At 37.6% G+C, this 51,831-nt stretch overlaps 1 protein-coding gene across 1 annotated transcript; it reads left to right on the forward strand.

The window, feature by feature from the left end:
- The first annotated feature begins 555 nt into the window (after positions 1-555).
- On the forward strand, positions 556-51,486 carry tnn (tenascin N). Its single transcript, XM_083890107.1, has 19 exons — positions 556-680; positions 7,607-7,806; positions 7,923-8,123; positions 8,292-8,666; positions 12,290-12,423; positions 12,510-12,639; positions 14,950-15,132; positions 15,634-15,723; positions 40,432-40,695; positions 42,083-42,346; positions 43,247-43,510; positions 44,472-44,735; positions 46,693-46,823; positions 47,408-47,546; positions 47,624-47,775; positions 48,095-48,191; positions 48,309-48,473; positions 48,934-49,097; positions 50,826-51,486. The coding sequence occupies exons 2-19, from the start codon at positions 7,617-7,619 to the stop codon at positions 50,973-50,975; spliced, it is 3,357 nt and encodes a 1,118-aa protein (XP_083746233.1). The 5' UTR covers positions 556-680; positions 7,607-7,616; the 3' UTR covers positions 50,976-51,486.
- The last annotated feature ends 345 nt before the right edge of the window (positions 51,487-51,831 follow it).

Genomic DNA, 51,831 nt, shown 5'->3' on the forward strand with positions numbered 1-51,831 from the left:
TCGTTGCAGTAAATTTACCCACCTCATTTGTCTCCATGTCTAACTTGATATGTGTTCCACTGCTGTTTGTGTTTCATTTTAATTCAAATGTTTTTGTTTTTTTAAGTAGTCTTCTGTGAACAATTTGAATATAACATGTGCTTAGCCAAGGATAACCTGTCCCTGGTGGTTCCCACTGAGCCTCAAGGTTTTTCTTGGCTTTAAACTCTCCCCCTTTATACAGCTACTGTGTTTTTAGACCCTGCTTCTTCTGCTAAAGAGATTAAATCCAACCTTCTCAGCCACCGTAATGAAACGCAAACACAGGCAGGAAACAACCGATTATTTTAAAAGTGAATAATGTTTCGGCCCAAATGAAGGCAATGGTTTAGGTCGAGTGTGACTACACTCATTATCTCCCCCCCCCCCCCCTCTATCTATCATAATTACTTGAGGGGTTGAGAGGATGAGAGGAGAGGAGAAACTCCCAGACTAACTGCCCATTGGCCCATAGGCATTTGGGAGAGATTTTAACAATTGTAGAGGAGGGGGGGTAGAGCAAAAGTCAGTGGCAGTGTGGAGGTCTTTGAGTCACTGGGCCCAGTCTGTCAACAGGTGGCAGAGGGAGAGTGACGCTCACTTCTTCAGCAGAGAGAGAGAAAGAAGGTAGAGGAGGAGAAAGCTTGAGAAAACCCTCAAGGGTAAGGGATCTTATAATGCTACAATTTTTATCAATAAATTTGATTTTATGTATTTATTTTTTCAGTTGAATATTGGAATTTGAAATGCTACTGATCCAATGACCCTGTAATTATTTCTTTTGGAATGTTCTTTGTTAGATTCTTTGTTAGATTGTATTAGTTAATTTGTGCGTTTTTTTAAAAAATATAAATCAATGATTCCGTTTGCTTTGCTCCTTCTATTTGTTAGCTTTTCTCTCTTCTTCTTATCTTGTACTGAGGCTTTCATGAACACTCACCATCTATATGACAAGGGTCCCACAACTGAAATGTTAGTTATGTTACTTTGAAAGGCAGCACTTTGGTTGTGGAAATCTTGGTCAATGACACATATGTGGTTTCGCTGGATAAAATAGTTTTATTCAGTGTTTTATCCACGCACACTGATGTGTACACTGTCATTTACTATACTCTCACTTAGATGGTTGAACATGTTGTGCATTCAGATTCAGATCCACGTGCTCCTCCTCATACCTCCTTTGTTAATCAATATTTATTTGACTATATGTTGTGAGTTACAGTTGCCTTTCTGTAATTCCAAAACCAGTTTGTCCATTCTTCTCTGAACTCTGGCAGCAAGAAGGAATTTTCATCCTGCTGTATATCTTCTAGAGTGGATGGTTGTTCGTCTCTATATGTGGCTCTGTGATGGACTGTGTGTCAGCTGAGATTGGTACAGCACCCCCCGTGACCCTCATGTGGAGGATAAAGCAGTAGAAAATAGATGGATGGATGGATGTATATCTTCTTTTCTGGAGCATTCTCTGTAAAGCCTAGAGAGAAATTTGCTTCCCTTTTTTAAACGCTTGGTTTGAACTTCAGCAGGTCGTCTTTACCCTGTTTACAGCCTCAGTGCCTCTTGCTGTGACAGTATGTAGTTGTTTCAAACTAGTTTGTTCAATTAAGTTTATATAGACATGACTCAGTCCTCAGTTTCCTATCTTTTGTATTGGAAGGGTGCACTTGTATCGTGACTATAGCGAGAGACTAGGTAAAGATTTGTGCGCTTCAAAGGAACAGGAAATACGTCACTTGACCGTTCACTCGCTGTTAACGAGTGAGAGAACGTTTTTAAAGTACATTTGAATGCAGATTACACACGTGTAGTCACGTGTAGCTCGTTTATTAACTAATTGTATATGCTTTCGCCCAAGTTTGTTCGTCTGTCTGTCTGTTAGTGACCAACATAACTCGAAAAAGTCACGGACGGATTTGGATGATATTTTCAGGAAATGTCCGCAATGTGATCAAATTTTGGCCGTGATCCGTAGACACCATCCCTGGTTACAACACTCGCTGTCTGACCCAGGCACGCCACCAGGGTGTTTATTTTGTAGGCACTGAGCTGCCTTGGCGGAGGTCTGCGCTCTCCGAGTGCTTTTCTAGTTCTTCATGTGAGACTAGTGGGGCGGTCTATGGACAGGCCGTCACTGATTGTGTCCTATATTGTCTGCGAAAGTTCTTATTTCACCTACGTCCAGTTACCTACAGCTACTACTGAAGTCGCCGATATTGCTTATTTCTTAGTGTGTAGCTATGAACAGCAGTGAATCTTCACATAAAATAATACAAATATTTTGCACCTGTAACACGTTATAGTGTCTTAAAATATCTATTAGAGCTTCATTCGTTATTTATCTGTATATCCAGTTTACAACCACCCTGTACTGTAGATAATCTCATATACGCTCTGTCAATAAAGGTGCCAGCACCAATTCCCCCTCTGTGATAATGTAACATAAATATTTACAACGACGATGAGCCGGGCTGATAGATATTCTCATGTGGGCTGTCAGTCCACAAGATTTACATCTAATGCTACTGTGCTGGCTGAGGCAATACACAGAGTGCCTCACAAAATGAGCAACAGATGTGGGCCCTCGGCAATGCAAGATGATAGAGGAAGACGCAGAGGGGGGGGGGGGGGTAATAAGTAGGTGGGTTATTAGAAAAAGTATTACGATAGTAAAATATGCCAACTCCACAGCGACTGAAATCATTTGTATTATTTAAAATAATTATCTACGTAGGTGGATTTGTGTATTACTATGCGTTGTACTATTTTTCATTCTTTTTGGTATGGCTCATATTTTTTATCTGATAGCCCCACAGAGGATAAAGGGGCCCTCTACGGTTCTGATGGAGCCAAGTCCTTATCGAGGTTTCCTTGTGGTCTGTGCGGCAGCAGGAGGCAGACAGACTCGTGAAGATATGAGCTCTGCTCTCAGCCCATAATTGCTTTCAGCTTCGCCTTATTCATGGTTTCCCTGTTCTGTCTGCAAGCTGCTGCAAGGGGAAGAAGAGGATGAGAGTAAACGGATGCACATAAACAGTGCACGTTTGCAAGCCCACATAAAGGCATGACCTTCCCATTCCTCTTTCTTAAACTCTTTTTTCCCCTCTCATCCTCAGGCTTGTTTGGTCCTATGGGATTTCAGTCCGGAGTTTAAACCCGGTGAAACAGTCAGTCTTTTGTCTAAGGGTTTAATGGCTCTCTAGAGAGGATGGTGCAAATGTACACTTCTTCCACTGCCTCTCACTGTCTGTCTGTGTATACCCAATATGGGGACCTTTTTAAAGTTGTTTGTCTTGGTTCATGAAGTGTGTCCTCCCCTCCATTGCTTTCTTTCTTTCCTTCCCAGTTTTTGGAGACTTCTACAAACACACAGCCACACACAGCCACACAAGCATACGCCACAACATTTCAAGAGCAGACAGTACTGTATTGTCTCAATGTGATTAAAATGCTATTGTCACCTTTGGATGCAGCCCCTTGTTTGTCTCTGAAAAACTATAAATGACAAGTTTCATGCACATAGTTTACACACATGGGCTCAGGCTCACAGTCTTTTCTTTTAGCTTATAAACGAGTGAACACACATCACAGGTAGTCAACAAATATTTTACAGGCCCGTTGACATAGCACTGCTTTGACATAGAGAAGTTATTGTCAGGGAGGAATTTTTGCTGTGTTTATGGACATGTTGAATTTTACTTTAGCACTGGCTTGAAACCCAGGTTGAAATGCTATCTCAATGATCCACCGGTTGAAAGCCATTATGTTCTTTTTTTTCCTTCTTTTTCTTCTTTCCTTTTCTTGCAGTCTTATGCATGTTGACTTGAATGACTTGCAATAACTACAGCCTATACATTATGAATGTGTCGCACATTGATGCCAAAACAGGGTTTGTAATCTTTGAGTCCCTGGAGAAAATCCAGTAAGCCTTCTTTATTTATTTGTTTCTGTCTGCCTGTAAATCCCACCTTCCTGTCTCTCTGTCATTTACCCTTCCACTGATCTATTATACTGATTCATTCATCCACGAATTCACCCTACATTGATTGGTTTATCGTTCCATCATCCACTCAGCAATCTACTATTGTTGTAATGTAACAAAGTACAAATACTTTGATACTGTTCTTAAGTACAACATTCACACTGTACTTTGTTATTTATAGTTCTAGCAACTTTTACTTTTACTACATTTCCTAAATGAATTGTGTACGTTTACTCCAGGACATATCTTTGTTTCTACCAAATAAAATCAGAAGAACAATAGTCTGCATTTATATAGAGCTTGTCTGGTCTTGATGAACTGCTTTGCACCCACTGCTTTGAACCCACGACCTTCCAGTTGAAAGACAACATGCCTTACCACCTTACTCCTCTCTGTTTTAAATACTTTTACCTTTACTTCGAAAACTTAAGTACATTTTATATCAGGAAATGACTTTTGATACTTAAAGGCGCCATATGTAAGAATGTGGCCCAAAACAGTTACTACACTCAAAGTCAAAATAACCAAGGTATTTTGGGTTTCGTTTTCTCCACCACTGTAGCTCAGACGTAACTGGCAACCCGAGACTCTACTGACTGCAATGATTGGTAGACGGCGGTAGGTGGCGCCACATGCCAAAACATGATTTCAAAACATAAACATGAGTTGTGGTCCGCAAAAGATATTTTTTAATGCAAATATTTTGGCTGTACTGTTGTTGTTGGTGAGTTCAGTTTGTTATATGAACATTATTCCAGAGTCTCTGTGACATATTAGGAGGATTTTATGGCCAGTTGATTTATATTTATTACATAATGCACCTTTAAGTACAGCAAATGTCATATACTTTAAGACTTAAAGGGACACTGTGTAGTATTTATGGGTTTATATAACCCAAAATCCACTTTTGTATACATATTATGTGCTCCTGCATTGTCTAGTCGCTGTATAATATTCTTTGTTTCATTTTCGTAGTGTTTCAAAAAGTCATGTAAAATAACATGGTCGCGGGCCGCTACTGCATTGCCACGACGCCATGTTTCTACTGGAGCCTGTATAGACAAACGCGAGAGTACAAATCAAGCGTCTGTTTACTTGTAGCGGAAGTCCCGCCTCCACTCTCTCCGCTTCGTCTGCTACGGCCGCGGTAGCTCGCCCTCTCCCTCGCCTCACGAACTTCATCTGCTGACACGGAGAATGACGACGAGGACGACATTTGACCGGCTGAGGATACCGTAGCGCTCAGGGAAGGGAGGGGGTGAGCAGAGGAGCAGTTCTTTGTTGTAAATTTCAGCCTCTCCTCTAGATGGCACTATAAACTACTTACTTCACCTTTAAGTAATATTATAAAAGGTGACTTCAACATCTACCAAAAATCATTTCCTGGTAAAATGCTTGTACATTTTACTCCTACTACTTTAAGTATCCCTTTTCGGTACTTTATACAATACTGATATTTTGTATAAATACACACACACTGCATCCATTCATCCAGTCTCTGAAACAATAGTTTCTCGTTTGTGACTGCACCATTTCCCTCTTTAATTCCCAATTTCCTCTCTCTATGAATCTTTCATCCATGTCTTTCACAAACACTGGTGCATTCTCAGCATACAGCTGCAGTCTGTGGCTTGGAAGGTCACACAGTGCTGTCTCCTCCAACAGTAATAAGAAAGGAGGCCAAAAAAGTGTCAAGCATCAAATGAAAATCCTGACAAGGAGCTATACACATTATTACCAAGCATCTCCTCACACAAGTGCAGTCCAGTTCCACATAGATATTCAGCCTGCATCTATAATGTGTCTAAATGCTAGACTGTGACAGATTCACAAACACTCTCTGTCATTTCCTCTCTCAACCATATTATTCACTGTCTATCACTTAATCTATCTCTTCCAGTCTCCTGGTTTCCATCTATATTTTGCCTTATTTCCCACGCATCGCTCTCCATTTTCCTCTGAACAGTCTCTTTCACTTTGCTCTCTCAAATCTTGGCCACTGATAAAACACCCACTGAAGTCAACTTTTGGCCACCACATGGGCTGACAACAGCAATGTCTCAGTGATGTCATAGCCCGTATTTTTTGCACAGGCCTCCGTCTCTCTAACCACAAGCTATTGACCAGTAGCAATAAAAAGACAGATCAAATAACCAACTAAAATCAATCATACTGAGTTTGTACCGGTTAGAGACAGGTCAAGGCAAACACTTGTCTGTTTGTTTTCTTTGAAACAGACTGTTTTTTTTTTTTGAACAGAGCTACTTGAGTTACATCCTGTTTAAATGATCAAGTGTCACCTATAACCCAACGTTCTTTTTAAATAAAAAAATAAATTGTGTCCCGCTGCGAAAGGAGCTTTCCACACAAGTTATTTAAAGTACATATCAAATGGTCTTAGGGATCCCTGCTAAGAATCTGTGTTAATCTAATGATGGTTTCACCACAGTAGCTGGAAAATTGACAGTTTTTGTCTTGTTGACATTTTGATGGTCTGTGTCCAGTCCATTTAGAATCCATTTCTCCCTTTTTTCCAATTCCAGTGATTTTCACTGGGATCACTTACTTTTCTTCAAGGTTGCAACTTGGTAAAAACAATAGAAAATCTAAAAAATATCAGGAGTCTTGTTTACCTGATAAAGAGTGTATCAGAATCTGCTTTTACACCAGAAATTTAAATTCAGACCAAAGTCCATAAAAAGCCGACTGAAGTTCAGGAGTGGCATACTATTTTGAAAGCATATAATTTGATTTTCTTGGAGTTTACATGACATCACTGTCAATTAAACACAATGACATCATCTCCGAGGACAAGTTTATGTGCTGAATCTCTGGAGCAGTTGACTGAGCACAAGTTATGGTTTAGAGCAAAAGGGTCTGGCTGCTCACTCTCTGCTGCCACACAACACACGCTCACACGCACGCACACAACACGAAGGGTGGCACATAAGGGTATCCCATTGAAAGTAATGCCATTCAGACTGTAACTAATCCAGACGGTATTCTTTTTCCTCAGTTCTCTATAAAGGAGGACCAGTGAGCCTTGACGATAAAAATCTACAGTGTCAGTAGTCTGCAAAAGACCCAATGTTTCAATTTTTTAAATATTTTTTTCTCTTGGCTTCTCCCTCTCCAGGGTTCACCACAACGATGATCTGCATATTTAGTTTGGCAGAGATGCCCTTCCTGGTGCAACCCTCCCACTTATTTGGGCTTGTGACTTGCACAAGGAGTTCATTTTATGTGGCTCCTCTGTGGCTGGGGTCAATTTAGACCTCCTAAGTGACAATGAGCCTCGGTGATGGGTGCCTTGCTCCGTGGTATCCCCATGGTTACCCCAGCCCAAGACTTGGTGGGCACTCAAACCAAAAACCCTTCAGTCACAAGCCGAGTTCCCTTTCCACTTGGCTATGGGCTTGTCGTTTCAAAAATGCAAATGCTTGCACTTAATAAACAGATGGAATCTACATTTCAGCTTCATAGTGGTGTCATCTGTGTCAGAATCTTGAAAGTGAATTGGATTTACTAGGTCAAAAAAAGTCAACAGTCCCTGCTTTTTGTGGAAATATACTGAGATGATTGGTTTCACAGACACCTGCTCTTCTCTAGTCCTACAGCCATGACCACTAGACTCCTGTGGAGGCCCCTGTGCCTGTTGGCGCTACACTGCAGCATCTCGCTCTTCAGCTACGCCGACGACCTTCAGGAACCCTCAGAGCAGGGAGTCACCTTCAGCCATGTCTATAAAATTGACATCCCTGGGAGCTCCAGCTGTAAACTGGAACGCCAGTCAACCCAGGCTGAAACAGGTTATTAGAATACTTATAAACTGGACATTCATATTGTACCTAAATCGGTGACTATCGTGAGCCCTTACAGTATATTTAGTAATTACTTTGGCTCTGAACCTTGTCCTATGTTTCAGGCGTACAGACAGATCCCAGCACAAAAGCAGAGAATGATATCGTCTTCAGACACAACATCAGGCTGCAGACGCCGAAGTGTGACTGTGCGGAGTCTGAAAGCTTCCTGTCTTTGTTGTACAGAGTCAATGGGCTGGAGGAAGAAGTTAACTACCTAAAGACTCAGTGTGCTCAGGGCTTGTGTGGAAAAAGTTGTGCTGCAGGTAAGCTGAGCCACAAAGACTGACATGGGAAGTCAGTCAGACTCAAAAGTGATATTTGGTAGCATGATTTACAGAGAAATTTTATCAATACGCTCTACTGCAACAAATACCCCCAGGAACATGTAGTTCTGTTAAGCATACAGTATTCATTTTTCCCCCTTTCCCAAGGTGTGGACACAAGCTGCAGCGGTCATGGCGTCTACCAACACGACACCTGCAGCTGCCTCTGTTATCCAGGATGGGAGGGCCCCGATTGCTCAGTGTCTTCCTGTCCAGACGAGTGTAATGACAACGGCCGATGTGTGGACGGGAAGTGTGTGTGTCACCAAGGCTACACGGGAGACGACTGCAGCCAGATCACGTGTCCAGACAATTGCAATGACAAGGGACACTGTGTGGATGGAAAATGTGTGTGTTTCCCACACTTCACTGGCGAGGACTGCAGCATCCCTAAGTGTCCCAACGACTGCATCGGTAATGGCCAGTGTGTAAATGGCCAGTGCATCTGTGATGAAGGCTTTTATGGAGAGGACTGTTCATTAGGTAAGCTATTTCAATTCTGAATAATTAAAAAAAAGTACTTTTTATTTTTATTTCACACTGTGCATATTATCTGATAAATGCAATAGAATTTAAAAAGAGAGATGCAAAATACATTTTGTTTGTCCATTATGGGCTATTGTAAAAACATGGTTGTACAAAGATGTCATATAATCAGCTGATTGTCCACTTATAAAAAATATAATTGTTAATAAACAGTGATCCACTTAGTTAAAAGGATTAGAGTTTTAAATACTGTGTACAAGTACGAGAAATGTGTGAATTAAAAAAACTTAAACATACTAAATATTGCACAATGGTTAAATTGTGTAAATAAATATTGCAGTATTTGTGTGTATCAGAGACACAGTATTCACACCTCCTGTGGCAGAAGCTTGGTGATATAAAGCATTCCTACATGGCTAGCTGCATATATAATGGTTATAGTTCACAAGTGTATGGAGTATTATTTTTTTACTGTACAGTTTAATTATACTAGGCTTGTATTTTATTGTATTGAATTATGTTCATCATGAAAACTCCAGATTTACATAAAACCTTTTCATACAATCACCTCTATGGCTCTGCTCACTTTGTATCACAGATTCTCGAAGAAGTCCCTGTGCCATTAAGAATATAACACTTACCACTATGACCCCAATTAATTTCTTTCTCACACGTCTCATATAATTTATCATCTCTCATCTGTTTGATTTAGGTTTTAATGTTTCAAACATATTTTGAATGCAAATCTTCTGATGAGTAATATCCAGCCAAATCCACACAGATAAACACGCTTCAAGTTGGAATTTGACTTTAATGTCTCGTGAAAACAACCTGGCAATATTCTTTGTAGCTTTACAAATGAAAAAAATCGAGAAATAAAGGTTTAAATGATTTGGTACCATCTTAGTTCACCAAATATTTTTAGCAAAATAAATCTACCATGCCAACAAAAATGGTTTTCTTCACAACCATAGGCAACTTCATTTGTTATCTGAGTTGTTATCTGTAATCTGTTGATTTTTCTCTTATATAGGAATATAATACTGAGGAGCAGATCTTAGCGACTAAACTACACACTAAGAAATCAAAGTACGAGACCTAAAAAAGTACAAATTCTTTGTCGTTCCAGTTGTACCCTATCAGGGTACAAGCACTGTACCTTTAAAATTTGTACCTGCTTGCTTGTGTTATTTCTGCACCCCTAGTGAGAAAAATGTACCAAAGGTACAGTCTCGTACTTTGATTTCTTAGTGTGTAATTTGTAACTATTTGAAATAAAGCTTTAGTTCAGTTCATCAGTAATGGTTATTATGGTACAGCCGCAGTGACCTACTTCTATGGAATTCAAATAATCTCTCAATAGTTATTTCAGATGCAGCAGGTGATGAGGCCCTGTCAGTTTCCTGACTTTGTGACCTCTGGTAGCTTTAGCCTCTGGACCACTTTTGACTTCAGGCCACGTAATACCACAGAAATAAGAGAACACCCATCAATCATTTGGGGCTCCATCGAGTTTTAACCTCACAGTGGAATCATCACCTTTTTGGCTAAATGCACGACTTGCCAAGCCATTATCATGCCTCGGGGTAGAAAATTGCATTTTATAGAACTTTTAGAGCAGACGAGCTGCACTTTATGACCATGATAGTATTTAAAGTACTCTAGAGGATTTGGTTCAGATGAATGACAGATCATTTTGCCTTGTCAACTCGGGAATTGTACTAGAGAAGATGCCTATAATCTCCTTTAAATTACAATGTTTGTCTGTTCCTGTCAGTGGCATTTATTTTCCTTTTATTTACCTGGAAGGAGACCAACAGCCTTTCAAATGGACATTTTAGAAAGTAGAATAGACCATAGTCTCACAATAGCAGGTCAAACCCTTGAGGGTGTTTTAGTTTCTCCATGCTGGATTTTGCTTTGCACAGCAAATGAGCTTCATGTGTAGGTGATGTTGAATGGAGTCCAACATTAACAGTGGCAGCAGAGGTGAAGTCAGGGAAGTCAAGGAAAGTGGGAGGTAAGGAAAAAAAATCACTATGTTGATTCTAGGTGTTAGTAATAGTGGTAATAAGCAGTGGGCGAAGGCGAGAACTGAAGCAAAACAGTCAAGACCTTCTTTGTTTTATGTGGCTTCTTGCCATTTCAACACCTGGATGATGGATGTCAGTTTGCTCCCTTGGTGATGACAGCAACATGACACTCAAAGCTTTAGATTCCACCGTAGTCCACCGTAGTGCTGTTTCATTCCAATGCAACTGAGGATGACGCTTGAACAGCACTGTCTCATTCCTGAATATCAAAACTTTGATTACCACAAAAAGGTCATGTCACATTGCTATTCCTTTGGTGCACAACAGTGTTTATTATTTAGTCGCTTTATGTCAAAATGTGTTGTTTTAGTCACATTTTTCTTCTTCATAACACATTTCATTCATTTTTCGATCAGACGACTCAAATCCTTTCCCACTTTTTCCAGTCTTTAAACGTTAATTCATTTGTCCCAGCTGTTCTGAAATAAAACTCAAGGGTAAAGAGTGTTGATCTTCGTGCCTCCAGTAGCATTAAAAGAGTGCTAACATTAGGCTTCCTGTCTTAGCTGTGGTGAACAGTGTCTAAACCTGATTTTAATTACGTCCCCGCCAAAGCTTTAGCTGACGCCTTCACCACCCGTTTCACATTTCACCCTGCTGAAATATGTTTACATTTCTATGAAATGTGGTTTAATTCTGTAAATCCACCACCATTTAGCATTTATTTCAGTCTTTTGCACCCACAGAAGGTTCTTGTTCGTGGAAAGCCTCGCTCCCCAACACTGCTGACTTGATGTCTTCTGTTTTTTGGCTGCTGTTCTGTTATTGTATACTCTCCTGTACTTATACCTTCTTACACCTTAATCATTTTTCCACCATCACCAGTGAAGGACTTTAGTCTTGTGTGACCACTGAAAAAGCATTTTCTGTCCCAATCATTGCCATCTCAGGTTTAGGCAGAAACCTCAGCGTTTCATGAATTCTCTCCATTGCTGTAAAAAATGAACAGACAGGTAAAGGAGGAAAGAGCTTACAGTTAGCCGCTGGATTCAGACACACTTAAAAGTTGAAGTGTAGTTACTGGTGGTAATAGATAGAAGAAAATTCTATCTGTGTGAAGTCTTCACACAGTACAAGTTCGCAAATAGCAGAGATTGAGAGGTTGTGGTTTTAACCTATAAGCTGCAGTTCCTCATCAAACACTAAACTGCTTCTTCTTGTTCCCTGCAGTACTTCACACTGACCACATACTGTGATTTATTTCATAATAAATAGATCATGAATCCTGATTTATGCACAGAAACACAAAATCACAATGATTTAGCCTGCACACACCTCACACACCAGAAGTAACCAGAACTACACTATTTAATGACTGTCTCAAAATTGACTGTTGATGTATGCTTGTATATGCTTATGTATATGTGTATATATATATATATATATCACATAACTCTGTTAAGCTGCAATGCACTAAAATGGTGTAGAGTCAAGTCAAGTCTGCAAAAATTATGAATAAATGTTATGTTTAAATCTTTATGAAACCCATATTACATTTGTATCTTTTTATCTGTTTCTCTCTCCCAGTCTTTGGCCCTCAGGGACTGCGGGTGGTCCAGGTCACCGATGTCTCTCTCCTGGTTGAGTGGAAGTCAGTTCGTGGCGCAGAATATTACATTCTGACATATCATCCCAAGGATGACAGGAGCGCCTCAGAGCTGGTAACCTTTTTATTTTATTATTAGGTGTGTTGAACAATAGATGGAGCATAGAGGAACATCACTGCTTTGACTGGGCTGTCTCCTAGGTTCGGATCCCCAACACAAAGAACTCCCACCTGATCACAGGTCTGACTCCTGGAGTCGCCTACATCGTCCAGGTGTACGCAGTCATCAGAGAAATCCAAAGTGACGCAGACAAGATCGAGGCTACCACAGGTGAGCATGTTTTTTTTCATCTAGTTGTGATCTTATAAAACATCACATAATCTCTTGGTGAAGTTGAATTGTGAGCACACGTGTGAGGAGCAACAAAATGCTTAAGCCACTTCGATGTTCAGCAGAATCAAGGAATCTTTGTTGTCATACCTACTCTTTCGCATGGGATGATATCGAATTCTGCTTTTAAAGGTCCCAAGGATAATGTAAAAAAGCTAATCCAGCTTAATAACATAAATGATGATGAGCAGGATGGCAATCCCAGTTTGATGGAGAACAAGCATCACACCACAGTTAAATCATTTAGATCCTTGGTGGAAATTTGATCAATAAATGTATTATCATTTAATTGAGAGTGGTGAAGCAAAGTGAAAGAAAAAAAGAATGGAAAACAAAGAGAAAAAAGGACAAAATCAATTGTATTAGTTGTCTTTTTTTGTTATCATTTGGATATGATTTGTATGTACAGTAGTGCTCAGTTTCTTCAACAAAAGCAGAAAAAACAGGCTTTTACTGCCAAATTGCTGGTAAAGTAACGCCTGTGAAGATGTCTAATTAAATACCCAGCAGTACTGTCTATGTACATCTTAGGCTAAGTCATTTATTTTGGGACGACCGCAGTACATTAGCATTGTTCAGTGTGAGGACACCGGTGCTGCTGCGACTCATAAACAAGAATGACGCTTATTCACACACTTTTCACAGCTGTTTTCCAGCTTAAATGTTTAATCCAGGACTGCACATGGGACTCGTGACACACTATTTTTTTTTATTGGTGTAAAGTGATCATGTAAATTCACAATGCCTCCGTAAATCATGTTAATTATAATCTGTTTTCCAAACATAACCATTGATACTTGACATACCACACACACATTGTAATCTATAATTATGTTATCCCACACGCCTTATTACACTTTCAACTGCAGAACCGTATTTATTTTTTCAGTTACAGACAATGTTAAGGTTTCACAAAGCATACGTTTGCTATTACCTCTCATGAACATAAAGTGTGACACCCCCCTCCCCAGTAAATGTAATAATATCACTTGTGATGTTTAATTGCTTGCAGTTACTTGTGTAAATATGTTTTCCTGTACTTAAGTGTAAAAATATCTTAAGTACTTGTCACGCAAAGGCTCTGCTGAGAAATAAAAAACAAGCCTGACGCTCATCACGCGTTTCTTTAAAAGGCAGTTTGTTAAATTTAAAGGTAGCCTAATTACATGGAAATGGCTCCCCAGATGTGTTTAATGGAAATCAAACTTGCTCATAGATGTGGTGGGACACAGATGGGAAGAGAAAGATATTACTAGGCAGGATTGGTGGGCATGAGTGAGACGAACAGACAGACTGTAATGTGTAGGGTTAGCCATGGAAAACCTCAGAGCATGGTATTCCTGTATATGGGCATGAGGGAAAAAAATCCATCTGGCTCATGGAGGAGCAGAGAGCATGAGGCAGTCATTTCATTGAGCACATAGTTTTCAACTTCAATCGATGATCTACTTCAAAAGAGGGTTTAAGGGAATGTTTTTCTTTTTCCCTCAGGAAAGCACAATAGCTGGCATTTCCCAAAAAAAGTGAGCCCTTTTCATTTTGCACCATTTGTTTTCTTGTAGTGGTTAACATTATTGTCTCTTTTCACCATACGCTGCAAATCCTGATGGCTCACACTTTATCATGCACTGTTGGCTATTAGTTAGTGTTTGAGTGATCATTTAATTATATATAATGATGTGACTGAGCACTACATTGTATATGTAATGTTTTTTTTAAAAGTATAATTGGATATGTAAGATTTTCGGCCACATGGCAGAATAGTTGTTACAACGGTTGCTTTTTTTTGTTGCATTTACTCCCTGTGTGCGCACATGTTTTTTTTTTTAAATCTGGGTACTTCAACTACTTGGACACTGAATTGACTGAAAGTGTGGGTGTGAATGTGAATGTGTAGGACCTGCGATGGACTGACGACCTGTCCAGGGTTTAGCCCAACTTTTGCCCTATGTCAGCTTGGATTGGCACCAGCGAGGATAAAGTGGTAGGCAATGGATTGATGGACGTAAGATCATGTTTTGTGAAGACACTCAATGGCCAATAGGCAAATTCCTGCTTGGACCCTCTCCAAGGAAGGTCACATCAGTCAGTGCTAGGGATTAGCTGTCTTGCTCATGTGCACATGTGGGCGTAAAGCGAGGCAGATGGTTGTGATTACAGGAGCTTATAATGCAGACTCTCCAGTTTGAGGCTCACGTCTGTAAAACTGGATTCACCTATTATTGGTCCATGTCTTGCTTCCTTTTCCAGGTGTTTCTGCTATGGACGATGTTCAGGTTCTTGGCCAGACAGAAGACTCCATCCAGGTGGACTGGAGGAACCCACCAGGAGACGTGGATCACTTCAGGCTCACACTCACAGACCCAGAGGGACAGGAGGAGGAGCTGAACGTGCAGAGTAGCCAGGAGGCTCGCACTAAGCACACTATTGTGGGTAGGTGTTTTCGCTGAGTCAAAAACAATTTGCACTTATTAAGATGTCATTTGAAACGTTGTATTTATTATCTTAAGTTTTCAGTCAACTGTGCATTAGTTTTGAAAAATATTACAACTTTAAAGTACGTATTTGGCACTCATGTAGACAGGATTTATACTAGAACACATAAAGGCCTATAATACAAATACCTAAAAGACAGCATATGTCTTATCCTACATCTGAAAATGGCCTGTTAGGTAATACTATCAGACCTGACTGATACAGACTTTGTGTGTATACAACCCATCACACTGCTGAACAACTGTTTTTGGACAGTTTCATTTCAGTCATACTCCATCTTTCTTGACATAACACATTACTTCCTGTGTACAGTGTGGGAATGTCACAGTGCTATGGAGCGTAATCAGCATTGAAGTTATCTAACAGTAGTTAGAATGTAATGGACATTTGATTGTTTTTTTAAAAGTTCAGAGTTTAATAAACATCTTTTTCCTGTAGGTCTGTACCCAGGAACAGAATACCTGATCTCAGTGCAGACCATCAAAGGAATAACTGAGGGGAAACCATACTCTGTCACTGGTGCCACAGGTCAGTGTCAACACACTGGGATGAATGTGTTGTATAATTTGACTCTGTTTTATTACCAGTAAGAACAGAACAGACCGCTTCCATGCAGAAAATGCAGACAGCCTTTGTGCTACAACTGGCTTTGCATCAGTGCGAATGACACTTAAAAAGAACACTTGAAATGATAGATCAGCCACTTGCGGAAGCAAAACCCAGGGTATCCATTTTCCACTTAGTTCTGTATGGGGTGCAACCTCAAAAAACAGCTCTTAGGTTTTGTCGAGCTGTCTATAATTTACCAGTGGGCAGAAGCTAATAGAAAAAAAAAACAGATAATCTGTCACACACATTATTCTGGAACCAGTTTTACCTTTCACATGCACGGCCAATGACAACAGCGTAATGACGACAGTCAGCCAGACATGCAATTATGGGTTAGTAATGGAGGCTTGGATTTACAGCCTAATATCCTGGACAGTTTGTGATGGCTGTGGAGAACATGGTTACTGAGAGGAAATGTGATATGAATGGTGTAATGACAATAAATGTCCCCTGACAGTTGAGGTGAGGAGGTATATGATTTACACAATCTTTCTGGTAATGTCTGATTTTTCTGGCCTGGAAGTGGGTTTTTCAGGAAGTGGGTAGGAATTAGTCCGTTTTACAATTGGTCCTGGTATTCAGTTGCTTGATTTTAATATTATGTTATTATTATTTTTACATTTATATTTTAAATTGTCCACACTGGCAGAGCATAATCTCCAGTTTGTGTGTGTTGCTATTTGCCACTTATTGTCATTCATGTATCTTTATTTCTTTTCTTCTGCACAATTTGCTGATATACTGATTTTAAAAGCAGTCTTCAGATTGATGGTGCTTCAATTCTTAGATCCTTAGGCAGTCAATTTAATGGTTTTGAGTTTTAGTCATTAGTGTTAGGGGAGGTGTTGTCAGGACCCGACTGGCTCGAGGGGTCCTGTCATTGCCCCTTTTTTCTGGTGAGCGTGTCACCTAATTGCAGGTGCTTGTGAATGTGCTAATCTACACTGTGCAGACAGTGGCTTGTCTCCACTCCAGTAGCTATAATCCTTCATTTTTAGGTCGGTGTCACATGAAAAAGGCTTAGCCCTGATAGCCCTCAGCTGCGTGTGGACCGTCCAGTGACAGGCTTCAGTGACTGACATGACACCACAGAGAGTATAGTCATCTACTATATCTCTCTGAACACGCTGGTCACCTTGGGCTGGCGAGGTTGTGCGTGGTGATAAAGAGGCACACGAGGAGGAAAAATATGTAAAATACACGGAAAACAGAGCAATAACAATAAAGGAAAGATCACACAAGTGGCTGTCCTCTTCATGGGAGAGCGCGGTCACTTATGAGGTGATAACAAATGGAAAAATAATCACACTGAATGGAGAATTTATATCTAAAAGAAAATATTTTTTCCCCTGCTATAAATGCAGGTATAGATTATAAATGATTTGATTATAGTAGGATGAAAAACGTGAGCAGGAACAATGGATGCAATGAAAGGTCTTGATATTAATAGTGAAATTATGAGCAAGAATAATGACCACAGGGGCACATCTCCCATTATAGATGCTTAGTTGTAGAATGATTCCCCTACATTCCCTGTTCATTGTCCATTATTTCTCATTCTTTTATTCCAGTTCCTTTAACCTACAAACTATATTCTCATACCCACCTTTAATATAATATTTTATTTTACAAAAGATTTGAATGGTGCTGAATGTCATTTATTTTTTCAGTCTGACCCTGTAGCTTGTATAATGTAGATTTGATGGATGGAACATCTATTTTTAAACTATATATTTAAAGATTTCCATATGTGTATCCACAGTGTTGCTTCCTGAATCATCTTCTGTCTTTGTTGGTCTTTAAAAATACCCATGGTCATGATGTACATAATAAGTAAAATGATTCAATTACATATTTGAAAGCACCAGAATCAAAGGACGTTCTGTTTGGGGACGTGCCATTGTCACTCACCTGCCAAAAGATTATTAGGTGTATAAACACAACACACCACGGCTGCTTCTGCTGCAAATCCAATAAAGTCTACACCGAGGCCTATATAACCCAGAGCAGATGGGCCTGACGCATGGTAGAGAGAATGAATGTTTGGACTTGATGTTATCTGGACACATCTTAGTCACCTGATGTGGTCCAGTGGGAGAACCATGTCTGCTCAGATTTAGAAATGACTGATGTATGTTAACTAACTGGATATGAGAAAAAAGACGTTTAAAGAATGTAATGGGATCCATAAAGGATTGACTTATGAATGGTAGTTTGTTAGATCTATCTATCTATCTATCTATCTATCTATCTATCTATCTATCTATCTATCTATCTATCTATCTATCTATCTATCTATCTATCTATCTATCTATCTATCTATCTATCTATCTATCTATCTATCTATCTATCTATCTATCTATCTATCTATCTAGCACAAGTGGTAACTGATCAGTGATTTGTAATAGCTAAAGGAGCTTTTATATTATCCATATCATTTGCACCTCCAGATGCAGACAAATAAACAAGTCAGCAAGTCATATATGGGTTTGCTTACTGTACTTGAAAACACACTTAAAATAAATCGGAAAGGGACGAGGGATCATATATCACAATTGAAGTACATTTAAAAAAAAAAAAAAGAAAAAAGGTTTGTATTTGACATAAATTATTCCTTCGATCCATCTGCAGACATACATGAATGTATGGCCTCCACTGCACAGTGAGGCCGTGAAGCTGAATGATGGCCTGTTACTACTCTGTGCCTTGTGGTCAATGCCTTTGCGGAACATGCCACCCATAATGGATAAGCTTTTTTCCAAATGGCTGAAGCCACAGCTGATGTTATGCAGCCCGGTAGCTGTGCCTGTCGCTCACCAGCTACCGGGGTAGAACTTCTTGAGTAAAAACAATCTATCATAAACTGTAACTTCAGAGCAAGCGTGGGCTCACTCAGTAAGCAGCAGTGTTTGGAAGAAGAGAGGAAAAAAAATAATTATAATAACATATACGTAGAAACTGTCAGACAGCAAAGTTATATAAGAGCAAAAACAACACGTCTTTGTTCAGAGGGTAAAAATATATCACCAGAGAGGGAGGAAGCCTGTGTACTGGACGTTTACTTTGCTAGTAAAAAGTAAAAAGGATTGCTCTCCAGAGAACCTAATAGTTGTACTGTTTTTCTCCACCCTGTTTCAGTCCAGTGTTCTCGTCAGTCACTGTGTGCACTATTTCAAGGATCCAGAAACATGTGTTTGCTGCTCATTCATCTGTCATGGCGTAATTCCATGCTTCCATTGATGGATGACCTTAAGGCTAATTTATGCTGCCATATTTCACAGTGTCCTTCACGTGAAATATGGTTAAGCACTACATCCACTAGAGGGCAGTGCACAGTCAAGCCTTTCTGGCAACAATTTTGTACAGTGTAGTAACATGGCAATGGTGAAGAATGTGACAATATTACTCTTGTTATTGTTTAATGTTAAATTTTAATAAGTCTCATTAAGAGAAACACAAAAAGCCCAATAACAATCAAAAAGAGACACAATGGGAACAAATACATGTGTCAGTCTTTGGGTATTGCCCCTTTGTAGCTTTTGGGCCCATTATCCCATAATCCAACGATGTATTTCTAGGTTGTAACTGTGAAAATATTAGTTGTTATAATGTTCACAGACATTTTCACAGACATTCAGAACAAAAAAGCTGTTATTTGTTTTTTACTGAGACAGGAACTTTTTTTTTTACTGGGAACACTGCTCACTTAAGATTCTTGGACTTCTGTGTGACCTCTCATTTTCAGTTTGCCGTAAGTGGAGTGAATTTTCCACAATGGAGCAGTTAGTGCGTGGCAGTCTGTGCAGCAGTGTAGCCACAAGGACAGAGAAATGACAGCAGGTAATGGGAAGAGAGACAAAGGGTGGATATAAAAAGCTAGACAGAGAATACAGACGTGACAGCTCAGTGGTGACAGCTGAGCAGCAAGTTTGACTCCAGGAACATCATTAATTATTTTTCAACAGACACATGATTGATGATTATCGAGTGTCTTTTTTTTTTTTGTTCTGGCGAACTGTCGAGGGTGTAGCCCGCCTATCACCCAATGTCAGCTGAGATAGGCACAGTACCCCCCCACAACCCTCTGGTGGAGAATAAAGCGGTAGATAATGGATGGATGGATAAGGAAAAAAGAAACCAGAAAATGTTCATTTGTAATAGTAAAATTAATTTAAAAAAAAACAAACGAATAAAAAAAATCATCAGGGACACCATGATACCATCTATCATGATATTTGCAAATCATATATTGCGATATACTGACACAACAGTGCTAGGGAAAGTGAGTAATTGGCACCATCTAGTGGACTGAAATGTTAATTTATTTACTTATTTTTTAATGCTAATCCACAAATAAAGTTTGACAAAAAAGTCATAGGTTAGTATGTCGTCCAATATTTTACCTTTTATTAAAAAAAAAAAAAAAAAGTTTTAATCCAAAATTTGACAAAAACGTCATTGTATAGTATGTCTTCCAAAAATGGTCAAAAACATCGTTGTACAGTATGTTGTCCAAAAATGGCGAAAAAAATCATCCAAAAATGGTCAAAAAAAGTCATAGTAAAGTATGTCGTCTAAAAATTGTCTAAAACATCATAGTATAGTAATTCGTCTAAAATTGGTCAAAATTGGTCAAAAACGTCATTGTATAGTATGTCGTCCAAAAATGGTCAAAAAGGTCATAGTATAGTATGTTCTCCAAAAATGGTCAAAAAGGTCATAGTATAGTATGTCGTCCAAAAATGGTCAAAAACATCATTTATAGTATGTCGTCCAAAAATTGTCAAAAACGTCATAGTATAGTATGTCGTCCAAAAAGGGTCAAAAAAGTCATAGTATAGTATGTCGTCCAAATATGGTCAAAAAAGTCATTGTATAGTATGTTGTCAAAAAAAAAGTCATTTTTTTTGGTCCAAAACTTGACAAAAACGTCATACTATACTATGTAATACGTCATACTATACTATGCCGTCCAAAATGTGACAATTTTTTGAAAAAAGAAAAATTTGGTCCAAAATTTGACACAAACGACATACTACACTATGTTGTCCAAAATCGGACAATTTTTTTGAAAAACATTTTTTTGGTCCAGAACGTGACAAAAACGTCATACTATACTATGTCGTCCAAAATGTGATCATTTAAAATAAAAAAGATTGATGGTTGAGCACCTGACCTGCCCCATGTGTTGGAGTTTTTGTCCCCTATGCAGTTCGAATCCCGCGTCGAGCGGCCAATCCGGTATGTCATTCTCCCCCTCTCTGCCTCCAATTAACAGAGATGTAGAAATTTAGACATAGTATAGTATGAGGTTTTTGTCAAGTTTTGGACCTAAAAAATGTTTTTCAAAAAAATAGTCAGATTTTGGACGACATAGTATATATGTCGTTTTTGTCAAATTTTGGACCAATTTTTTTTTTCAACAAATGGTCACATTTTGGACGACATAGTATAGTATGACGTACTACATAGTATAGTATGACGTTTTTGTCAAGTTTTGGACCAAAAAAATGTTTTTCAAAAAACTTGTCAGATTTTGGACGACATAGTATATAGCAGGGGTCACCAACCTTTTTGAGATGAGAGCTACCTGAAGGGTAAAAAATAATATGGAGGGCTACCACATTAAAAAAAAAATTTTGTTTACCATTTAAATGATTAATATTATGCATTTAACTGCATACACATTAATTCCAGTGCTTACTCCTAACGATTACCAGTTTTTATAAACAATATCAAAGATATTTTACTGAGCGATGATACGGATACATGCAAGTGAGGTGAAGTGAAGTGAGCCCGCGGGCACCGTATTGGCTGCCTGCGGGCTACCAGTTGCCCGCGGGCACCACGTTGGTGACCCCTGGTATATAGTATGTCGTTTTGTCAACATTTTGGACCAATTTCTTTTTTTCAAAAAATTGTCACATTTTGGACGAAATAGTATAGTATGACGTACTGCATAGTATAGTATGACGTTTTTGTCAAGTTTGGACCAAAAAAATGTTTTTCAAAAAATGTTTCAGTTTTTGGACGACATTGTATAGTATGTGGTTTTTGTCAAATTTTGGACCTAAAAAACGTTTTTCAAAAAATTGTCAGATTTTGGACAACATAGTATAGTATGTCGTTTTTGTCCAATTTTGGCCCAAATCTTTTTTTCTCCAAAAATGGTCACACTTTGGAGACATAGTATAGTATGACGTACTACATAGTATAGTGTGACGTTTTTGTCAAATTTTGGACCAAAAAAAACGTTTTTCAAAAAAATGGTCAGATTTTGGACGACATAGTATAGTATGACGTACTACATAGTATAGTATGTCGTTTGTTGTCCAATTTTGGCCCAAATTTTTTTTCTCCAAAAATGGTCACATTTTGGAGACATAGTATAGTATGACGTACTACATAGTATAGTATGACGTTTTTGTCAAGTTTTGGACCAAAAAAATGTTTTTCAAAAAAATTGTCAGATTTTGGACGACATTGTATATAGTATGTCGTTTTGTCAACATTTTGGACCAATTTCTTTTTTTCAAAAAATTGTCACATTTTGGACGAAATAGTATAGTATGACGTACTGCATAGTATAGTATGACGTTTTTGTCAAGTTTGGACCAAAAAAATGTTTTTCAAAAAATGTTTCAGTTTTTGGACGACATTGTATAGTATGTGGTTTTTGTCAAATTTTGGACCAAAAAAACGTTTTTCAAAAAAATGGTCAGATTTTGGACGACATAGTATAGTATGTCGTTTTTGTCCAATTTTGGACCAAATTTTTTTTCTCCAAAAATGGTCACATTTTGGAGACATAGTATAGTATGACGTACTACATAGTATAGTGTGACGTTTTTGTCAAGTTTTGGACCAAAAAAACGTTTTTCAAAAAAATGGTCAGATTTTGGACGACATAGTATAGTATGTCGTTTTTGTCCAATTTTGGCCCAATTTTTTTTTCTCCAAAAATGGTCACATTTTGGAGACATAGTATAGTATGACATACTACATAGTATAGTATAACGTTTCCATCGAGTTTTGGACCAGATCCTGGGGACAGCGGTGGCTCACTTGGTAGAGCATCTACCCCATATGCTGAAGCTGTAGTCCTCGCTGCAGGTGATCCTGGTTCGAATCCTGCACCAAGCGGTCTTTCCTGTGTATCATCCACCATCTCTCTGTCTCCCGTTTCCTGTCTCTCTCCACTATACTATCATTAAAGGCAAAAAGGCCCAAACAAATATATATATAAAAAAATCACAAAAACGTATGTTGTTTTTGTCCAATTTTGGCCCAAATTTTTTTTCTCCAAAAATGGTCACATTTTGGAAACATAGTATAGTATGACGTACTACATAGTATAGTGTGACGTTTTTGTTAAGTTTTGGACCAAAAAATTGTTTTTCAAAAAAATGGTTAGATTTTGGACGACATAGTATAGTATGTCGTTTTTGTCCAATTTTGGCCCAAATTTTTTTTCTCCAAAATTTGTCACATTTTGGAGACATAGTATAGTATGACGTACTACATAGTATAGTGTGACGTTTTGTCAAGTTTTGGACCAAAAAAATGTTTGTTCAAAAAAATGGTTAGATTTTGGACGACATAGTATAAGTATGTCGTTTTTGTCAAATTTTGGCCCAATTTTTTTTTCTCCAAAAATTGTCACATTTTGGAGCCATAGTATAGTATGACGTACTACATAGTAAAGTGTGACGTTTTTGTCAAGTTTTGGACCTAAAAAACGTTTTTCAAAAAATTGTCAGATTTTGGACAACATAGTATAGTATGTCGTTTTTGTCCAATTTTGGCCCAAATCTTTTTTTCTCCAAAAATGGTCACACTTTGGAGACATAGTATAGTATGACGTACTACATAGTATAGTGTGACGTTTTTGTCAAATTTTGGACCAAAAAAAACGTTTTTCAAAAAAATGGTCAGATTTTGGACGACATAGTATAGTATGACGTACTACATAGTATAGTATGTCGTTTGTTGTCCAATTTTGGCCCAAATTTTTTTTCTCCAAAAATGGTCACATTTTGGAGACATAGTATAGTATGACGTACTACATAGTATAGTATGACGTTTTTGTCAAGTTTTGGACCAAAAAAATGTTTTTCAAAAAAATTGTCAGATTTTGGACGACATTGTATATAGTATGTCGTTTTGTCAACATTTTGGACCAATTTCTTTTTTTCAAAAAATTGTCACATTTTGGACGAAATAGTATAGTATGACGTACTGCATAGTATAGTATGACGTTTTTGTCAAGTTTGGACCAAAAAAATGTTTTTCAAAAAATGTTTCAGTTTTTGGACGACATTGTATAGTATGTGGTTTTTGTCAAATTTTGGACCAAAAAAACGTTTTTCAAAAAAATGGTCAGATTTTGGACGACATAGTATAGTATGTCGTTTTTTGTCCAATTTTGGACCAAATTTTTTTTCTCCAAAAATGGTCACATTTTGGAGACATAGTATAGTATGACGTACTACATAGTATAGTGTGACGTTTTTGTCAAGTTTTGGACCAAAAAAACGTTTTTCAAAAAAATGGTCAGATTTTGGACGACATAGTATAGTATGTCGTTTTTGTCCAATTTTGGCCCAATTTTTTTTTCTCCAAAAATGGTCACATTTTGGAGACATAGTATAGTATGACATACTACATAGTATAGTATAACGTTTCCATCGAGTTTTGGACCAGATCCTGGGGACAGCGGTGGCTCACTTGGTAGAGCATCTACCCCATATGCTGAAGCTGTAGTCCTCGCTGCAGGTGATCCTGGTTCGAATCCTGCACCAAGCGGTCTTTCCTGTGTATCATCCACCATCTCTCTGTCTCCCGTTTCCTGTCTCTCTCCACTATACTATCATTAAAGGCAAAAAAGCCCAAACAAATATATATATAAAAAAATCACAAAAACGTATGTTGTTTTTGTCCAATTTTGGCCCAAATTTTTTTTCTCCAAAAATGGTCACATTTTGGAAACATAGTATAGTATGACGTACTACATAGTATAGTGTGACGTTTTTGTTAAGTTTTGGACCAAAAAATTGTTTTTCAAAAAAATGGTTAGATTTTGGACGACATAGTATAGTATGTCGTTTTTGTCCAATTTTGGCCCAAATTTTTTTTCTCCAAAATTTGTCACATTTTGGAGACATAGTATAGTATGACGTACTACATAGTATAGTGTGACGTTTTGTCAAGTTTTGGACCAAAAAAATGTTTGTTCAAAAAAATGGTTAGATTTTGGACGACATAGTATAAGTATGTCGTTTTTGTCAAATTTTGGCCCAATTTTTTTTTCTCCAAAAATTGTCACATTTTGGAGCCATAGTATAGTATGACGTACTACATAGTAAAGTGTGACGTTTTTGTCAAGTTTTGGACCTAAAAAACGTTTTTCAAAAAATTGTCAGATTTTGGACAACATAGTATAGTATGTCGTTTTTGTCCAATTTTGGCCCAAATCTTTTTTTCTCCAAAAATGGTCACACTTTGGAGACATAGTATAGTATGACGTACTACATAGTATAGTGTGACGTTTTTGTCAAGTTTTGGACCAAAAAAACGTTTTTCAAAAAAATGGTCAGATTTTGGACGACATAGTATAGTATGTCGTTTTTGTCCAATTTTGGCCCAATTTTTTTTTCTCCAAAAATGGTCACATTTTGGAGACATAGTATAGTATGACATACTACATAGTATAGTATAACGTTTCCATCGAGTTTTGGACCAGATCCTGGGGACAGCGGTGGCTCACTTGGTAGAGCATCTACCCCATATGCTGAAGCTGTAGTCCTCGCTGCAGGTGATCCTGGTTCGAATCCTGCACCAAGCGGTCTTTCCTGTGTATCATCCACCATCTCTCTGTCTCCCGTTTCCTGTCTCTCTCCACTATACTATCATTAAAGGCAAAAAGGCCCAAACAAATATATATATAAAAAAATCACAAAAACGTATGTTGTTTTTGTCCAATTTTGGCCCAAATTTTTTTTCTCCAAAAATGGTCACATTTTGGAAACATAGTATAGTATGACGTACTACATAGTATAGTGTGACGTTTTTGTTAAGTTTTGGACCAAAAAATTGTTTTTCAAAAAAATGGTTAGATTTTGGACGACATAGTATAGTATGTCGTTTTTGTCCAATTTTGGCCCAAATTTTTTTTCTCCAAAATTTGTCACATTTTGGAGACATAGTATAGTATGACGTACTACATAGTATAGTGTGACGTTTTGTCAAGTTTTGGACCAAAAAAATGTTTGTTCAAAAAAATGGTTAGATTTTGGACGACATAGTATAAGTATGTCGTTTTTGTCAAATTTTGGCCCAATTTTTTTTTCTCCAAAAATTGTCACATTTTGGAGCCATAGTATAGTATGACGTACTACATAGTAAAGTGTGACGTTTTTGTCAAGTTTTGGACCTAAAAAACGTTTTTCAAAAAATTGTCAGATTTTGGACAACATAGTATAGTATGTCGTTTTTGTCCAATTTTGGCCCAAATCTTTTTTTCTCCAAAAATGGTCACACTTTGGAGACATAGTATAGTATGACGTACTACATAGTATAGTGTGACGTTTTTGTCAAATTTTGGACCAAAAAAAACGTTTTTCAAAAAAATGGTCAGATTTTGGACGACATAGTATAGTATGACGTACTACATAGTATAGTATGTCGTTTGTTGTCCAATTTTGGCCCAAATTTTTTTTCTCCAAAAATGGTCACATTTTGGAGACATAGTATAGTATGACGTACTACATAGTATAGTATGACGTTTTTGTCAAGTTTTGGACCAAAAAAATGTTTTTCAAAAAAATTGTCAGATTTTGGACGACATTGTATATAGTATGTCGTTTTGTCAACATTTTGGACCAATTTCTTTTTTTCAAAAAATTGTCACATTTTGGACGAAATAGTATAGTATGACGTACTGCATAGTATAGTATGACGTTTTTGTCAAGTTTGGACCAAAAAAATGTTTTTCAAAAAATGTTTCAGTTTTTGGACGACATTGTATAGTATGTGGTTTTTGTCAAATTTTGGACCAAAAAAACGTTTTTCAAAAAAATGGTCAGATTTTGGACGACATAGTATAGTATGTCGTTTTTGTCCAATTTTGGACCAAATTTTTTTTCTCCAAAAATGGTCACATTTTGGAGACATAGTATAGTATGACGTACTACATAGTATAGTGTGACGTTTTTGTCAAGTTTTGGACCAAAAAAACGTTTTTCAAAAAAATGGTCAGATTTTGGACGACATAGTATAGTATGTCGTTTTTGTCCAATTTTGGCCCAATTTTTTTTTCTCCAAAAATGGTCACATTTTGGAGACATAGTATAGTATGACATACTACATAGTATAGTATAACGTTTCCATCGAGTTTTGGACCAGATCCTGGGGACAGCGGTGGCTCACTTGGTAGAGCATCTACCCCATATGCTGAAGCTGTAGTCCTCGCTGCAGGTGATCCTGGTTCGAATCCTGCACCAAGCGGTCTTTCCTGTGTATCATCCACCATCTCTCTGTCTCCCGTTTCCTGTCTCTCTCCACTATACTATCATTAAAGGCAAAAAGGCCCAAACAAATATATATATAAAAAAATCACAAAAACGTATGTTGTTTTTGTCCAATTTTGGCCCAAATTTTTTTTCTCCAAAAATGGTCACATTTTGGAAACATAGTATAGTATGACGTACTACATAGTATAGTGTGACGTTTTTGTTAAGTTTTGGACCAAAAAATTGTTTTTCAAAAAAATGGTTAGATTTTGGACGACATAGTATAGTATGTCGTTTTTGTCCAATTTTGGCCCAAATTTTTTTTCTCCAAAATTTGTCACATTTTGGAGACATAGTATAGTATGACGTACTACATAGTATAGTGTGACGTTTTGTCAAGTTTTGGACCAAAAAAATGTTTGTTCAAAAAAATGGTTAGATTTTGGACGACATAGTATAAGTATGTCGTTTTTGTCAAATTTTGGCCCAATTTTTTTTTCTCCAAAAATTGTCACATTTTGGAGCCATAGTATAGTATGACGTACTACATAGTAAAGTGTGACGTTTTTGTCAAGTTTTGGACCTAAAAAACGTTTTTCAAAAAATTGTCAGATTTTGGACAACATAGTATAGTATGTCGTTTTTGTCCAATTTTGGCCCAAATCTTTTTTTCTCCAAAAATGGTCACACTTTGGAGACATAGTATAGTATGACGTACTACATAGTATAGTGTGACGTTTTTGTCAAATTTTGGACCAAAAAAAACGTTTTTCAAAAAAATGGTCAGATTTTGGACGACATAGTATAGTATGACGTACTACATAGTATAGTATGTCGTTTGTTGTCCAATTTTGGCCCAAATTTTTTTTCTCCAAAAATGGTCACATTTTGGAGACATAGTATAGTATGACGTACTACATAGTATAGTATGACGTTTTTGTCAAGTTTTGGACCAAAAAAATGTTTTTCAAAAAAATTGTCAGATTTTGGACGACATTGTATATAGTATGTCGTTTTGTCAACATTTTGGACCAATTTCTTTTTTTCAAAAAATTGTCACATTTTGGACGAAATAGTATAGTATGACGTACTGCATAGTATAGTATGACGTTTTTGTCAAGTTTGGACCAAAAAAATGTTTTTCAAAAAATGTTTCAGTTTTTGGACGACATTGTATAGTATGTGGTTTTTGTCAAATTTTGGACCAAAAAAACGTTTTTCAAAAAAATGGTCAGATTTTGGACGACATAGTATAGTATGTCGTTTTTTGTCCAATTTTGGACCAAATTTTTTTTCTCCAAAAATGGTCACATTTTGGAGACATAGTATAGTATGACGTACTACATAGTATAGTGTGACGTTTTTGTCAAGTTTTGGACCAAAAAAACGTTTTTCAAAAAAATGGTCAGATTTTGGACGACATAGTATAGTATGTCGTTTTTGTCCAATTTTGGCCCAATTTTTTTTTCTCCAAAAATGGTCACATTTTGGAGACATAGTATAGTATGACATACTACATAGTATAGTATAACGTTTCCATCGAGTTTTGGACCAGATCCTGGGGACAGCGGTGGCTCACTTGGTAGAGCATCTACCCCATATGCTGAAGCTGTAGTCCTCGCTGCAGGTGATCCTGGTTCGAATCCTGCACCAAGCGGTCTTTCCTGTGTATCATCCACCATCTCTCTGTCTCCCGTTTCCTGTCTCTCTCCACTATACTATCATTAAAGGCAAAAAAGCCCAAACAAATATATATATAAAAAAATCACAAAAACGTATGTTGTTTTTGTCCAATTTTGGCCCAAATTTTTTTTCTCCAAAAATGGTCACATTTTGGAAACATAGTATAGTATGACGTACTACATAGTATAGTGTGACGTTTTTGTTAAGTTTTGGACCAAAAAATTGTTTTTCAAAAAAATGGTTAGATTTTGGACGACATAGTATAGTATGTCGTTTTTGTCCAATTTTGGCCCAAATTTTTTTTCTCCAAAATTTGTCACATTTTGGAGACATAGTATAGTATGACGTACTACATAGTATAGTGTGACGTTTTGTCAAGTTTTGGACCAAAAAAATGTTTGTTCAAAAAAATGGTTAGATTTTGGACGACATAGTATAAGTATGTCGTTTTTGTCAAATTTTGGCCCAATTTTTTTTTCTCCAAAAATTGTCACATTTTGGAGCCATAGTATAGTATGACGTACTACATAGTAAAGTGTGACGTTTTTGTCAAGTTTTGGACCTAAAAAACGTTTTTCAAAAAATTGTCAGATTTTGGACAACATAGTATAGTATGTCGTTTTTGTCCAATTTTGGCCCAAATCTTTTTTTCTCCAAAAATGGTCACACTTTGGAGACATAGTATAGTATGACGTACTACATAGTATAGTGTGACGTTTTTGTCAAGTTTTGGACCAAAAAAACGTTTTTCAAAAAAATGGTCAGATTTTGGACGACATAGTATAGTATGTCGTTTTTGTCCAATTTTGGCCCAATTTTTTTTTCTCCAAAAATGGTCACATTTTGGAGACATAGTATAGTATGACATACTACATAGTATAGTATAACGTTTCCATCGAGTTTTGGACCAGATCCTGGGGACAGCGGTGGCTCACTTGGTAGAGCATCTACCCCATATGCTGAAGCTGTAGTCCTCGCTGCAGGTGATCCTGGTTCGAATCCTGCACCAAGCGGTCTTTCCTGTGTATCATCCACCATCTCTCTGTCTCCCGTTTCCTGTCTCTCTCCACTATACTATCATTAAAGGCAAAAAGGCCCAAACAAATATATATATAAAAAAATCACAAAAACGTATGTTGTTTTTGTCCAATTTTGGCCCAAATTTTTTTTCTCCAAAAATGGTCACATTTTGGAAACATAGTATAGTATGACGTACTACATAGTATAGTGTGACGTTTTTGTTAAGTTTTGGACCAAAAAATTGTTTTTCAAAAAAATGGTTAGATTTTGGACGACATAGTATAGTATGTCGTTTTTGTCCAATTTTGGCCCAAATTTTTTTTCTCCAAAATTTGTCACATTTTGGAGACATAGTATAGTATGACGTACTACATAGTATAGTGTGACGTTTTGTCAAGTTTTGGACCAAAAAAATGTTTGTTCAAAAAAATGGTTAGATTTTGGACGACATAGTATAAGTATGTCGTTTTTGTCAAATTTTGGCCCAATTTTTTTTTCTCCAAAAATTGTCACATTTTGGAGCCATAGTATAGTATGACGTACTACATAGTAAAGTGTGACGTTTTTGTCAAGTTTTGGACCTAAAAAACGTTTTTCAAAAAATTGTCAGATTTTGGACAACATAGTATAGTATGTCGTTTTTGTCCAATTTTGGCCCAAATCTTTTTTTCTCCAAAAATGGTCACACTTTGGAGACATAGTATAGTATGACGTACTACATAGTATAGTGTGACGTTTTTGTCAAATTTTGGACCAAAAAAAACGTTTTTCAAAAAAATGGTCAGATTTTGGACGACATAGTATAGTATGACGTACTACATAGTATAGTATGTCGTTTGTTGTCCAATTTTGGCCCAAATTTTTTTTCTCCAAAAATGGTCACATTTTGGAGACATAGTATAGTATGACGTACTACATAGTATAGTATGACGTTTTTGTCAAGTTTTGGACCAAAAAAATGTTTTTCAAAAAAATTGTCAGATTTTGGACGACATTGTATATAGTATGTCGTTTTGTCAACATTTTGGACCAATTTCTTTTTTTCAAAAAATTGTCACATTTTGGACGAAATAGTATAGTATGACGTACTGCATAGTATAGTATGACGTTTTTGTCAAGTTTGGACCAAAAAAATGTTTTTCAAAAAATGTTTCAGTTTTTGGACGACATTGTATAGTATGTGGTTTTTGTCAAATTTTGGACCAAAAAAACGTTTTTCAAAAAAATGGTCAGATTTTGGACGACATAGTATAGTATGTCGTTTTTTGTCCAATTTTGGACCAAATTTTTTTTCTCCAAAAATGGTCACATTTTGGAGACATAGTATAGTATGACGTACTACATAGTATAGTGTGACGTTTTTGTCAAGTTTTGGACCAAAAAAACGTTTTTCAAAAAAATGGTCAGATTTTGGACGACATAGTATAGTATGTCGTTTTTGTCCAATTTTGGCCCAATTTTTTTTTCTCCAAAAATGGTCACATTTTGGAGACATAGTATAGTATGACATACTACATAGTATAGTATAACGTTTCCATCGAGTTTTGGACCAGATCCTGGGGACAGCGGTGGCTCACTTGGTAGAGCATCTACCCCATATGCTGAAGCTGTAGTCCTCGCTGCAGGTGATCCTGGTTCGAATCCTGCACCAAGCGGTCTTTCCTGTGTATCATCCACCATCTCTCTGTCTCCCGTTTCCTGTCTCTCTCCACTATACTATCATTAAAGGCAAAAAAGCCCAAACAAATATATATATAAAAAAATCACAAAAACGTATGTTGTTTTTGTCCAATTTTGGCCCAAATTTTTTTTCTCCAAAAATGGTCACATTTTGGAAACATAGTATAGTATGACGTACTACATAGTATAGTGTGACGTTTTTGTTAAGTTTTGGACCAAAAAATTGTTTTTCAAAAAAATGGTTAGATTTTGGACGACATAGTATAGTATGTCGTTTTTGTCCAATTTTGGCCCAAATTTTTTTTCTCCAAAATTTGTCACATTTTGGAGACATAGTATAGTATGACGTACTACATAGTATAGTGTGACGTTTTGTCAAGTTTTGGACCAAAAAAATGTTTGTTCAAAAAAATGGTTAGATTTTGGACGACATAGTATAAGTATGTCGTTTTTGTCAAATTTTGGCCCAATTTTTTTTTCTCCAAAAATTGTCACATTTTGGAGCCATAGTATAGTATGACGTACTACATAGTAAAGTGTGACGTTTTTGTCAAGTTTTGGACCTAAAAAACGTTTTTCAAAAAATTGTCAGATTTTGGACAACATAGTATAGTATGTCGTTTTTGTCCAATTTTGGCCCAAATCTTTTTTTCTCCAAAAATGGTCACACTTTGGAGACATAGTATAGTATGACGTACTACATAGTATAGTGTGACGTTTTTGTCAAATTTTGGACCAAAAAAAACGTTTTTCAAAAAAATGGTCAGATTTTGGACGACATAGTATAGTATGACGTACTACATAGTATAGTATGTCGTTTTTTGTCCAATTTTGGCCCAAATTTTTTTTCTCCAAAAATGGTCACATTTTGGAGACATAGTATAGTATGACGTACTACATAGTATAGTATGACGTTTTTGTCAAGTTTTGGACCAAAAAAATGTTTTTCAAAAAAATTGTCAGATTTTGGACGACATTGTATATAGTATGTCGTTTTGTCAACATTTTGGACCAATTTCTTTCTTTCAAAAAATTGTCACATTTTGGACGAAATAGTATAGTATGACGTACTGCATAGTATAGTATGACGTTTTTGTCAAGTTTTGGACCAAAAAAATGTTTTTCAAAAAAATTGTCAGATTTTGGACCAAATTTTTTTTTCCAAATATAGTCACATTTTGGACGACAAAGTGTAGTATGACCTACTACATAGTATAGTATGACGTTTTTTTTTTCCAAATATAGTCACATTTTGGACGACAAAGTGTAGTATGACGTACTACATAGTATAGTATGACGTTTTGTCTCATTTGGACCTAAAATATGTTTTTCAAAAACATAGTCAGATTTGGACGACATTATATAGTATGTCGTGTTTGTCAAATTTTGGACCAAATTTTTTTTTTCCAAAAATAGTCACATTTTGGACGACATAGTATATAGTATGTCGTTTTTGTCAAATTTTGGACCAATTTTTTTTTTCCAAAAATAGTCACATTTTGGACGACATAGTATAGTATGTAGTTTTTGTCAAATTTTGGACCAATTTTTTTTTTCCAAATATAGTCACATTTTGGACGACAAAGTGTAGTATGACCTACTACATAGTATAGTATGACGTTTTGTCTCATTTGGACCTAAATAATGTTTTTCAAAAACATAGTCAGATTTGGACGACATAATATAGTATGTCGTGTTTGTCAAATTTTGGACCAAATTTTTTTTTTCCAAAAATAGTCACATTTTGGACGACATAGTATATAGTATGTCGTTTTTGTCAAATTTTGGACCAATTTTTTTTTTTCCAAAAATGGTCACATTTTGGACGACATAGTATATAGTATGTCGTGTTTGTCAAATTTTGGACCACATTTTTTTTTTCCAAAAATGGTCAGATTTTGGACGACATAGTATAGTATGTCGTTTTTGTCCAATTTTGGCCCAAATTTTTTTTCTCCAAAAATGGTCACATTTTGGAGACATAGTATAGTATGACGTACTACATAGTATAGTGTGACGTTTTTGTCAAGTTTTGGACCAAAAAAACTTTTTTCAAAAAAATGGTCAGATTTTGGACGACATAGTATAGTATGTCGTTTTTGTCCAATTTTGGACCAATTTATTTTTTTCCAAATATAGTCACATTTTGGACGACATAGTGTAGTATGACGTACTACATAGTATAGTATGACGTTTTGTCTCATTTGGACCTAAAAAATGTTTTTCAAAAAAATAGTCAGATTTGGACGACATAATATAGTATGTCGTGTTTGTCAAATTTTGGACCAAATTAATTTTTTTCCAAAAATAGTCACATTTTGGACGACATAGTATATAGTATGTCGTTTTTGTCAAATTTTGGACCAATTTTTTTTTTCCAAAAATAGTCACATTTTGGACGACATAGTGTAGTATGATGTACTACATAGTATAGTATGACGTTTTTGTCAAGTTTTGGACCAAAAAAATGTTTTTCCAAAAAATTGTCCGATTTTGGACGACATAGTACAGTACGGAAGCGTATTGCATTCACTTGAAAAAAATAAAATCCTGTTTTTCTCACTAATTAATCTTCAGTTTGATTTTTTGAATAATCTTTTTTCTGTTTTTCTGAGTAATATTTTTTCCCCTGTTTTTCTGTCTAATTATTTTCCTGTTTTTCAGAGTAATCTTTTTTTCTGTTTTTCGTGCAAATCTTTTTTCCCTGTTTTTCGGAGTAATTTTTTTCTGAGTTTAGAGAGCATTTGAAATAATAAACACATTCACTCCTTTATTGAGAGTTCGATTTATAACAACATGGATGGCTTGTTTAGTTTAATCAAGTTTTACTTTGATCTGGATTTAAGACACTGGGAGATAGTCCTGTCTTTAAGTCACATAGATGGTGTTATCATTAGTTTGTAGACTTTACGCAGGCACCTGAGGACTTTGCGGTTGTTCAGAAGGAAAGCCCATTCAGATCTGCTAGACATAGCAATCTTTCGCCAGGATCAGTTGGACAGATATGGCATGCTCCATGGATACAAGATGATGCATTTGAAATGCATTCAGGCTGGCTATGTGGTGACTCAAGAGACGATCAGGAGACTGCTGAAAATATTGGATCCACACAGTGTGCAGCTGAGGCGCCGGAATCGCCTTCGGCGATACAGTCCAAAACATAACTAACTAGAGTATCATAGCCTGTGTGTAACTAATTACACGCCTTACCTTAATTGACCCGCTACGGTAGATCATTTATGAGGCATGTATGTGCGGGAAGGAGTCACCATATGTGAATGCATGGATGTATATCCATGGGTGTATGGGAGTCACTTGCAGGTTGGAGGTTCTCGCGAGAGTTCTCGATAATTCAGAAAAAAAATTACTCTGAAAAACAGGTAAAAAAGATTTGCACGAAAAACAGAAAAAAATTACTCCGAAAAACAGAAAATAAATTACTCCGAAAAACAGAAAAAAAAATACTCCGAAAAACAGGAAAATAATTAGACAGAAAAACAGGGGAAAAAAATATTACTCAGAAAAACAGAAAAAAGATTATTCAAAAAATCAAACCGAAAATTAATTAGTGAGAAAAACAGGATTTTTTTTTTTTTTCAAGTGAATGCAATACGCTTCCGTAGTATAGTATGTCGTTTTTGTCAAATTTTGGACCAATTTGTTTTTTTTCCAAAAATAGTCACATTTTGGACGACATAGTGTAGTATGACGTACTACATAGTATAGTATGATGTTTTTGTCTCATTTGGACCTAAAAAATGTTTTTCAAAAAAATAGTCAGATTTGGACGACATAGTATAGTATGTCGTTTTTGTCAGATATTCGACTCAATAAATCTGACTAAAAAACTTATCTACTAAACTTTGCTCTCGCTCAAATGGTAGAGCACCCGACCTGCCCCATGTGTTGAACCTTTTGTCCCCTATGCAGTTGCCCCTGGTTCGAATCCCGCGTCGAGCGGCCAATCCGGTATATCATTCTCCCCCTCTCTGCCTCCAATTAACAGAGATGTAGAAATTTAGACATAGTATAGTATGACGTTTTTGTCAAGTTTTGGACCAAAAAAATGTTTTTCAAAAAAATTGTCAGATTTTGGACGACGTTTTTGTCAAATTTTGGACCAAATTTTTTTTGCCAAAAATGGTCACATTTTGGATGACATAGTATATAGTATGTAGTTTTTGTCAAATTTTGGACCAATTTCTTTTTTTCAAATATAGTCACATTTTGGACGACATAGTGTAGTATGACGTACTACATAGTATAGTATGACGTTTTGACTCATTTGGACCTAAAAAATTGTTTCAAAAAAATAGTCAGATTTGGACGACATAATATAGTATGTCGTTTTTGTCAAATTTTGGACCGAATTTTTTTTTCCAAAAATAGTCACATTTTGGACGACATAGTGTAGTATGACGTACTACATAGTATAGTATGACGCTTTTGTCAAGTTTTGGACCAAAAAAATGTTTTTCAAAAAATTGTCAGATTTTGGACGACATAGTGTAGTATGTCGTTTTTGTCAAATTTTGGACCAATTTTTTTTTTCCAAAAATAGTCACATTTTGGACGACATAGGGTAGTATGACGTACTACATAGTATAGTTTGACGTTTTGTCTCATTTGGACCTAAAAATGTTTTTCAAAAAAATAGTCAGATTTGGACGACATAGTATAGTATGTCGTTTTTGTCAGATATTCGACTCAATAAATCTGACTAAAAAACTTATCTACTAAACTTTGCTCACGTACTACATAGTATAGTATGACGTTTTTGTCAAGTTTTGGACCAAAAAAATGTTTTTCAAAAAAATAGTCCGATTTTGGACGACATAGTGTAGTATGACGTACTACATAGTATAGTATGACGTTTTTGTCAAGTTTTGGACCTAAAAAATGTTTTTCAAAAAAAATAGTCAGATTTTGGACGACATAGTATAGTTTGTCGTTTTTGTCAAATTTTGGACCAATTCTTTTTTTTCCAAAAATGGCCACATTTTGGATGACATAGTGTAGTATGACGTACTACATAGTATAGTATGATGTTTTTGTCTCATTTGGACCTAAAAAATGTTTTTCAAAAAAATTGTCAGATTTGGACGACATAGTATAGTATGTCGTTTTTGTGAAATTTTGGACCAATTTTTTTTTTCCAAAAATAGTCACATTTTGGACGACATAGTGTAGTATGACGTACTACATAGTATAGTATGACGTTTTTGTCAAGTTTTGGACCTAAAAAATAGTGTAGTATGACGTACTACATAGTATAGTATGACGTTTTTGTCAAGTTTTGGACCTAAAAAATGTTTTTCAAAAAAAATAGTCAGATTTTGGACGACATAGTATAGTTTGTCGTTTTTGTCAAATTTTGGACCAATTCTTTTTTTTCCAAAAATGGCCACATTTTGGATGACATAGTGTAGTATGACGTACTACATAGTATAGTATGATGTTTTTGTCTCATTTGGACCTAAAAAATGTTTTTCAAAAAAATTGTCAGATTTGGACGATATAGTATAGTATGTCGTTTTTGTGAAATTTTGGACCAATTTTTTTTTTCCAAAAATAGTCACATTTTGGACGACATAGTGTAGTATGACGTACTACATAGTATAGTATGACGTTTTTGTCAAGTTTTGGACCTAAAAAATGTTTTTCAAAAAAATGTTCAGATTTTGGATGACATAGTATAGCATGACGTACTACATAGTATAGTATGACGTTTTGTCTCATTTGGACCAAAAAAATGGTTTTCAAAAAATATATCGATTTTGGACGACCTGCACCCGACCTGCCCAAAATCTTGAAGCTATAGTCCTCGCTGCAGGTGAACCTGGTTCAAATCCTGCATCAAATGGTCTTTCCTCCATGTCATTCCCTGTTTCCTGTCACTCTCAAGGCAAAAAGCCCCAAAATATATATATATGTATAAAAAAAAAGTTGTAGTATAGTATGTCTTCCAAAAACGTTGTACTACAGTATGTCGTCCAGAATTTTACCAAAAATCAAAGGATAGTATGTTGTACAAAATTTGACAAAAAAGTCATTTTATAGCATGTCGTCCAAAAATAGTCAAAAACGTCATAGTATAGTATGTCGTTCAAAAATTGTCAAAAATGTCATAGTATAATATTTCGTCCAATAATGGTCAAAAATGTCATAGTATAATATTTCGTCCAATAATGGTCAAAAATGTCATAGTATAATATTTCGTCCAATAATGGTCAAAAATGTCATAGTATAATATTTCGTCCAAAAAATGGTCAAAAATGTCATAGTATAGCATGTCGTTCAAAAATGGTCAAAAATGTCATATGTTGTCTAAAATTGGTCAAAACTGATCAAAAACATCATAGTATGGTATGTCGTACAAAAATTTCGAACCCACGATGTTCGGGTTGCGATGCTATGTCCTTGTCCACTGGACTACCCTCAGTGCTGTGATGCTCCCGGCAGGGACAGACGATCACATGAAAGAAGGATCAAACACTGAGAACCCAAGAAATTCAGAGTAAGAGCATAGTAGTAGTATAAATAGTAATAGTATCTCAGACCATCATAAGTTGACCCTGAGTATCTCTGAGGGTATCTTCTAATCTTACAATGAAGTGAAGTTCACACACTTTTGACCAAAAACAGAATTTAAAAACACCTTCTGCTGTAAGAGTAAGACCTGTGTGCCGGAGGTTGTGAATTCAAATCATATGATGAAGTGAAGTTTTGGGAAATTTTGAGTACAAGATTTAATGAAAACAGTCAAAATTTCGAAGAAAACCTGAAAACTGTAAGGAGCAGGTAGCTCAGTGGACAAGAATGCTGCTGTGAAGTTCTGATGTCATGGGTTCAATTCTTATAAAGAACAACACAACTTAAAGTTCAACATCCAAAGTGAAGATTGAAAGCAGATGAAAAGTCCTCCAGTCAACAGGACTTGGTGGTGTGGTGTCTTGTACCTGACCATAAGGTTGTGGAGTCTTAAAGGTGGTAGGATCAATTCCATAACTGCTCGGTTATGTACTAAAGTATGACTTTTTTGTCAAATTTTGGATGACATACTAAAGTATGAATTTTTTTAAATAATTTTTTTGATGACATACTAAAATGTGACTTTTTTGTCACATACTAAAGCAGGCGTCAACAGAGCTTGAACAGAACATCTAAGAAATGTGTGCATCATTTTTAAGCAGCAGTTACCACATGTTTGTCCCCGCTGCTCCTCGTCCTCGTCCAGCTCTTCCTGCTCTTGCTGGCTGACCGCATTCTCGGCTTTTGCTCGGTGTGGCCATGAACAGCGAAAGGCATGATGGGAGTACGCTACTGACGTGCGCAAGTGGATTTCATGAATACCGATGGCACTTTAACTTATAATAATCTAATCAGCCAGTTAGATTGTTTCATAACATTTCTATCATCACTACCCTAACAAATTATGTCAAAAATAGAACACTGCACAGAGTTCATACCCTCTCCTGGATGCACAATTGGTCAGTTTTCATGACGCTGACAGTGCAGTGACACAAGACTGACCTCGGCTGAGCCTCCGTCACAGAGGAATAATCATAAATGATGATTGCTTTTACATTTACCTTTACTTCCTCTGGGTCCGTCTAACTGTGCCCCTGTGACTCTGCCTCTTTTATTTTCCCTATCCTTCCCGTTTGTTGATGCTCTTCAGTTTCATCGACATTCTCTCCCATCCATACATAGAATACACAACCCACTGCCTCTGTGAACCCTAAAGACAACTGACGTTACAAACAGTACCCGTAGTTGGGCGGCTTGTGATGTTCTGAAACAGACATTCCTCTTTTGTTCATTTGAATTCCTTAACATTGCAAAACAAGAACAATCAGGATAAGAAGTTTGGGTCCTTGAACTTTATTCGAACCTAAACCCTGCAGTGGATGATGATTTTTGAACCTTTGTGAAATAATTGGTTTCTCTCTTTGTTTCTGGTTCTTTTCTCTTCAACCTCTTTTTAGACTTCGATGCTTTATCAGATCAATCAATCAATCAATCAATCTTTATTTGTATAGCCCACAGTTTACAAAACATAGTTTGTCTCACGGGACTTCACAGGGTTGGTAACATCCTCTGTCCTTAGACCTTCGACCAGGGTAATGAAAAACTACCAGGGAAAAAACCCTTATAACAGGGAAAAGGGTAGAAACCTTAGGGAGAACCACAGGTGAGGGATCCACTCCCTGGACGGACAGACGTGCAGTAGATGTTACCCAAAACATACAATACATAATGACAAAGAATAAAAAGTGAAAAAGTCTTTAAATGCCAGGGTCCATCTGGATCACTGGGTTTGTCACAGCCTGAAGACTGTTGTGGTCAGAGACTTGAAAATGACGGAGTCCTCTTTCCTGTCCTGACCTCATGTCGTTCACTGGTGTCAGCAGAACTGTAAGAGATTAAACTTATGTGTGTGGATTTATGTGCTACATCTAATGAGGGTACATCGGGTAAGTGGTGAGGGATGAAAAATCGAGGACAGGGTAGAGAAAGTGCGGCTCGTGCAAAGTCTGTGTGCTCATTCTAAGTGCATGATGGGAAATTCCCCCAGCAGTCTAAGCCTATGGCAGCATAAGATAGACTATTCTAATCAGGACATACCTGATCTAGCTTCGACTATAGGCTATGTTAAAAAGGTAGGAACTTTATGAGAGTCTATACCTTTCAATGAATCATTTGCTCTTTTCTTTTCAACCCCTTTTGTAAGACTTTGATGCTCCAACAAACCTCGTCACCACTGAGGTAACGGAGGACACCGCGACAGTCTCATGGGATCGAGTCCAGGCAGAAATCGAGGGCTACATGCTGAGCTACACCTCAGCTGCAGGCTCCAGTTCAGAGATCTTTGTCGGCCGTGACAGTACGTCATACAGGCTGATTGGATTAAGGCCTGGAGTTCTCCACAAAGTCTCCATCTGGGCCTTCAAGGGAGACAAAGTCAGCAGGAAGAGTTCAGTGGAAGCTGAAACAGGTAACTTTCACAACAGTGTAAGTTAATTGTATATTATCCACACACAAACGATGCCTAACTGCAGGGAAAAGTTGGAAAGTAAGTTTTAAAGGTGACGTAAAGACAGTAAACACTTACCTATCTTTTAAACACATATTTAATTTACTTTTCAATGTCATCACAAGGATCTGTGCTGCTTATCTCAAGTGTTGGAGCTTTTCTCTCATCTCTGTGGAGCTTTGAGTTTTAAATGTTTTTTCTCTTCTGAGGTCCTTTTTTGTGAGATAGCCTTATCACAAATATCCTTTGAACAATGCATCAGTCACAATCGTGTTGGTTAGTAGAAAAAAATAACAATTTGTGTGTGCAGTACAAAAGCATTGGTCACATAGTACATTTAGCACTCTCACCTGTCTTTACGTAAATGGCATGAGAACTCATGCATAATTGCATAAGTGCATAATTAGACGGACACCTCATTTAAAGTCAGCTTAGTTTACCCTGGAGCAGAAAGTCAATCTTGCTTGGTCAACAAAGGCAGATATTTAGTTTCTCTCATGTTTTGCTATCCCTTAATCTGTCCCTTGTGACGTTTGCAGCTGTTGCTGTCTGCTTACATTTGAAGAAATGCAGCAGTAGGACAGATTAGAGCTCGTACTGGCCTTTAAAACTTAAATACATCTATTTAATATAATTGACAACAATATGAAATTGTCACTGTTCACTGCAGAATTATTTGTAGAGTGTGTGTGTGTCTCTGTGTGTGCTTTTTTCATCCACGTTCAGAAACATTTCCTTGTTCCTTTTGACGAGGAAAACAGACACGCTGGATACAATTACCTCTTTCATACATCAACCAACAGGAGGCAAACTTGAAACGCAGTTTGCAGGCTGATGATATTATAAATATTGCATTTATGGTTTCAAAGCAACATGGAAGTAACTTTAGCAAATTTATTATACCAAGAGGAGGATGTGACTGAGGACTTTGTGAAGGACATTGGCGGAATGTGTTTTGAGCATTTTCACAGGCACTCAGTCATGTTAGTCTTAAATGAGAACTCTGAGCTCTGCAGAAGTAAAGAGATATAGACTGTAGATGTGATGGCCATTTACCAACATGTGTCATGGTTTTCATACATGATTCATGATTTTAACACTTTATTATGGTGCTGCTGTAGTGTGCATGTTCTTAAATAAACACAGCCCATAATATACTCATAGGAACCCTGCTACTATGAGAATGATGTCAAACTTTAAAAAACAACAACATCCAACAGTTTGACAAAAGTGTTTCTAACCTCTTACATACTGACATACTGCAGGCTATGCATAACAGTCTTGTGTGTTGTGTTGCACTGTGTGTAAGCTTATTAGTAGTCTGTACTAACCATCACTCCCCATACAGAGCTGGATGCCCCTACTAACGCCTTGGCCCAGGATGAGACAGAGTCCAGTTTCAGGGTGTCCTGGGATCATGCACGGGCAGACATTGATGGCTACGAGCTAAGCTACAGCTCTTCTGAGGGCTCAGGGGCAGAAATCCCACTCGGACCTGACAGTTCTTCTTACATGTTGGCTGGCCTGAGACCAGGGGTTATCTACACTGTTCACATCTGGGCCATCAAGGGTGACAAAGCCAGCAGGAGAATCTCAACACAAGCTGAGACAGGTCTCACAACTACTCATAACTACAACTTTCTTCTCAAATCCATTTTTTTTTTTTACCAGTCTATTGATCTAATGTCACAGTAAAAGGAAACCCCATTTCTTGTGCTTGACATTGTAATCGATCAACATATCTCTCTGTCAAATGTTGCACAGATGGGTAACAAATTAATTAAATTAATGAAACTGAAAATAAAAAACAACAACATGCATTATATATAAGTAAGGTGTTGGGCCACACGTTTGCAAAACAACAATATTCTACAGCTCTCTGCATCTCTGCCGGAGGGTTGAGCACAATCCATTTAAAGGATATTCTCTGTAAAATCTTGCATAATAAGGTTGATATTTGGTGAAAAATAGTTTTCTAGGTCCTGTGCGTAACATTTAGGAGGGTTCATTGGCAGCTTTTTAATATTCTACCCATAAGTATGTTTGTATAAGTGAAGAATCTCTTTAAAATACAAAATGGTTTGTTTTTTGTAGCCTTAGAAAAAGCCCCACACACCCATGCTTCCACAGCAGTATGAATGGGCAACAAGCCAGATTATGCTATTTCGTGTTATGACGTGGAAGCTTACCACGCAAACAAATAACACCTCAGCCCACAAAAAAAACCCAATGCATAAAACAACAAAGAATTAGGAAACAGCAGAAAGAGTTAGGGAGTTATGAAAGAGTCTTTACAAACTTTCTGCTATGCAAAGGACACAGTAGTTCCCTGGCATGAGTCCACCATTTGTCACACACTGTTATTTCACCAGTTTATGTCACTAATTGTTACACACTGGACCTTTGAGTTTTCACCACTCATTTGTTCAATTCTATTAATGTGTAACCCATCTATAAAGTGAAGTTTGCACTGACAGTGTGTTAATATCATTTACTAACATCTTCCTCCTAGAATTGGATGCTCCTGCTAACCTCTTAGCCCAGGATGAGACAGAGTCCAGTTTCAGCATGTCATGGGATCAGGTCCAGGCAGAAATTGATGGCTACATCCTTGCCTACAGCTCTTCTCAGGGCTCTAGTGTGGAAATACCCGTGGGGCCTGACAGGACCTCTTACAGAGTGACTGGCTTAAGGCCAGGAGACCTCTACACTGTGTTCATCTGGGCCATCAAGGGGAACAAAGCCAGCAAGAAGACCTCAACACAAGCACAGACAGGTGTCAGACCTAGTTTTTTTGTTAAACCGAAATGACCTGATCCTTTGGCTCTTTAAGCAGCCTATAATTACAGTTGTCTTGACAAAACAACAAGGGAACTCCCTTGTAAAGACCAAAAGAAAAAAAGGTAGTTCTCACACGGTAGATAATTCTCCTTCCATATAAGCAGCTTTCCCTTTGCGTTCTTCCCTCTGGTCAGATCACAAAAGAGCAAAGCATTCTCTTCATACTCATTTATGCCTGCCAGGCATTGCCTGGGTCTTAATGTTGACCTCATGTCAACATTCTGCAACTTCTCCGGGAACCTCAACTCAGCCTCTTGTGTCCCATCATCTGATTATTGAAGTCAATGGTTGTGATAACAGAATCTTTGGCTCAACAATCCCAAACTTAATACATGCACAGCCACATCACATTCCAACTTTTGGTGTAGCTAACCACTTCTCTGAATCTGGGTCTTACCACTTCTGCAGAAAAGCTCATGGAAGGCCTGAAAGACCTGTGGAGGAGAGTGTTTGACATCCTTCTTGAATAGTAATTTCTACCATAAAAGTCTTTGGTTTTCACAATCTCTTCGATTTCTTGCCAAGATTCATGCAGCTGCTTCTATATCCAAGTTCAGACTTGAATATCTTCCAAGCAGTGATATCATACCTTCTCATCAAATTCTGGAGGCCAAATATTTTGACACCAGAGCTGAGCCTAACAATATTTATTCAGTGTCTTTCAAACCCAAGCAGATTCCCAGTCTCTTTCTGAACTCTCAACATTTATTTTTTTATTACAAACGACATTATATGAAATATGTTAGAGCAATGTTCTCACTGTGCTGTTACTACTACTTTCTATTTTGTTGAAAATGCATGCAAAGTTTCATTCCCCTTCTCAGGGAGAAATGAAAGCAGCACCTTTAGTTTGCATTAGTAGATTATTAACCACCTACACTAACATCTTTCTCCAGAACTGGATGCTCCTGCTAACCTCTTAGCTCAAGATGAGACAGAGTCCAGCTTCAGAGTGACCTGGGATCCCGTCCAGGCAGAAATTGATGACTACATCTTAACCTACAGCTACTCTGAAGACTCTAGTGAAGAAATCCCGGTCGGGTCTGACAGCACCTCTTATATGCTGACTGGCCTGAGGCCTTCAGTTCTCTACACTGTCTACATCTGGGCTTTTAAAGGAGAAAAGAACAGCAAGAAGATCTCTACAAAAGCTGAGACAGGTTAATAAAGCATGAAGAGAGTGTAAAGCTCCATTTTTTTTCATAAAATTAATTAATGATCCAATCAACAGGCCAGGAAGAAGAAGGGAGAAGTTAATATGATAACATCACAGTGTAAACACAGAGCAATAGATGCTAAACTAGTCACTGAGCTGTTAATTTTAGCACTCGTCAATGATTTTCTAACTCCACATAATTTGCAGCACATTAAAAAAAATTGATAAAAGAGCACTTCACTGATGTACAAAACAACTATAGACACCAAAAAGGACTGTACTGCTTAAGAAAAAGAAAGAAAGAAAGATAGAAAGAAAGAAAGAAAGAAAGAAAGAAAGAAATGCTGTGGCCTTGCATGGAGCTGCCTTTCACTAACAAGTTCCAGTTAATGTTAAATATACACAAACCCAAACAGGTAATTGCAATTACAGCACAAAGAGTGATGATCTGTCAGGATCTGACTATGACCTGAGGTGATACTTGGGAAAAAAAATCACCAGCAGAAATCTAATAATAGAATTAAGAATAAGGAAAACAGTGATTAAAGTTAACAGGGAAGAGCTATCATGGAATCAGTCTGACTATGTTCTCACAGATGCTTGTATCACATTTAAGACTTGCTGAAGTTTTTGTGAATGTGCAGTTTTGGCACACACTTCAAAACAGCCTGTCCAAAGCAGTAATCAAATCAAAATGTTGTATTCGACCACATCTGAACGCCAAAACAACTTCAGAGCTAAGTGATTGTCTCATTTATAAACTATGATGCCGCAAATTCATACACTATGAAACGGCGATCCATCATTTTTCATGTATATTTGAAGCCAAAATCTGTTTACTCCGTACTTGTTTTCTGTAAACCACCACAAAGAACCAGCCAGGCCAGGTCAGTGGGTATTCATCATGACTCAGTGTGGGGTAGAAATACCAGTGGCAGCACATGGTTAAACAACAGGGGTATCTGTGTGTGAACTACATGATCTGTAAAATCACCTTCTTTCAATTATAGGCAGCAAATGTCTGAGTGTTGGATTTAAACTAGTCTTGTTGTGACTCGTTAGAAGCCATTACATGGCTACAGACAAACACAGTGCTGTGTTCAAATAGGGAAACCATTGTGTCTGAAGAAAATCATCTGGGATACATTTAAGCGCGTGTTATTACATTTGTACTTCATTGTACCAAGTAACAAGCATCGCCACGGCAGTTCTGCAGCATCGCTTTCCACTCCTGATACAATGGTCCCATAAATCTGTTACTCTTCACACCATTTTCCCTATTAAAATTAAATTACCAGAAAAGCTGTTAATTTTCTGTGACAAAAGGTACAAATGGAAAACCTCCAAATATAAACAGAAGATATATATATATATATAATGTGTCTAATGTGTGTGTGTGTATTTTAGCACAGGATGAATTTTAATTTGAAATAATAACAAACTGTTTGACAAACACACCCTCTGCGTTCTTCGGCCACGGGCGGTTAAAGCTCCCACTGTTAGAACAGGCGTGTCGACAGATTATTTCAGCATCTGTTTCAGTTCAAACCTCCACAGCTTTCAAACAGGGCTGCAGATAACACTCAGTTGGTAGAGGGAAATTGTGACTCTGCAGGTGGATGGCAGTCAACTGCAATGCTGTGCCTGATGAGAAAAGAGGCTGAAAAGCTGTACTGTGAAATGCAATAAAGTGGCGTTCCATATGTAGGTTCATGGAGGGGAGAGGAAGTGATAAATATTGCACATGAAGGTTATTTGTGGGGAAAAAAATATATGATTATCATATTGCAAAAACATTTGCACTCACTCAACCACAGATGCTATAATGCAAAGTATTAAATTGAAGATTTTAAAACACTTTACCTACTTGCAGGAATTGTAACAAAATCGAATGTGTTAATAAATAAATCAGTGTGTTTGCGTGTGCTCTAATCCGCTCTGATTTATGCTCATGCTCACAGATATTGATGCTCCCAAAGACCTGAAGGCTACCGATGTGCAAGTGGAGTCTGCTTTATTGATGTGGATCGCTCCTCTGGCTGACATCGATGGTTACATCCTAACGTACAGAGACGAGGATGGCAACACGGAGGTACTCAGCCATGAGGTTTAACACATCCACATATTCTCATCCATACAGACACCAAATAATGAATGCAGACTATTATACAGGGCCAAAATACACAAATGCAAATAACATTCTGCATTAGTTAAATATAATAAAGTACTTTTGTTTTCAGTTTCCAGTCACAAAACATAATTATAATTTAGACTAAAGTGTTTTTTAAGTCCAGTTTTTGCCTTTAAACTCATGCAAATACAGTACATGTTTGGACGCATGTTATGTCTCAGCTCTGTAGAATGCTGACCTCTTGTGGTCCAGAATAAAAAAGAATGTAAGTAATGTGAAGCACATGAATGTAAGTTGGGATTGGCACCAGCAGCCCCATGACACTCATGTGGAAGATAAAGTGGTAGATGCTTAATGAATGTAAATTATTCAGAAGCCACTAAGGCCTCTTTCTCCCAGTATCAAGAAGACATTATCATCACTCATATAGTGGACTTGATCAGTCTTGAAGTCTATTTTATTATATCAGGAGCATCATACTGTACACTACACATTATCTGAGGTCTCGTGTGATTAATTTGTGTTGATGTGCATGTTGTGGTCAGACTGTTGAAGATCAGCTTCGAGCCAGTGAGAGCACGTTTGCTGTGTCAGGTCTGGAGCCTGGAAAGCGCTACATTGTGAGCCTCGTCGCTTATCGAGGCAACAAAAGGAGCAAAGTCGTGGAGACCCTCTTCAAAACAGGTCTGCAAACACCTCTTTATTTCATATGTCATATAAGCATAAGAAAACTAATCTTCACATCACATCCTCCTCCCCAGTTGGTGTCCTCTACCAATTCCCCATGGAATGCATTCAGATCATGAAGAATGGCAACAAGAAGAGCGGGATCTACACCGTTTACATTAACAACAACCGCTCCAAACCGATAGAGGCTTACTGTGACATGGACACTGATGGAGGTGGCTGGCTGGTATGGTTCACTGCTAAGCTGCACAGACCATAACTATGGAAACAACTAGGCTTTATGTTATCGATAACACATTTGAATGATTTTGCAAAATGTAAACCTGTGAATATTAGAGGACGATTGCACCAGTTTTTCAGAACTAAAGGAAAAATAAAATGGTTGTATAATGACTCCAACTTTATGGAAGTGCACCACTAAATCTGCACTGATAGCAAGTGACAGTTGCTGCCACTGGCATTTTCTGAAATGATAACCGGCAACCCAAATCAAATTGGCTGAAATGTTTGCAAAACAACTGTCACACTGTGCTTGCTGCTTTCAGGTGCTCCAGCGCCGCACCTCTGGCAAGCTGGACTTCATGAAACGCTGGAGGCAGTACATTGCAGGTTTTGGCAACATGACAGATGAGTTCTGGATCGGTGAGTACAGCAGTGTTCTCCGGGATTTCTGTACATACTGTGAAACAGGCACATATGGACAGTAAAAAATAAGTATTCCTTCCCACCTTGCACTTTCTTTTTCGTCTGTTTCAACAGGTCTGGATAAAATATATGAGCTCACGAACACTCCTACTCAATATGAGGTGCGGTTTGACTTGGGCCTGGGCTCAGAGAGGGCCTACGCTGTTTATGACAACTTTAAGATTGCTTCGGTCAGGCAGAAGTTCAAACTCACTATTGGAAAATACAGCGGAACAGCAGGTGGGTCCCTTGATACTAAAGTTCTCCCCCATTTACGAGTTGTACTCAGACTGAGACATTTCCTCTCTAACACTTAATCGAAATAGGAGTTAAAGAGTAGATGAGAGAGGGCAAGGACAGCAATGAGACAGGGGTCAGAGTAAAGGGACTATATTTTAGGCACTATGGACACCCCAACTATTGTTTTGTCGGGTGCTATATTCAGTTAGAAATAGATAGTAGCTATAAGGAGAATATTATTGTTTCTGAAAAAGCAGCGTTTGACAGAGACTTTACTCCAGCTCTCCACTGTATGTGGAGACACAATATCCCTCTCTCTTTGCATCTGTATCTGTCTAGGTGGGGCTAGGGTCTGTGTTTTGGGCATTTAATGAAATGTCTTTCGAGGAGGCAGCAAAACGATGTGCATATAGGTGTTTTGCATTCATAACTGATGTTGATAATTGTTGATGCTCCCCAGGTGATGCTATGAGCTACCATCAAGACCGATCCTGGACGACTATTGACTCAGATAATGACTTGGCTCTGGGGAACTGTGCCCTGACTCACCGCGGTGCCTGGTGGTACAAAAACTGTCACCTGGCCAACCTGAACGGCAAATGGGGCGACAACAGGCACAGTTTGGTAAGTGACCAGGGAGGCGGGATTGTTTTAATCTTTAATTTATGGATTATTGTCACGAATATTGACATGCATTTGCCAGAGTGATTTTCAAAATAGGATATGAAACGGTCAAAATGTTTTTAAAAAGGAAATTGCCCGCTAGTATTGTAGTAGTTGGTTCAATTAATATCTTTCTGCCCACATGGGGCATTGATCCAGACACTAAATTTCAACACACAATTTCGACACTTAAATGTCCTGTGTGTTAGAATTAGTGACATGTAATCTTCCTTTCCTTAGTAAATCAGCAAACTATGGCCGTCGCATACATAAAAACGACGTACTTCTTCTCTGTTTGCTTCATAAAGTTCTATTCGTCTGTTCAAAAGATAATGGCCTCAGTAAAACAAAGCCTAAAGTATATATAAAAGGCTAATTCTAAGGCCAGTGCAAACAAACAGACACTTTAAGCAATTACATGTATACAAATAGGGCCACACGGTTGGTGTAGTGGTTAGCACTCTTGACACAGGTTCCTGACCCGGTTGGAACAAGAGACTCTCTGCATGGAGTTTGCATGTTCTCCCCGTGTGCATGTGGGTTTCCTGTGGGTTCTCTGGTTTCCTCCCACAGTCCTAAAACATGCAATATGGGGATTAGGTAAATTGTCGGTGAGAGTAGATGGTTGTTTGTATCTGTGTGGCCCTGTGATGGACTGGCAATCTGTCCAGGCCGTACCCCGCCTATGTCAGCTGAGATTGGCACTGCTCCCCCCACGACCCTCATGTGGAGGATAAAGTGGCAGAAAATGGATGTATACAAATAAGTCAGCTTTTAATTTCTTTATCTAACTTTTTAACATGAAGCCCTGTTATGCTTCATCGACAACATCAAGTACAGGACTCTGGACTTTGGTGTAATACGTGTTCACACCAGTAGGTGACAGTAATGGTATAACTTTGTGACACTGACCAAAGTTAAGGCTCTTGGAAATGGGATTGCCAAACATCATTGCCTCACTCCACGCTCCCGTCGTCTCCAAACATATCATTTGTTTCATAGTCATGAATGATGACACAAGCTGTTTTAATCCCAGTCTTTGCTACCACGAATCCTCCTTTGTCCAAAATGACTGCGAGGAAAGAAACGCTGCACAACAACTACTCTTATAAGGATTGACAACTGCTAAAATACTATAACAGCCACAGGTAACCGCATTGATCAAAAGCTGTGTAATTATTTCAATCCTTCGTGCAGACAGAGTGCTGAGTGTGAGGCTGTTCTCAGGTCAGGCATCAAAGACAGTTTCACCGCAGCACATTTCTACTTGTTTTGTTTTGGATTGAGGTGAGTCCTGAAAATGGCCTGAATCCATCAGTGGTGATAAGAAAACACATTTTTCACACCAGCTACAAAACCATAAGTGTTTTTACCGGGCTGAAAGGGTAACAACAGCCGTTATTATGTCTAAAGAAGACTGATACTGAAGGAAATGCTGGAGGATTTTTTCTGCTTTAGTCAAGAGTTTGTCCATAATATTGCAGCTGCAGATGTCTCCTGCAATGCTTGTCAGGGAAATGTAATAACAGTCAACAAGAAGTTTGTACTCACATAAAACTAAGCCACAGGCTGGTATTTATTAATGTTTGTCATCTTGTCTGTCCATCACTCTGCCTTCCTCTTCTTTGACTCCCTGCCTCCTTCCTTTCTTCATTCTTCCTCCGATCTCCCTCCTCATTTTGTTGTCAGGGCGTGAATTGGGAGCCATGGAAGGGCCATCTGAGGACCCTCGACTTCACAGAGATCAAGATCCGACCTGTGGGAGCCTTATCCAGCAGGAAGAGGCGATCTTTGCTGGCCAGAGAGAAAAGCAGAGATGTGAACCTCAAAAAGAAGTAGAACAGCAGTTTCTTCTGAAGCCACAACAGCTGTCTTTAGCCACATTAACCTGCCATCACACTAGACTGATTTATTCAATCTCCTCTTTTTAAAGTAGCTTGGATTACCTGGTTCGGTGCTCATACAGGATCCCCTCTGGTCTACATGCCTCTCAACAGTATGCACACCTTTTCATTGGGGATGGGGCATTGACCGGCAAATAACTTATTGTTAAAATCAAAAGTTCCTGGGTTCAGTGTGATTGTGGGGGAAAACGGCAAATGTGAAACGTCCTTTAAGTTGATATGAAGTGAACATGTATTTTTAGAGAAACACGTCCTGTTTTGCTGATCCTGATTCAAACGTCAACCATAAATCAGGAAACAATAGCTTTGAATTTTGAACAATTTTCAAATCACTGCATTTGTTTTAAACCCAGGGCACAACCAGGAACATTTGTATTATATTTGTTGAAGTCAAGTTTTTTTTTTTTATAATTTGTGTAGCAACTTTGCCTGTGTATAAGAGTATTGCCCTAGTAACATAATAAATATTTGAAACAGTAGTAAAGATGGTTTGTTTGTTTTGTTTTAAATCACGTACAGATGACTAGCGTCTCAGTATCCTGGTTTTATAGATCAGGAAGTTGCCTCAATAACTGTCACATCCCATTAGTTTGCATAGGACAAGCTAAGGAGTCACAGTGGATGCTGTCTGCATTGGCCATATTGCTCCTGCTTTATATTCATACGACTGGGACAGCACATATCAATCAATGTGATGTGCCCGCATCAAACGTCAATAACAATGATGTTTGTTTGCCCCGTCTTTACAAAATTAATGACCACGTCCCTGTTTTCAATCTGGGAAGCTGACA

The sequence above is a fragment of the Microchirus variegatus genome (assembly GCF_963457635.1).
Source record: "Microchirus variegatus genome assembly, chromosome: 5".
Classification (NCBI taxonomy): domain Eukaryota; kingdom Metazoa; phylum Chordata; class Actinopteri; order Pleuronectiformes; family Soleidae; genus Microchirus; species Microchirus variegatus.

Bases quoted from the DNA above. Each gene is read 5' to 3' on its own strand.
- tnn (XM_083890107.1), top strand. From the start codon at position 7,617: ATGACCACTAGACTCCTGTGGAGGCCCCTGTGCCTGTTGGCGCTACAC. The intron at 40,696-42,082 runs GTAACTTTCACA...CTCCCCATACAG, and splicing joins TTCAGTGGAAGCTGAAACAG to AGCTGGATGCCCCTACTAAC. The intron at 44,736-46,692 runs GTTAATAAAGCA...TCATGCTCACAG, and splicing joins CTCTACAAAAGCTGAGACAG to ATATTGATGCTCCCAAAGAC.